Raw genomic sequence first — 72,089 nt, 5'->3', positions numbered from 1 at the left:
TCAATCTAGAAAATTCATGCCCCCATAAAGGCCACAATATCATATAAGACTTTCTTAAGGTAAATAGCTAATTTATGCAGACTGTAGTCTTGAATCTCACCGAATACACGACACTCGTGTAAAACAAAATATTTGTAGGACACCAAATACACTTAACCTTTCTCGACATAAAAATCATCTAATATACAATAATAAACAATTTTATTTACTTGCAATTGATTCATAATGTGTGGCGAATACAATGTGCACCGTATGCATTTATCCAAAATATATTATGTAAGCCTTCTGAAGCAAATTGGTACATATACCCACGGTTGCCAATGCTGTTAATAGGCTCCAGAAGTTGCAATTGATGTTGTTGTACCTCCTACTGAGGTTCAATTTGCTGCAAGGGCTCCACATGACCACTCTCAATCACTATTGTTGTAGTAGTTGGGGTTTTATTTCCCTCGATTAACTGCCACATATACCATGCCCCAATCGACCTGTATGACCTCTATTTGTTATACAATTGCTCCATTTGCGACAGCCTTGGCAATTCCTCTAACCCATACAACATTCTCACTCCTTTCTAACACAAAAAGGCCTTGGCATATTTTTCTAGCATATAATCAAAGTATATACTCACAAAAGTCACAAGAAAGAAATATTATGCTATATCAAAAACAAAATATCTCAACCATATAATCCGATATCAACCTCGGTCTTTCAATACAGGCTCCGGTTCAGGTTTTAACTCAGGATTCAATTGGAAGTCTCAGTGGTAGATTTCATAATTAAAGAGGAATTAGAGGGCTCAGATTATGGGATACCTGCTAACTCATCTTCATCCCATTCCTCAAAGGATATCGATGCAGGCTTCGGGTTGGATGGCGAGATGTAACTTGAGTGGCTACTAAGGGAGGAGAACAGTGGTGTTGTATGGTGGAGATGGGTTTATAGAGGTCAACAAAGTCTTTGATATTATCGATGTCGAAACCTTAGAACTGGCGATGCTTGATGGAAATGGGAGAGAGGTGGTGGGGGAGGAAAGAGGGCAAAGAGAAAATGAGTGTTTCGTAAAGAAGAATGTTTGGATTTGATTTCTCTCTTTATGCTTCTGATGAAACAAATAGCATAACAAGTGGAGGAAAAATAAAACCGATGTAATAGTCTTTTTTTTAATAAAGCATTGCCATAGGTGTGTCTATGCAATGGTTCATCCAACCGTTGCTATAAGACATCCTATTGCAACTCTTATCCATCAATATTAATGATTATAGTACCAACTAGCTCTACTAAACCAACTAGCTCTATAGACCTTCTATAGAAACACTTTTGGAACCATTGCCAAAAGGTTCATTGCAATAGGGGTAATTTCTAGTAGTTCACTTCATATGTGGGAGGTATGTATTACTGATAATGTTATCGTGAAGACACACATAGAGTACACTAATTTTGTGAGCTCTGTTTTTTACCAAATAGGAATTGCTCATTCGAACAAGTTATCTATAATTTTACAATTAAGTTTTATAGGTCCGAACTGATAAGACTGAGGGACCATGAATATGGTTCTGATACCCTGTTAAGATTTAATGATGGTTGTTGCTCGTGTATATGTGTCAAGCTTTGAGAAGTGATCAAGTTTTGGTGGCATTATAAAAAGATTCGATAGCGATTGGACTAACTTTCAGGGTGAATTGGACTCTGAGATAGCTTTTGAAGCCTCTCACTGCTTCAACCAAGAACAGAAATAAATATATTTATTGCCCTAGCCCAAATTTATATGGTTAAGCTGTTCAAGGTAATGATTATACACCAGAAGGATTCGTAGGAGAATACTTACGAGCGAAAGGAGGAGTTGATGAAAGTCTATATCTTCTAAGAGCTAATTAAAGAGGAAAATATAGGGTAGCAAGAAACATCTAGCGAATCTGGCCGATGTAGCTGAATTAGAATGCGAGAAATTTAAATCAAGTGCTAATAGAAAAGTGTATGCAGTATTGAAAATCTGTCTGTTGTTTCTCTGAAAGAAAATTAGTGCAGCTGGACACTTTGCTGGAGAGCTGCGATAGGTAGCATGGTCGAGATGATTACCTACATAGAAAATAACAGAACACAAAGAAAGCAGCTTTGCGGGCACTGGGAGTTGAAATGATGTACCGTAAGTAAAGAAATCTTAGCCTGAGAACAACTGTATTTAAATAAGCAATCTAAACGAAGGCGACAATTTCTGAATTTTAAATTGCATCCCATGCCTTCTTGTTTGTGGTTCTGATTTGGTCCATTGCTATAGACTTGATCGAAACCACAAACAAGATTGAGTATCATCACTTCCTTAGAAATATGGATATAATTTATTGTGTTTTCTTGCCTTAGCATGCTTTCAACATATCTTGGAGAAGATCATATATTTGTTTTAGTATGTGAATCCCGATAATTTTCAATCTGGCCTCCATCTTGCTGATTCGGTATTCAATTATGTCATTGTCGTCTTTGAGGTCAGTGTAGAGTTCTTTATCTTTTGTGAGTTGGTCAATAAGGGAGGAACACTTTCTTCGAAGCTGTGCCATTGTAAAAGGACTTTAGAAGGCTTAAGTGATAGATGGAGGGTCGCTATGTTTGTTTTAGGTCAACGTCTTGATGCACACTCAAGAAGTGGTCCCAGCAGTTGAACAGCTCACTTTATCGAGCGCTGTTCAATGCAGCTTATTCTACCAACCTTCAAAGAATAGCCTATTAAATCCTTTAAAGGTAGGTAGAACAAGTTGCATTGAACAACTCTTGATAAAGTTAGTTGTTCAACTGTTGGGAACACTGCTTGAGTATGCATCAAGATGTTGACCTAAAACAAACATAGCGATCCTCTATGTATCATTTAAGCCTTTCAAAGAAAGTGTTTTGGAAGCTTTCTGAAGGCCTTCTATAATGCCACAGCTTTGAAGAAAGTGTTCCTCCCTGATTGACTAGCTCACAAGAGACCAAGAACTCTATGCTAATCTCAAAGAAGGCAATGACAAGATTGAATACTAAATCAACAAGCTGGAGGCAAGCTTGAAAATTATTGGGATTCACATACTACAACAAGCATCTAGTCTTCTCTAAGATATATTGAAAGTATGCTAAGGCAAGAAAGTACAATCAATTATATCCATATTGCTAAGGAAGTAATGATACTCAATCTTGTATATGGTTCCAATCAGGTAAATAGAAGTGGACCGAATAGAAACCACAAATAAGAAGGCATGGGATGCAATTTAAAATTCAAAAATTGCCTCCTTTGATTAGATTGCTTATTTTAAATGCAGCTATTCTTGGGCCAAGTTTTCTTTACTTACGGTACATTATTTCAATCCTCGGTGCCCACAAAACTACTTTTTTGTGTTCTGCTATTTTTTATGTAGGTGATCATCCCAACCACGCTACCTAGTTATATCTCCCCAGCAAAATGCCCAGTTGTAGTAATTTTCTTTTAGAGATACAACAGAGGGATTTTTAGTACTGGATAACATTTCATATTTGCACTTGATTTAGATTTCTCGTGTTCTAATTCAGCTACATCGGACAAATTCGTTAGAAGTTCCTTGATACCCTATGTTTTCCTCTTCAATTAGCTCTTAGATGATATAGGTTTTATCAACTCACCCTTTCTCTCGCAATTATTCTCCTACGACTCTTTCTGGCGTATAATTATCTTCTCAAACAACCCTTCCATACAAATTTGGATGAGGGAAATTTCTATTGGTATTTCATTCTTATTTGATGCAGTGTGATGCTTTGAAGGACTTCTTAGAGTCTAATGCACACTTAAAGTTAAGTCCTATAGCTATTGGATCTCTTTAATGACACCAAATATTGATCCCTTTTCAAAACTTGACACGCATAAACATGAGCAACAACCATCATTACTTCATAACAGGGTATCGGCACAATTTTTATGGGCCCCTCAGCCTCATCAATTTGAACCTATCAAAGTAAACTGTACAATGCAGGATCTTATTTGAATGATCAATGCCTAATCGGGTAAAAACTGCATTTACAAAATCATTGTACTTTATGTGTGTTGTCTCGATGACTTTATCATTAATACATTACTCCCACACATGAAAGTGGATCCATTCATCTACATGCACCTTATTCTTTCTAGCCCATCTATGGCTTGAGTTGAATAAATAGATGACTAACCTGTTGCAATAGATGATACATCTGTTAAAATTTTCAAACAATTATAGATATCTGTTACAACAGATGATCAATCTGTTGCAACATATGACTTATCTGTTGGAAAAATCTAATAGATAAATTCATCTGTTGCAACAGATTGTGAATATGTTGTTAATTTTCAAACAAATATAATATATTTTATAACAGATTACCCGTCTGTTAGATTCATTTTAAAGCAATTTTCTTTTCATTCCAAAATATAATAAAAGATAAAATATTATATTTAGATCAGTTTTTTTAATTTACATATTAAAAAAAGTCACCAGTTTTATTTAACTAAGGGATGTATTTATACATAACTCCATTTCTAGATATAGCTGATCCGGATTTGGACAAGGTAATTTTGCGCGACTCTTTGCGGGAACTTGAAAGGCAGATTCATGAACTCCAGTGGGAGTTGGGCAACATGAGAGCAAGGCTGAGGAGGACCCTGTTGCTGCCAGATAACGATGGGCCGGTTGATAATAATGATAGTAATAATAATAATAATAATAATAATAATAATAATAATAATAATAATAATAATAATAATAATAATAATAATAGTAATAATAATAATAATAAGGTTATGTTTTTTCTTTTATTATATCGAATCTACTCAAGGGTATGTTTTTTTATTGTATGTATTTGTATATAATTGATTTAAAAATTTATGTTTGGTCAACTTTGGATTTATAATTCTTTTTTAATATTTATTTTTCATTATATCTATTTCTTTTTCTCAACAAACATGTCGACGATTAAGGAATAATTTGAATCCAGTAGCAATAGCCAGATTTGAAACTTAAAACAAGACCCAATGTATGCATTAATACTCAAGTATAGACCTTTATTAGATCATATTAATTAAGCACTTAGTAAATTATTAAAGTTGATCAAATAAAAATACGGAAATAAAAACTACAACATACCTAGTATAATCCCACAAGTGGGATTTAGGGAGGGTGGTGTATCCTCGGGCCTTAACCCTCTACCTCGTGAAGGCAATTTTTTATCCTATGTAATTTTATTGATTTTTGTTTATTAAAAATTTATGTTTGATCGACTTTGATGTTTTAATTCTTATTTATTTTTAATTATGTCTATTTTTTCCTCTCAACAAACATGTCAATGATTAAGAAATAATTTGAATCCAGTATCAATAGCAAGAGTTGAAACATATGAGTTATCCGTTGAGTTTGTGGCAGGAGCTGTGTTGTGTTGTTCCAAACACATTACTCATCTGCTGCAATAGAATAAAGATCTGTTGCACCAGATAAATAGTCTGTTGCAACAAATAAATATTCTATTGCAACGGATTTATCATCTGTTGCAACAGATAATTATCTGTTACAATAAAATAATTATCTATTGCAACAGATAACACATCTGTTGCAACAGATCAACCATCCGTTTGATTCATGTTACGGGCACTAAAGAACCATTAATATAAATCCAACATATAAGTCTTCTGTTGTAACAGAATATGTATCTGTTGCAACAGACTGAGTGATTTATTTAAATTGTGGGCTCTTATGTTGTATTCATGAATGGGTTCTATCCATTGTTGAAAAAACAGCAGTAACAATGTACCCAGATGACAAATTAAACTAAAAATCATAATTTTACTTACCAAAGTCACCTATGAAGTAATGCAAAAGTGCAAAGTGATGTATGAAATAAAATTTCACCTAAAAAATCGGTTCAAGTAAAGTAGTAGCAGTAACAGTAAAAACAACAACAATGGTCGACAAAAAGAAGATGATGATAATAAAGTAGAAGATGGTGATAATGAAGAAGAAGATGATGAATAAAGCAGCGGCAACAATGAACAACAAAAAATACGAAGAGAGAGAAAACAACAACAGACAAGAACAGAGAGAAACACGTCTTTTTTCCTCTGTTTCCCGTTATATTAACTAACATTTGAATCAAAGTATAAATTTAAAAACTTGTGGGTTATTTTTAAATTTCTCCAACTTTTTTAATCCATAATAAAGTAATTGTCACCTCCACTCAATTATTAAGACTTGAGTCACTTACCCTCATTTTCAAATTCTTTTGTCACCTACAGCTCAAAGCCCCAACTTAATGTACATGTCACAGTTGTTGGAATCGATTTTATCTTTCTCACTGAGAAATTTTTAATAAAGTTAATTTTAAAAAAATATTTTATTAAAAATATATGTGAGATCATATTTAAAGATAAAATATCATGGATTGAGAATAAAGTGCATCAATGATTGACTCTAGCAAGTGAGAGATTGTTAGGAATATAATTGGTATGCCTTAGATCCAGTCTCACATATGATGATTTGAACATATATCCAGTCTCACATATGATGATTTGAACATATATCGTGAATATTATTTTTAAAAATAATTAGCATTTGATATCCTTTTATCATAATTTATTATAAAATTATTTGATCAACATGATAAAATTCTTGATTAAGTTTTGAAACATTACATCATGATTTAGATCGAGATAATTAGAGAGTTGCCTCTCTTATAATTTAATGATCTAAAATTATTCTTGATCATATGACCATTAATTAGGACATTATTGATATAGTTAGATAAATATTTATGTGGTGGTCTTTACGAGATAAAGATTAGTTTATCTCATTAGAGAAAAGGATATAAAGATACCATCAAAGTTGTCCCGAATTTTCAAAAAGACACTTAAAGACTGTGAAGGCACTATTACCCCCTAAATAATTTTAAATTAATATTATTACATGCTTTTAAAATCACCTGGCATAGAGCATGAGTCTACTCTCTTAAAGAGGTGCAAAATTAAAAAAAATAATTTTAACTTTATTTTTACAAGTTTTTCCTTATAAATATTTTTTTTTATTTTTTTAAATATATTTTAACTTCGTTTTAATGATCTAAAATTATTCTTGATCATATGACCATTAATTAGGACATTATTGATATAGTTAGATAAATATTTATGTGGTGGTCTTTACGAGATAAAGATTAGTTTATCTCATTAGAGAAAAGGATATAAAGATACCATCAAAGTTGTCTCGAATTTTCAAAAAGACACTTAAAGATTGTGAAGGCACTATTACCCCCTAAATAATTTTAAATTAGTATTATTATATGCTTTTAAAATCACCTGGCATAGAGCATGAGTCTACTCTCTTAAAGAGGTGCAAAATTAAAAAAAATAATTTTAACTTTATTTTTACAAGTTTTTCCTTATAAATATATTTTTTTATTTTTTTAAATATATTTTAACTTCGTTTTTTAATTATTTTTTCTTTACTTTTGTCTTTCTTCTTCTTAAAATTTTTACCTTCTCTAATGGACCTTCCGTTTCCAATGCTCCATAATTTCCGCCGCTAACTCTATCCATCTTTTTTATTATTATCACATTACTTTCTTCAATTTCAAATTCTTCATTCAATTTTTTTCACGTTTTGAACAATTTTATAAAATTCAATATATTACGTGATAATTAGGAGTATTATTCAGTTTTTTTTATTTGTATTTCAGTCCTGCTATTTATAAATTACTATGCAAATGGCCAGCAAGAGAGGAGGGAGGTTAGATGGAGAAGAAGGAAAAATACATGAAGTCAAAGTGGATTGGTTGCAGAGAAAATACGTTGGGGAGATTGGGTAGAAGGAGAAAAGAGAGTCAAATTAAAAGTAAGAGAGGATAACAAAAAAAGGAAAAAATATAAAGAAAAAAAACTGAAGATAAAGAATACATAATTTTTCATTAAGTTAGACGTGTTAAATAATAATTAGTCTGTGTTTAGCACCTACTTCTTCAAACCAAAATTCGCTCAAAAATAATGTGATAATATTGGTTCAAACTTTTTTTTCGGGAGTATTAGGACACCCGCATAATTAAAGTGTTTTTTTTGAAAACATAATTCAACTTTAGGGGAATAATTATGTATTTTCTCATCTCATTAACTAATTCACATACATAGATGATGCATATAAGATCATGATCATTGAACAAATTTATTAGATAATTTTTAATGACTAGAATTACTGTATATTGTCACTGAAAAATATCTGTAGAATGTGATATAAGAATTTTCTTTGATATGTGATTATCCTAGTAATTGACGAGTCATTTGTTGTACTTTGATACCGTACGTTCATGACCCTACAACAATGATTGAAAGAATAATGACAATGTTTGTAGCATTAATGATTGATCAAGGTGGAATTTGTCAACTCTTGATAATGACTTTAAGTTGTATGTTGTCATGAATTATAAACGACTAATCAAGACTTTGAACATGACAATTGAATGAAAGAAAAAATGAATTTTTTAGGTCATTCAATATTCGATTATAAGTTGACAAAAATACATAAGTGATCACCTATTGAGATTTGACATTAGACTATCCTAAAGTGATTTGAAGCTATAATCAATAAGGACAAAAGGAAATACTACATTATTTTTCTACAGATTCTTAATAGCCTAATAAATCTATTAAATATATATATAATCCGCGCACCCCCCTACAAATGGTATCAGAGCCCAGCAGTTTAAAAAGTAAGGAAGAGAAATATATGTTAGAGCTAGAAATTAGATTAGAGTTAGAATTATTAGAATTAGATAAAAAAAAATTTACCTACAAAATTATTAAATTAATTATGCGAAGACCATTTAAAAATAGAGAAGCTTTTAGAAAAATTAAAGAATCTTTAATTAGTAATTATTCAGAATATATAAGTCTAAATAAAACAAAAAAAAACCCACAAAAATTAGCCTACTTAATTACATTAATATCTAGTATTGAATCAAAATTAATAACACATTTAAAATCCAGAAGAATGAAACACATACCACCTAATTATGATAAAATTAGATTTAGATATCCACCAAGATATTATAAATATAATTTAAAATGAATAAGGTACAACAATACAAAGAATTAAAACAAATTATCTCTGAAAAACGTAAAGAATTAAAAATAAGAATAAAAAGACTACATTATAATATATTTGCCGGAGTTAGTAAAAATTCAATAGATACACAAAAAGATGAAATATCAAAATTGGAATCACAAATAGATAGTTTAGAATATATATATCAACATGACCTATTCACAATAAAATGAATAAAGAAGAATTTATAATAGATGAAAAATATATGAAAACTACAAAGGATCAAAAATAAAAATAGTATTTTCTAATCTAGGACGAAGATATAAGAAAATAGGTGAACATTTATATCTAATGTTAGAAAAAGAAGAATTAAAATTAGAAGATAAATTAACAGCAATGGTAAGAATAGAAAAAGAAAATAAAGAGATAAATAGGAAAAAGGAAATAGAAAAAATAAAACAACAAACTACGGAAGAAATACGAAAAATAGAAGAAACTAAAAATAGTAGGATTGCTGAATTAGAAAAAGAACTACAAATATTAAAAGAGTTGTATGAACAACGACAAAAAGAAAAGAAGAAAAAGATAGAGAACAGAAATTATTGAACGAGATAAATCAATTTAAGGAAAAATTAGAAATAAAAAACAAAGAATTAGAAATAAATAATATAGATATTGAAGAGACAGATAATTATGAGTCCGAAGATAGTGAAACATATACAGAAATATTAACAAATACAAAAAATTTAGAAATCAATGAAGAACAAAAAGAAATTAATGAGGAAAACTTAGAAAATACCCACACAGAAATAAATACTCTTGACAAAAAAGAAAATGAAAATATAATACCTAAAACAACAGAAATAAGAAAACCTATATATTACAAGAATAAGTTTAAAAAATATAATGAATATGACAAATGGATACCAAAACAAATAATTAATAAAAATTATAACTTTTTAGATCTAGACTGTGTAATAGATACAGAAAAAATAATACAATTATGGATAGGATATATGACAAAACAATTATTAGATAATAATATAAATATAACGGATGCACCGGAATATATAGAAAAAACCTTAATAGGATCAGTAAAACTATGGTTTGCAAATTTAACTGAAAATAGCAAAAAAGTATTAAGAACTAATAAACCTATAGAAGGAACATCATCGACAACAACTAAACTAACACCTATAGAATTATTAAAAAAATATGAAACAGCTATAAAAGATGAATTTGGTAGTACGACAACAATCTAAGAAGAACAAAATGAAGAAAAAGATACAAATAGAAATTTAATGTTAAAATTAGCAATATGTAATATGTGTTATATAAATGAATATACTTGCGCATTTAAAGAATATTATTACAAAGGAGCATATAGTATAGAAGAAAGTAAAGAAATAAGAAAATTATATTTTAATAAATTACCCGAGCCATTTAGTACGAAAATAATAAAAAGTTGGAAAGAAGCAAAAATAGTAGATACGTTAGGAGCAAGAATAAAATTTTTACAACAATGGTATAGGAACTTATGTGAAAAATATAGAGAAGAATTAAAAATGGAAAAAACATTAATAAGAAATTTAGTATGTTGCAAAAATAAAATAGCACCCCAATTTGGATGCGAAGAAAGATATTATAAGAAAAGAAAAAGGCATAAGAAATATAAAAAATATAAAAAATCAAAATATAAATATAAGAAACCAAAGAAAAGATATTATGTAAAAAATTATAAACATAAAAGACCATATAGAAAGAAGAAATCTATAAAAGAATGTACTTGTTATAATTGTGGAAAGTTAGGACATTTAGCTAGAGATTGTAAATTACCTAAAAATCCAAAAAATAAACAAATATCAGAAATAAGAATAAATAATACAGAATATATGCAGATAGATTATATAGATTATGAATTGGAAAGTGAAGATAGTATATATGAAATTTCAGAAAACGAAACAGATAATGAAATAGATAGCGAAATAGATGAATCAAATGACTGAAGAAGATATAAAAATAATAACAAAGGAAGAATATTTAAATGATGAAGGAACGGAACAAAAAATAATATCCAACAGTAACATATTTGATGAAATAAAAGGAAAAGAGTTAGATTGAAGTGTAGAGAAAATATTTAAAATACCAACAATAAAAAATATTTTTACTAGGAAAAAGGATGAATATTATGTAGTATGCCAAAAAGAACATGTAATAGACTGCAGATATGCAAAAGGAAAAGCTAGTATACCACTGGTAACAAAAAGAATAATTAATAAAGAAATAAATGATATAAAAAGTAAAGGAGATCCAATAAAATATGTACACCTTGGAGGTACAGAGATATTAATAAAAGCATGTTTTAGAGAAGGAATAGATATACCAATAGAATTATATTTAGCAGATGATAGAATAATAAAACCTATAGAAAAAAGCATAATAACTGCCGTAAAAGGAAATCTAATATATCAAAAATTTTAATTTATAATAAGTGCAAATTATTCAGTAGCAGTAACAGATAGAAATATAGATAAATCACTAGTATTATATTGGAAAATATCAGGAATAGAATTAACCCCAGGAAGTAAAATATTTACAGCAAGATGTAAAAATCTATATGTATTAACAACAAAACATAAAATAACAGGAAAAAATAAGATTAACAAAATACAAATAGAAAGCCCATTCGAACAAATTGTAAAAACAATAGATTATAATGATCATACCTATAGAGACATAGATACAGAAGAAAATTTAGAAATAGTAAATGATAGAATAAGTACAACGAAAAGAATAGCTAATGAAAAACCAAAATCATCAAGCTCATCAAAAAGAACAAGTTATGAAACAAATTCAATAAGTAATTTAAACTAATATTACATAACAGGAAAAATAAATGAAAAAGAATATCTAATACTTTTGAATACAGGACAAGAAGAAAATTATATAGCAAAATATCTAGTAAAAAATGAAGAAATAAAGACTGATAATGATATGTGCCCAGATCTACCACGAAGTTTAATAACTAATAAAAATATAGCAGAAAAAGAAATAATAATAAGAGTTAGAAAAATAAAAATAGAATTCGAAGTAAAGGAAGAAATGCAAAAAGCAGATATAATATTAGGAATAAAATGGTTAGAACAAGTAAAACCATATAATATAGAACATACACAATTAACCTTAACATATAACAAAGAAAAGTTATTCTTAAAAAGAGCCTTAACATGAAATGAAGATATATGTATTAACGAAGATAGTAGTAGAAGGATATTACAGTAGATATTATACGCCTATGATAGATACAGGAGCAGAAGCTAATTTATACAGATATAATTGCTTACCAGAAAGTAAATGGGATAAACTAAAAACACCAATAATAGTTAAAAGATTTAATAATGAAGGAAGCTTAATTACTTATAAAGCTAGGAATGTAAAAATACAAGTATGGGACAAGATATTAACAATAGAAGAAATTTATAATTATGAATTAACATCAAAAGATATACTTTTAGGAATGCCATTCTTAGATAAATTATACCCACATATAATAACCAAAACAGACTGGTGGTTTACAACACCATGTAAACAAAAAGTAAGAGCAAAAAGAGTTAATAATAAAATAAGAAAGAAAACTGATTGGATAAAAGGAAGTGAAAAAATTACACAAAAGTTAGAAAATATAAAAAATACTGAAGATACAATAGAACTAGTAGTATTTTCGATAAATAAGACAGAAATAACTATATTTTCAATAAATAAAATAGAAATAATTCAGAAAAAATTAGAACAATTATATAGTGAAGATCCATTAAAAGGATGGGAAAAACATAAAACTACTATAAAAATTGAATTAATAGATAAAAATAGCATAATAACCCAAAAACCATTAATATATAATTTTGATGATTTAAAAGAATTTAAAATGCATATAGATGAATTGTTAGAAAAACAATATATACAAAAAAGTAATAGTAAACATAATAGTCCAGCATTTATAGTAAATAAACATAGTGAACAAAAAAGAGGAAAAAGTAGGATGGTTATTGACTATAGAAATTTAAATGCAAAAACTATAACATATAATTATCCAATACCAAATAAGATATTAAAAATAAGACAAATCCAAGGATATAATTATTTTAGCAAATTTGATTGTAAATCAGGATTTTACCACCTAAAGCTAGAAGAAGAATCTAAAGAATTAACCGCATTTACGATACCACAAGGATTTTATGAATGGAACGTGTTACCATTTGGATATAAAAATGCACCAGGTAGATATCAACATTTTATGGACAATTATTTTAAACAATTATCTAATTGTATAGTGTACATAGATGATATATTATTATATACAAAAACCAAAGAAGAACATTTAAAATTATTAGAACAGTTTACAGATATAATAGAAAAATCGGGAATAAGTCTAAGCAAAAAGAAAGCTAAAATTATGAAAAATCAGATGGAATTTTTAGGAATACAAATAGATAAAAGTGGAGTAAAAATGCAACAACATATAGTACAAAAAATAATAAATTCGAAAGAAGAATTAGATACAAAAAAGAAATTACAATCATTTTTAGGACTAGTAAACCAAGTAAGAGAATATATTCCAAAATTAGCAGAAACTTTAAAACCACTACAGAAAAAATTAAAAAAGGATATAGAATATAACTATGATGAAAAAGATAAAAAACAAGTTCAAAAAATAAAATTACTTTGTAGAGAATTACCAAAATTACAATTTCCAGATGAAAATAGAAAATTTATATATATAGTAAAAGCAGATGCTAGTGAATATAGTTACGGAGGAGTACTTAAATATCTATATGAAGCAGAAAAAATAGAACATCATTGTAGATACTACTCAGGTACGTTCAACGAGATAGAAATAAAATGGGAAATAAATAGGAAAGAATTATGTTCATTATATAAATGTTTATTAGCATTTGAGCCATATATTGTATATAACAAATTTATTGTACGAACAGATAATACACAGGTACGCTGGTGGTTAACAAAGAAAATACAAAATTCAGTTACAACAAAAGAGATTCGGAGACTAGTTTTGAATATATTAAATTTCACATTTACAATTAAAGTGATTAGTACTAAAAAAAAATGTTATTGCAGATTACATATCAAGACAAAGCTACACAGACTGAAATAATAGAAGAAGATACTCTAGAAAAAATACTTAACACCCTAACTACGCTTTCAATGAAAGTGGACAGTATGGGTAATGAGATAGAAAAGCTAAAGACTAATGAAGATAAACTGAAGTCTATAGCTACAAATCAGCTAACTCAGCAGTGTGCAGAGCTATATCGATCGGAAGACATTAAAAATCCAGAGCTAGAAGGAGACGTTGGGACACTCCATAAAATCCATAACATTTATCAATCTACTTCTGCAGGTACAAGCAAAGGAGTTAATAGACCAAGATACCAGAATATAAATATGAACAAAATATTTGAAAAACCATTTACACCAAAAATACAAAAAGACCACTTGTTCATACCCCCACAAGTTAACACATACCGAGATAGCCTAAACCAAGACAAAAAAGTATACAACTACACCGCCCAGAAATACATAGAAAATATATACAGAGTACAAACCTTTCTAAACCACAACCCCAGAGCTACAAATATCAAAGAACCAAATACCAACTATATAACCCAAAAATTACAAGGATATAATAAACTAATTGCACTACCCAAAACTAACCCAAGCCTAGTTAAAACTTGTTTTGACTATGGACTACTAAATACCATATATACCCAAGACGGAGAAGAGCTAACAGCTATGGAAGAATTATACAAGATATTCACCACCTACAAAAGAATAACAAAAGGAAATTTATTTTATATAAAGTGTTATACCGCACCAGCAGAGATATTATATGACGAAATAAAACCAGTTATACAAGTTGTAAAGATAGGATTAACTAGAGATATGATTATACCAGAAGATATTACGCAGCAACCGGAGATACCCAGAATTGAGATACCAGATTCTTATGCAAATAAACGACTTATTGGACTAGCTACTATCATTCAAGAACTAGCAAATAACTATACTAACGGAAACCCAATATGGAGCTATTATTCAAGAGATCATCAAATGATTTACTCAAATTCAAAAGAGCTACGACAAGCAGATATGGAAGATGTAAGACAATGGATAATGACGCTACTCAACCCAGAAATACAATCTACCGCAAGAGCAATAAAAAAAGGATTTATTTCAGACGGACTGCTAACAAGATATTGTAAGATAATTGGACATAAATATTCAGATCACCAATGTTCGAGGTGTAATGGAGAAGATAATATTATTCCAGAGGTACATCTAGAATAAAAATCAAGAAGACAAAATGCCAGCTGGAAAGATAAAATAAGGAGCAATAATGGAGCAGATACGACAAAATCAACGGAGACAAGATACTGTACAAAGTCTGAATTATTGTACAAAAGTCTTGATTGAATTATTGTACATTGATTGAATTATTAAGACTTTTACGTAGATGTAGGAAAATATGTTAGGCCTATATAGCCCCTTTTATTGACTTTTTAGTTCCTAGGTTTATAATTTTTGTAAAGTTTGGATGTAAAGATACTTTTTCGTTCTATAAATAAAGAAGGTAGAAGGCATTGCAAAGGCAAACCTTCATGCGTTGAAGCAACTTTTCTCTCCACTCCACAACAAATACTTTACTCAGTTAATCAAATAAACATATTCCAATGGAAAAAGCTATGGAGGAACAAAACTCAGAAATATCAAAGCTACCCGAACAGGTATATCTATTTATGATTATGAATAGCTAAATTCATAATTCCCAACAATCATGATATGATAAAATAAATTCATATTAGTTACTTTATAGTAGAATTATTCGAAGAATAATATGTTAAGAAGTTTATTAACAAAGAGGAAACGGAGAAAAATCCCTAAGGACTATGCCATCCTAAAGGTGAAACCAATGAGGCAAGAAGCCGTGGCGGGAGTAACCAGAGTAGAGGCGCTGTTTAAGGAAAAAAAGTATCCGGATTACCATGTTAATAGTGACGGAAGAACATATTATTTAAGAATAATCTAGTATATAGTAAGCTAAGATGACCATATTTTGTTATGTACATGGTTGAAGGGAATATTTTGAAAAAAGCAATTTTATGAAAATTAATGATAATTTATCTGATGTGATGGTAGATAAATTCAAAATACTTATTTTGTATGCACTTAGAGATATAAAAGTAGCAGATATAAGAAAAATCATATTAGAAAAAGTTTTTGGTAAATACTACATGACTAGAGTAAATTATATACCATATCTACCTAACTACTCTTACAAATACTTACGATGATAAGTTACACAGAATTTTTAGAAAAAGATATAAGAAACATACAGTTACTAGAAAAACAGATAAAAATAAATATAAACAAATACATGGAAAATAAAGATATAAAATACATAGAATTTCTTAATAAAAATATGCAAAAACTACTAAGGTTAAAACAAACAACTACAAAATATCATAATAAAACCAATTTTAAAAGATAGATCATTTAGATTATCTTAAAATTTTAATCTTATATATACTTAAAAACATAGAAATTATAGATATCAAGAAAATAATATTAGATAAAGTAATAGACTACGAAATTGAAACTACAAATTGTCTAGAACAGTTATACGAAGAAATTTACCCAGAAGGATATTATTCAGATTAAAAAATGTTAGAATATTTTAGAAAAACTAGAGAAAATCAAGAAAATCTAAATAATGAAATTAATTATAGGAACCGAATTAGAAAAATAATGGAAAACCTAAAAGAAAAATTAGTATGGATAGAAAAAACCTGAGAAAATTTAGATAAAAGTACATGTGATAGTTTATATAATTTAAAAACCTCACTACGAGAAGAACAACAAAAGATAATAAATAACATTGAAAATATAGAATTAGATATACATTATAGTACAGATAGGATAAATTATTATACAGAAATTTGTAACTCCGCAATTACTACAGGATAAAATAATTAATGAATATATCTTACGAAAAAAGTAAATCATTAAAAGATATTGAAACAAAATTTAAAAAATATCCACGCACATATAAAAATAGATTCACTAGAAACCTAATAAATCTATTAAATATATATATAATCCGCGCACCTAATCCTATTTCGTTTTTAAGGAGTGTTGTTAAACAACATCTTAATTAATATATTGATATGATCAGTTTGCTACCGACATAGAACTTATTGGGTTGCACTCTAACAAGTGTCCCTTCTTTGTTACTGTATTAATAGTTTTATTATAAATAAAAAAATTGATGTTTTCTGTCTAGAATATTAATATGTGGATGAAAAAATCTAATTTGGTATTAGTTTGACCATGAATTCAAGTCATTAAAAATATGGAATAAGTATCAATCTAGGGGAAGTAAGTGATAGGAAATTGAAGTAACATGCGATTCAACATATAAAGTTTTGGAAAATATTCAATGTGTGATGTTTTATTAGGAAAAACGGCCTTCAACGATTTTTTGTTTCATTACATCATAAGAATACCATTTCCAACGGATAACTTAATAAAAGTTTTCTTTTTTGGTTGTCAACTATAACCAACACATGAAATATTATGAAGCTAATATATAATTTGTTTAATTTATCTACATGTTCATATTTTGGCTGTGCTGTCGTTATTTTCCTCCCACTTGTCTATCCTATTCTTTTTTCTTTATTCAAGTTATTAAAATAATACTCATTTTTTAAAATAATAAATGCTTATTTTTTGACTCATTACTTCCAAACTAAGGTTGAAAGTTCGAGCACAATGAGAACAACAAGGGTGTGGGAGCTCCTAGGGAGAGGTAATTTTTTTTAAAAAATACTAATTAATAATATTTTAATTTTTTTTTTAAATAATTATTTTTCACACTTAAAGAAAGAGAGAATAATTAATTGGTTGATTGATTTAGTATAGGACACTCAAGATGCCCAATAATGTAGAGAAAACTTGGCAAAAATCACTAGGATAAGTTGTCCTTAGTATATTTAATCCAGTATCCTACACAGATATCTTTTAGTTGAAGTTGCATCAAAGCATGTAATGAGAGTGATAATGCTAATATAATGCTCATTATGTTTATGCTCATTATGTTAGGAGAATGATAGAATCAAAAGTACAGAGACACTACACTTAAAATTTTTTAGACGAGAATTGTAATCATCTTTTCAAGAAGACAAGAACTACATGGCTGCATAAGATTTACTTCCAATAGCAAACGTGTTGAATAACAAACTATTATGATTCAGTCTTATACAAGTTGAAATAACAAGTTTACATGTTGAAATGAAAGCAAAATACATTCAAGAAAGTTAATCAACCTTACTCTTGCTAACTTCGGCTAATGCGAGAACTCTAAATTTGTATAAGTGAGACATTCAGTCACCTTAAAAAGCCTCGCACCTAAGAACTTCCAAAATCCTAATCAGTGATGTCCATCACGAGCTCATCAACCAAAATGATGATGTCCCATTCCTAATGGATGATGTCCTACACCTTGTGGATGATGTCCAACACCTAGTGGATGATGTCCATGTAACTGACCCAAATTAGGGCTATTAACCAAATGAGCCAAAGTTGTCATGGCATGAGATTGGCCTGAGATTAGCCCTGCAGTTGATGGATCTTGTGCCAAGATAATTGAGTAACCATCATCAAAATTGTCCATGCCTTGTGCCATTAGTTGCCACACTAAGCTACCTCCCATGGTCCCTCCTGCTTTGGCAAAATTATACACATTTCTATAAACTAAACTCATGAATGTCTCTCTTGCATTTTGATTATATCCTGGATCTTTGCTTGACTTTCCAAATTCAGCAAGTACCAATGGTTTATTTAATATGGTTCTTGAATCTTGCCAATGACTTGTCATCCATCTTTGCATGAATGCTGCTTGTGCATCATCACTTTGTCCAGGCAACCTGTTAACCAAAAACGTTTCTTGTTATTACTAGTTCAATTACTATGCAGTGACAATATATAAATCTATTTATTCCATAATGTAAAAGTACTCTTTATATCAAATTGGCTTTTAGAGAAGTTAATCAGTATGAATTTGAGGTTTAAAAGAGATGTCTATTGAATTTACCATTGGTCAGTGTATGCATGTATGGTAGCAAAATCAATCTCCCTAATAAGATGGCTACTGATAAAATCTGTTCCAACTTGGAAACCAGGATTAGTTTGCTTCTTTTCAGGCATTGAATCGCCATAAAATCCTTCCATTCCTATCTCCAACAAGTGCTTTTTGTCTAGAGATTTCACAAAAATTGCCATCTCTTGAACCCATCCCTGTAAATATCACATCGCATACTTATATAGTTAGCATTAAAATAACTGAGACATTATAATTAAGAAGAAAACAGATGATTGATTTGTGTTTGTTTTTTACTCACATGAACTGTTTTTCCAGAATAATCAACATTGCAGCGAGGCTCATTCATAAGTTCCCATGCCATTATTGTCGAGTCATCTCTGTATGCTATTCCATTCATGGTATTGACCCTTGTCACGATTTTCCTAATATGGTTCTTGTAATAATCTTTAAGAACTGGATGAGTATAAAAATCATCTTCACTGTTAATATTCTGAATTCCTGCACTTTTCGCCCATTGAGCATATTGACTTCTCCCTCCAAAATCTTTGTAGTTGTTTACAAAGCTCAATATTAAGCGTATCCCATACTTTCTTGCTTCTGAGATCACAAAATCCAATCCCTATATCATCACATAGTGAAGACTTATTAATTTCTATATGTTTATAACATGTGATTACTATGTGAGAATACACTGGGTTTGTTGTTGTTGTATAACATGTGAAGAAGTGAATAAGGCCCACATGTGAGGGACATGTTGTGACATAATTAAGCAAATAAAAAGTGTGCTACATTTTTAGATGAGTTGATCAAACTTAAATACTAGTAAACGACCTGTAAAGCACGTTCATCATAAACTCCAGGAGAAATTTGCAATGGTGCATCACCGCCATCGCTGAAAGCCCAAGTCCTGCATACTGAGAGGCTAGCAGCAGAGGCTTCCTTGAAAACCTCAGATACTTTGTACCTCTGAGTTGGATCAGCAGCAACATGCATCAGCCAATAAGAGTTGAAACCATTGAACAGAAATGGTGATCCATCTAGTACAAAATGGGCACCTCTTGTTCTAACAAATCCTACTTTATTATTATAATTTTCTATATTCCTAGCTTCTGTGATTATAGCTAGGAGGAGGAGGCAGAGCAAGGCAAAGAATAAGCTAATTGCTCTACTAAAATCAGCCATTAATGAATTTGCTAGAACAATGTATAAAGTGAGTGCTATAGTTTCTAAAATGAAAAGGGAGATTTGAGTATCCAAGGGGATGTTTGTAGAGCTATTTATACTTACTTATAGCTTACTAAAAATAGAAAAAAGAGGGAAGTAGAGTAATTAGGAGGATTTTCAGGATGGAAATTCAATAGTTGGTTTACTAAATTTGGCAAAAACAAACTTGTTCATCTTTGGTTTCAAGGTTTTGTGGAAAGATAACAGACGATGAAAGTTCAGTTGGAAGGAAAAAGGGAAGGGAAAAATTAGGATATAATGAAACAGAAGAATGAATGAATTGAAAAATGTAACAGAGGTGGATGCTATGAAATGTGGGTGATGTCTTATAAATGTGCTTCTGCATGTGCCTAGTTTTAAGTTTGATAATCTCATAGGGACTTGAATGTGACATAGAAGGTTGAAGAGATTATCAGTAAAGAAACTCTCCATTTATTTATCAACCCATAATTTAGAGAGATTTTACTGGGGCATGCATGTGAAGTTGGAGTAGCGCATAGAGGCAGAGCCAGAATGTTTAATTAAGCAAATTTAAAATTTATAAAGTAAAACACAAAGTCAAACTGTTTAATTAAGCAAATTTAAAATTTATAAAGTAAAACACAAAGTCAAGGGATTCAACATTAGCTAAAAATAAATTTGACATTATATAATAGAATGTAATTTTCCATCAAAAAACATACGGATGAACACCCTTGTGCTCCCTAGGTGTGAGTTGTGACCTATGGGGACAGATCCAATGCTTCGACACTGAGTTTATAATCCAATATCTTTATTTAGGAGTATATTTATAAATATCTATGAAATAAAATTCTACAAAGAATTCAACAAATATAAGATGCAAACCAATAATTTAGAAGTACAATAAACTTTATATTAAGAACCTTGTTGAATCCATTTAATTAATTAAAGTTCTGAATCCGACTCTTGTTGTATGGAAAAACAGGAAGGTCATGAGGTAACAAGGAAGTTGATAGAAAAGGTGAATAGTTGGAAAATGGTTAGTTAAGAAAAAGAACAAGTGGTTATTTAAATTTGGCAAAATGAATTTCTTCATCTTAGGTTTCAAGATTTTGTGGAAAGCTAACAGAAGGTGAAGTTCAGTTGGAAGGAAAAAGGGAAGAGAAGAATGGGTGATGTCTTATAAATGTGCTTCTCCATGTGCCTAGTGTTAAGTTTGATAAGTTCATAGGAACTTGAATGTCCTATGGAAGGTTGAAGAGATTATGAATAAAGAACCTCTCCATTTATCCTGCATGATTTGAAGCCAAGAAATACTGAAAACTACCAACTCATAATTTAGAGAGATTTTAGGAGACAGCATAGAAGCGGAGTCAGAATTTTTTACGAAGGAAATTCAAAATATAAAAGGTCAACACACAATGTCAAAGGACTCAACTACTAAATATACATTAAAAAAAAAAAACTTGACTTATATATAAAATATAATTTTTCTTTGATGGGGATATGGATGAACACCATTGTGCCTTCTAGTTGCCCTATGGGCGCAGAACCAATGCTTCGACACTGAGTTTATCAGAATCCAATATTTTTAACTGGGAGAATATATGTATTTGTAGATTTCAGTGAAATTAAAATCAACAAAAAAAAATTGATAAATATTAGATCCAAATCAATAACTTTAAATGTTCAATAAATTTTGAATTAATAATCTTAATTAAAAGTTGAATCCAACAAGTTAAACTTCTGAATACGACTCCTGTTGTAAGGAAAAACAGGAAGGTCATGAGCTAATTAGGAAGTCGATAGAAAAGGTTAATATAGTTGGAAAATTTTGTTAGTTAATGAGAAAGAGAATAAGTGGTTATCCCAGCAGAAACTTTCCGAATTTTGAGAACAAAGCAATTCCTATCCAAATTTAGGATTCTACATGAAATTGGTATTTTGAAAAGGTTTAAGATCATTTGACGAGCTAAAAAAGTATGCACCTAATTATATTTGTGATCTCTTCCCTTTTTTCATAACTTCTTACTTTCAATTTTCTACTTTCTACGTGACATGTTTATGGCCGCGGGATAGGATCTGCATCACAAAATTCAAATTTCTTCATTACTTTCTTAAACTTTGTGACAAGTCAACACATGACAAACAAATCAAAATTGAGGGAGTACATATTATTATGGTTGGGCCGCCGTTGAGGGTAAGATCGAGGTTCAAATTTTGTTGAAGTAGGTGTTGATTCCTGGGTTAAGGTCAGCATCTATTCCTGAGTCAGGGTCAATGGTTGTATCCTTTGTTAGGTTTGGGCCCAGAGTCGTATCCAGTGACGGGGTCCGTTCGTAAGTCCAAGTTGGACTCGGTGTGTTTAGCACCGAATTAGGATCAATCTGAGGTTGAGAGTCAGGGTGGGGTTTGGGTCTTGAGTCCATGTCAAGCCAATATTTGAATTTTTTTGTCTAGGTAGGTCAGGGATTGAGTCTTGGGACCTGGTCAGGGGTTGAAGTCGGCATCGGGTCCCAAATTTGGGGCAGGGTCGGGCATTGACCATCATATAGCCAAATTACTATATGGTGTACCCAATGGCTTTTGTGGAGCATGATTTCTTTGTTTCTTGACTTTGCTAGGATGACCAATTTATAATTTTTAGGAACTTAAATTTTATTATTTTATAGCTAATATTTATGTAATTTTAAAAAAGATTATATGGATATAATGTATACGCTGAACGTGTGTAATCCAAAGTTAGTAAAGAATAGAATGAGAAAGTAAAGCTGTAGATTGGTTGATATATATAGTTTTCAATACTACTAAATTTCATTTAAAAATTAGTAGTAGTCGTCTGACCTATCGGTTTGGGCATCAGACTGCCTGTGCCCATCTATTTCGTCTTGCCCTAAATGGGATGGCTCTCTTAGTTACTTTGCTCCCCGACCTGAGTCCCCACGTTCACTTTTCTCTACCCGCAACCCAATAAGTTAGCAAAGCCTGTTAGAATTTGGAGCTTAAGAGAAGGAGGAGATGAAGTTCAGCAGTAGCTTTTTATTCATTCATACATACATGGTCAATATCTTACAAAAGACTACACTTATAAGCTACATGAGTCTTACAAGACACACTTCATAAGTCTTACAAGACACACTATCTTACAAGACACACTTCACAAAAATAAGGACTACCATTTATTTAAAGAAAAAATAAACATAATATTTAAAAGAAAAATCTCATATTCTAACACTCCTTCTTGAGATTTTTCTTGGATACTCATAGCATAGTCTTCATCTTATTCACTGGGACATCACCTATTTCATCATCTAACTCATCCTCATCAAATTAATTGTCGTCGTCATCCTCATCAAAAATTATCTTCATCATCCCCATCGCCAGACAAATTATTATTCGCAAGCAAAACAACAAACTTGACAGCCTTTTGGTTCTGATCTTTGCCCATGGGGGGAAGTTTGAGGTCCTAGAATTGTGGGGGCAGCTTCAGATCTTATAACCCCTTAAACTACTACATTTGCTGCTGGTTTGGCATTTGAGATCCTCCTCTATTACCAACCATCATAGGCAGCTTCATCTGAGCATTGCCAGGATTAGCACCCATCATAACCTTCTTCACATATAAAGTGGCTTTATTTTCACTTCTATTGAAGCCACAATGAATGAGATGATCATCAAACTTACTATACTAGGCTCGAAGAGCTTGTTTCAATCTATACATCGCCTTATGTAATCTGTTTTTGGGTTTGTCAACCAGCTTCCAAGTGTCATTCTTCTCAATCATACCAATCTCCTCCTTCATTGCTTCAATCCAAATTTCATGTTTTGATGCTTATTTATAGGTATTGGGTTCCAAGATTGCAACATTGTGTGACGCCCCATAGTTTTCTTGACTTGATATCACTTCGTAGTATGCTTGGAGGGTCAATCTTCTGAAAAAAATTTTAAGTGTCAAAAGGACTTAGTCACATTTTGAACCGCTCTTTTTTTCTCTTTAAAACCTTTTTTGACTATTTTTCTAAACACTCTTCTCTTTTCTTTTCTTTTTTACACTTTTTTTTTCTCTTTTCTCTACTTTTTTTCTTTTTCTTTTTTTTGAAATTTTTGGATTCTAATTTTTGCTCGATACTTTTGAACTTTACTAACTCTATATTTATTCCAAAAGAGGGGTATGAAAGAAAATAGAAATAAAGTTCAAATAGGGTAAATAAAGGATGACACAATGTTTGGATAACAGAATGAAATGCCTTCATCATATCAATCTTTAAAAATGCAAGTACGTAACATGCAATATGAAAGTGGGAGATGCATGACATTTTTTACAACACTAACATGACCTGAGCATGTGCGTCACTACTTTTGCACTTCTCCAACATACCACTCCACCTTTGTTATACATCACTCGCATCAAATAACCCATGCTTTCATGAAGTTGATTATCTTCCTGTTTCTCTTGATAAAGGAATCACGTGTCCACTACTTGACATAATTGAGATATGTTTTTCAATTGATGACTAAGTTATTCTCGACGTGATTTCCTTAATTTTGAAAGAAGGCTTCAATATGGTCATTAAATGTCTCAACACTCTACCTATTTTATTTGATGCTCTTTTTCTAAATGCAACATTCTGATTCAAAATTCATGCTTAAACTGAATTTCATATTCTAGCTGAAAATTCCACTAGCATGCCATATCACTAAAATTGACATAAAATATATTGTTTAAAGAAAACAAACAAACAACATAAAATAAGACAAAATAATAAGGACACCACATTTCATTACAAAAAAGAAAGGTTTTAACAAAAGAAACAAAGAAATAAAACAAGATAGATTCCGAACTACAATCCTGAAATAATTCAAAAAACAAAAAGAAAAACAAAACAAACTATCAACAATCCCTCTAAGTAAGGAAAAGAATGACTTCCCAAATGTTTAGGTTGGCATCTTAGCCGCTGGTTTGCATATTAGCATGACTAAATCTCCCACCATTGTCCAACACATTTCTTTCAACAAATAAGTTCTGGATTCTCATGTTGAACTCATTACTTTCCACGTATTTTGCATTGTCGTGTGTTAGTGAAGGATTCTGTGTGCTTCTTGTAGTGTTAATGTTTTGCACTACAATTAATTTTTCTTGAATCATCCTTTGTATTTATTTTTTTTAATCACTACAATCTTTAATACCGTGATACAAACTCTCTCGTAAAGATGGGAGGCACAATCGGTAGATGAACACCAAAAGTAGGATCTTCAGGTAGGGGAGGTGTTGCAAAAACATGAACAACTAGTGGAGTCGAGTATGTGGCATTTTTGTGATAAGGAGTTAGGAAATGAATATTGAAAGAGTTGGGATAGTATTGCCCCAGAGTAAGCTAGAAGAATTTCTAGATTATCCATGGAAAATGAGGGAGAAGGAAACCCGTTAGCCCAAGCTCGACCTATCATTTGGCGCCTTACTTTCAAGGTCTCTTCATTAGATCCTAAATTCTCATTCCTCGAACTCCCTAATTTATTAGTGAAAACAACCTTGGTATCATTGTTGGCCATAAATTTCTCTTCGACTTGGTGCAATATAAAGGACCAGCCAAAATGCCACAAATCAACCACCTTAAATTAACTGAATAAAAAATAACATAGGCATTAGAATGCAACACTTTTTCAAAACTTTTTTTCTTGTGAGAAGATCATCGAACCCTAGAAGGGCGCCTACATATCTCACTCTCGAAAGATGAGAATCAGGTATGCATAGTTCGTGAAGCATGGCCAAAAACGGCCAAACAAACTCTTTCCTTTTTTTACTTTTTTTTAATGAAATTTTAGTGTATAAGGAAATCTTTTTGAATTTTCTATTTTAAATCCCCTATTCGAAATGAAACCTATGATTATCAAAAGAAAATCTTTTTGTATTTTTCATATGGAGATATATATGACTTAACTAATCTATTACCAAATAAATTCTTCTTGTTTTCAAAAGATATTTACACAATATTTTTGAATGAAACCTAAAATTATTAAAAAAAAATCTTTTATATGTTTCAGATGAATCAACACACGCATATAATTAATCTAAAATGAAGAGAAAGTCTCATTTTTTTCTTCTTTTATCATTATTTCCTAAAGATACTGACAAAAAATATTTTTTGAATTTTATCCCAAATTAAACCTAAGACTATTAAAAAAAATCTTTCTATACTTTTTCAAAGCCAAATGCGAAACACCAACATCCAATAAGCATGAAGAAATTTTTTTTGAATTTTTTTTTAGAATAAGATCCCCGAATCCACTATGGGTTGCCTACGTATCTCACTCTCAAAAGAAGAGAATCAGGGGTGCGTAGTTAGTCCTGATTGGACAAATAAAGATTAAACAACCGACTGAACCCTAACCTAAGAGACACAACCACAAACAGACGATAAACAACGTTAATAAAATCTTTTTGATTTTTTTCTCATTTGACACTTCACATAAAAATGACACCAACAATTATGAAATAAAAAATATTTTTTGGTATTTTTGTTGTATGAATCATACAAAATTCTACCATCTTGTTTTTTGAATTTTCCTTTATAAAAAGATCCTATTAAAATAAGGTCTTTTTTCTCTTTTTTTTAAAAATTTTTGAATTATGAAAGCTTGTTAAAGGAACAAAACAAAAATCTTTTCGATGCTTTGTTTTTGACAAATGAATTCAAATAGTAAATTCTTTTTTTTTTTTTTGAATTTTTGGATTGTGAAAAACAAAAGTCATAAAGAACTCTAAAAGAAAAACTCTGTAACTTTTTTTGACTCACTTTTCTTTCTTTCTCTTTTTTTTTTAAAACCATTTTCTTGTCTACGCACTTTACTTCTAGCACATGCTTTCCCTAAATCAGTCTGTTAAATGACCTCAGCACCCTAAAAATGCAACATTTAGCATGTAGGGATGCTTTTAAGGCGAGTCTCCTAGAAAGGATCAAATGGGTCCCATTAGATCTCAATATGATGCAGATAAGCATGATCTAAAGGGCAGACCTACACTGGGGTCCACTAATTGGACTGTTTGGGGGAGCGTATGGTCGATAATGGCTGTGATAGCTTTCCACCCACTCCATACATCTGACGGCTCCTCCTCCTAAAATAAGGGTGACTCAACTAAAGTTCGTGGTCATGACGTGTACTCCAAAACTTGTTGCAAAAGAAATGACTTGGGTTATGCAAATGATGCTAGATATAAAGTGATAACGCATAAGAGAAAAAACTATAACATATAGCAAGTAGGAACTCAACAATGATAAAAACAAATATAAACAATAACACAAACAACGTCTATACACCCATAATGTCAAAATAAGCTGATATAACTTTAAAAATAAGCTCAAATTCTGAAAAGATCCCTAGCAGAGTCGCCAGACTGTCACACCCCCCTTTTACCAAAAAGAAATAGATTCTAAATGTTTGAAAAGAGTTTTATTATTAAGTGACAAAAGATGAAAATTTTCTTGCTAAAAGAATTTATTCTACAATGAACTCAGAGTTTCCACTTGGCATAAATCAGGTATGCCAAGTCACCTTTGGAAATTTTTTTTCAAAAATAATTTTGAATCTTTAAATTTATTTGCAAACAGAGATTCCGACTAAAGAATTCTGTTGACTGAGGGGAAGGTGTTAGGCACCCCTCAGACCATGGTTCGACCACGGTCGCTTTGTGGAGTATATCGGTTAGTATGTTACTAAAACTGTATAAACCAACAAAACACATAACAAGCAAAAAAAACAACCAAACAATTAAAAATCCAAAAAATAATGTCCAGTCCAAATTATATAATCCCGAAAATAAAAAAATGCTGAAATATAAATCCTATTCTAAGCTAATCCTAAACTATGCTCTACCCGATGGCTCGGGCCTTCATCACGAATGGTCTTCTGAGTACAAAGTATCGTGGGGAATTCCCCGGTAATGAGTATATAAACATGATTTCGGGGTATTCCCCAGTGAATAAATACATTTGATTGAAATGCGGTAATCAAAATCATTCAACAAATATTCCAAATATTTTACAATCCACAAATTATAAATTTGCCTACCCGAGCCTATCATTTGCCTATCAATTTTTGTTATAAACATGATATTATCAAATTCGATTAACGTTATTTCAAATCAAACAACCAATGAATCAAACTAACCAAAATTCACCAATTTTATCAAATTTTCAATTCTCACCCTCCAAATCTATTTTCAACCATATGATTAACTAATTTCGATAAAGAATCAACCAATCGATACAAAAAATAATTCATGGTGATCCAAATATATCACAATCAAAAAAACAAAATCCACACGTTATGAATTTAACACGTAAAATATCAAATAATTAGAAATCAATCAAGAATGAGATGAAGAATGGACTTAATGACACTTTTATTTGATTAAATGGAAGAGATTTACAGATTTTGAACCTTGGATTAACTCGAATTCGAACAAAACCAAACTTTCCAATTGATTTTTGATCCTGAAACAGTGTTGACTTCGGTGAGGAGATGCTATTTTTCGGAAACGAAAAGGTCACTGGAACAGTAGTGTGAATAAGCTGTTGTTTCTCTTCTCTTTCTCATTTTTCTCTTATCCTTCGACCAGATCTCTCTCTCACTTGTTCTCTCTCTTACATCTTCTCTCCTTTTTCATGCTTAAATCCCTCTAATTTCTAGTATGGTGCATGTGTTCGTCCATCCCAATGGTGTGGATTTTCTGTGTGTGTGAATTGTGTGTGTTGATGTATGTGATATTGTTGTGAGTGTACTTCAATTCTGTAAATGGACCACCATGGAGTTTTTGTAGTGTGTATATGTATTGTGTTTCCAGTGAATGCTCCTTGTGTGTGAATGGAAATTATCTGTGTACGTAGATGGTGAGTATGCATATTATTATGGAAAATATCATTGTGGGTATTGTATTGGGTTAACATAATAGGGTGTGCACGTGGGTTGTGCAGAGGGATGCTGGGAGTGAGTGGATTTGGTGGGGGGTAGGGGATAGGTAGGGGTAGGGTAGGGGTAGGTTAATGGGTAAAAATTATTTTTCGGGTGGAAAAAATTATGCATCTACACCATAAAATATGAGCTTTGAGATAAGCCTTCATCTTTATCACCCATATGTGATAATTTTCTTCTGTAAACATAGGAGTATCTGCACCCAAGATGCTATTGGATACCATGTCACTGTTGTTCAGCTCTCTTTTCTTAGAAGATCTGAAAAAAACTTATCTTTAAGCCTTCACAGATCCTTTAAGAAGATTGGCTTTGATACCGCTGTTAGAATTTGGAGCTTAAGAGAAGGAGAAGATAAAGTTCAGTAGTAGCTTTTTATTCATTCATACATACATTGTCAACATCTTACAATAGACTACACTTATATGCTACATGAGTCTTACAAGACACACTTTATAAGTCTTACAAGACACACTATCTTATAAGACACACTTCACAAAAATAAGGACTACCATTTACTTAAAGAAAAACTAAACATAATATTTAAAAGAAAAGGTGATTAATTCGAGCAAAGTCTTTTGCTACAAATATGCTAATCCGAACTGCAAGTGGTTGTTTAGAGCTGTGAAGTACTTAAGTTCTGGAAGATTCATTATTCATAAACATAAAAAGTATCACACATATGGTTCAGAGCATATTTCGAACCAAAATCCTTATGCCACGGCAAAGGTCTTTGGTGAATATTTCAAGAATAGATTCCCCGATGGCAAAGGTCCTTCTACAAGTGCTATAGCCAATCAACTCCTTACAAAATTAGATGTCCTAGTAAGTTATTGGAAGATATATACGGCCATAGGTATTTCCAAGGACTTGGTTAGGCGGATACATGAGCATGGGTATGCAATCCTCGATGCCTACCATTACATGCTTGAGTCCACAAATCTGGAAAGTAAAATGGTGTTGCATGTTGATGAAAATGGAAGGTTCAAGTACTTTCTTGTATCTTATGGTGCTTGAAATCAAGGTTTTTGACATTTGAGAAAAGTCATAGCCGTCAACGGTACCTTCTTGAGGAGCAGGTATAATGGAGTTCTGATAGCAGCGATGGCTCAGGGTGTGGAGAATCACATCTTTCCTATTTCTTTTTGCATAGTGGACAAGGAATGTGATGCCTCTTATTGATATTTTTTTTGAACAACTACGAAGCTGCATAGAATAGACCGAAGAGTTGTGTTTTGTTTTGGATAGGCCCAAGTAATCCAAAGACGGGTTCAATTTTCTTCACTTCAGCTCACTTTGGTTGTTACATCAGGCATCTTGGATAGAATATTTGGTCCAACTTTCACAATAAAAGAGTCATGAACCTTTTTAATAGAGAAGCTAAAGCATATAGTAAAGAATATTTTTTAGACCATTTCAATCAAATAGCAGATATGCATCCCAAGGCAGTAAAACATTTCGTATGTGTCGGTTTCAAAAGATGGAGCCAAGCATTTTTCTGACAAATGGGTACATTCTTATGAATTTAATGTCTTGTTTGAGTTACAAGTTTATTATGATGACATACTAAATGATTATTCTGCATAGGTACAATATTATGACGTCAAATATAGCTGAATCGGTGAATTCATTGTTTAGTGATGAAAGAGAATTTCCCATCGTGGCTCTATTTGAAATTATAAACAAGAAGTATGGCAAATTTTTTCACGAAAGGCGTGTGGATTTCGAGAACGAAGGAACCCCATTTGTTCTAGAAGCAAAAAAAATAATATCAACAAAAATTATTCTAAGGAATAGGTTACTATCTCATCAAATAGCAGATTACAAATTTAGTATCAATGGTCATGGTGATGTTGTCACGGTTGATCTTCAAACAAGATCTTGTACGTGCATAGTTTTTGACTTGGACAAAATACCCTATCCATATGCTATGGCAACACTTTGAGCTCAATACGATGCAAAATATGAAATTAAAATTTATGAGTACTCCTCTTCATATTATTCGGTGGAAAAATATATAATGGCATATAGTGGGCATATTACTCTGGTGCCTCTCGAAGAATCTTGGGTTGTTCATGCAGAGTTTTTGGGGATATTAATACCTCCTCCACATATTGACCCAAGAACTATCAAACTGGGAAGAAGGCCATATAAGAGAAGGTGTGGAGTCGGAGAATTATTTTCATCGAGAAGAAATAATAGCTCCGTATGTAAAAGCGCTGGCCACAAAAGAACTACATGCCCAAATCGTAATCCACCATGATCGTTGTAATTGCAAAAACTTGTGTTGTTTGTTTTGGACTTTTATATATTTAACTCATTGCTGTGAACATACATTTTATCATTTATTGTATAAAATATCTTTTTCAATAACTTGTGCATCGATAAAAAGAGCAAAACATGAACTAAATATAGCAGACCACAAAATTATTTTCAATAGATTACCTATTTGTTGCAAAAGATGGACATTAGATAGAAGAACACAATACAGTTTATCAAACTGGAATATTTTCCTCCAATAGATGACAAATCTATCGCAATAGATGGATAATCTATTGACAGAAACTCAACCTATGACCAATTTGTTCTAACACATGGTCCATCTATTGAAATAACTCAAAAGACAAAATTGCTATTGTTACTGGATTCAAAATTGCTCCTTACCTCCAACCGCTGACATGTTAAAATATTTTAGAAAAAGAAATAGACAGAATGAAAATTAAATAAGAATTAAAAAGACAAAGTCGACCAAAAATAAATTTTTCATTAAACGGAAAATAAAATACATTAGGATAGATCCGATATAGAAAAATTAAAATAAATACTCTAAAAGGAAAAACACATTGTAATTATTATTATCATCATTACCATTTTTATTGCCATCCAACCAATCGTTAACAACAGCAGCAGGTCCCTCATCAACCTCAAGATCTCTCTGAACATCCTTACTCTCACGATGACCGACTCCCTCAGTAGGTCATTAACCAGACTCTGAAGTTCCCGCATGTTGTCGCACAGAATAGCAATGTCCCAAATAGGACCAACCATATCTAGAACACGCATGAATTGACAAAAAATATGAACACAAAATTAAAGAAAAGAGTATGAATGTAATACAATTTATACAACCAACTAGTAGATTTACTCAGAAAAAAAACTTGCCTCAATGAGAAAGAAATATGTTTTTTGAATAGAAGTGTTGAAGATGTAATACGAAAAGAAAAAAATGCAAAAAATAAATAAAAGTAGAGTACAATGAAGATTAAGAAGGGACATATTTATAGAGGATTAAATCTGAATATGTTAGACAAAAAGGCACGACTGTTTAGCTCCATTGTATTAATTACATTGAAACTGCTGGCTTTTTGTTTTCTGTGAAAAGTCACAACTTTTTTTTTACATTCAAACTTCACACCTTTTCAAAATGGTTTAAGACTTAATAATATCTATTATTATTAAGTTATTGCAACAGATCGTCCATCCGTCATAACAGATAACCCACTATCACAACAAATTTACCATCTATTGCAACAGATGGTCTGTATGTACAACAGATGAGACATTTGTTGCAATATATGGATTATATATTGTGATAGATGGACCATATATTGGAAGAGATGTTTTGATTTCTTCTAACAGCTAATTCATCAGTTGCAACAGATGGGGAATTTGATTTATCAACTGTTTTGAATTTTTTAGACAAAAAGTCAGGACTGTTCACCTTTTTTTTAATAGTCATCACATACCTTAATTAATCTAAATTGGTGATTGTTTTATTATATAAACGTATTTAAAAATAAAAAAGTTGAAAATTCACGACTTGTAGCACTTGGTTTTTCTTGATGGGCAAGTAGTCATCTGACATTGAAGATGGTTACCCTTTGAGCCTTTGTAGTCTTGTACACTACTTAACGATGGGAAGTGAAGAATAAACACTATTTGACATTGATGGGGTAGGAAAAATAAGGTGCATGCAGATGAATAGATCCACTTTCATGCATGGGAGTTGTGTATTATTGAACAAGCTATCGTGACAGAAACACATAAAGTACAATGATTTTATGAATGCAGCTTTTACTGATTAGACATTGATCATTCAAATAAGATCCTGCATTTTACAGTTTAGTTTGATAGGTGCAAACTAATAGGATTGAAGGGTTCTAAGATGGTGGTGTCGATATCCTGTTACAATTTAATAATGGTTTTGCTCATGTTTATGAGTGAAGTTTGGAGAAGAGTTCAAGTGTTTGGTGGCAGTGTAAATATTCAATAGTCATTGGACTGATTTTAATGGTGCAGTGGACTTTTGAAAGGCCTCTGAAGCCTGGTACTGTAGTAAACGAGAATGGAGAACCAATAAAATTTCCCTTGGTCCAAATTTATATGGATGGGTTGCTCGAGGATACTATGATAGAACAGAAAGTGCTTGGTAGAATACCTGTACGGGAAGAAGGAGGTGGAGAAGGCCATATATCATCTCAGACCTAGTTTAAGAAGAAACACAGGAAAACAAGTAAGGAACTTCTAGCGAATCTAGCCAATAAAATTGACTTGAGATATGAAAAAAATGAATGATCTTCAAATATGGAAGTGGATCCAAATATTAAAATTCATCAGTCGTTCTTGAAAATAAAAATTCTCAAAAGGACTAAAGCTGGACATTTTTCTAGGGATTGCGACTAGAAAGCATAGCCTCAATGAAGATCCACAAAGTGTAGGACCAGAACTCTAAAGAAACATCTTGGCGAGCACAGGGGATTGGTCAGATTTCAGTCAATAATGAAACTTTAACCAAAAACTCCAGAAGTAAAAATAAGGGAATCCAAGGCATCAATTTATGAAGTCTAACTTGCATCCCATGCCTTCTGTTTGTGGTTCTTATCAGGTCAATGGCAGTAAAAATAAAAAGGTCTGAAGATGGAGAGAAATCACATACTTCGTCGTTTCCACTGCCTTTGACCAGACCAGAGCCATAAAAAAGAGGCATGGGATGCAAGTTTAACTCAAGAAGTTGCCACCATGGATTGATCCTCTATTTTTACTTCAGGGTTCAGGTTTCGTTCTTGACCGACAATCTTACCACCATCAGTGCTCGCAAATATGAATCCTTAGAGTTCTGGTCCTGCATTTTGTGGGTCTTCATTCAGGCCATGCTAGCTAGTTGCAGTCCCCTAGCAAAGTGTACAACTCTAATCCACTCCAGCATTTTTCTTTTTAAAATGGAATGATGGATTTTCATTTTTTGATACACTTTCATATTTGCAGCTCATTCAATTTTTTCATTTTTCATGTCAATTTCATCAGCCAGTTTAGCTATATTTTTCTTCCTACCCTATGTTTCTTCTTTAATAAGGTCTAAGTTGATATATGGTCTTCTCCACCTCCCCTTTTCTGTACAGGTATTCTTCCAAATGCCTTCAGCTGTATAATAGTTTCCTTGAGTAACCCATCCATATAAATTTGGACTAGAGCAATAACTACATTTATTTTCATTCTTGTTTACAGCAGTGCGAGGCTTCATAGGCCTTTCAAAAGTCCATTGAACATTTAAAATCAGTCCAATCACTATTTGAATGTTTACACTACCACCAAAAACTTGATCCCTTTTTCAAACTTGATAAATAAATATGAGCAAAATCTTCATTAAACCGTACCAAGGTATCGACACCACCAACTTGGTCCCTCAGCCTTACCAGGTCGAACCTAACAATCTTAACTATAAAATGCCATATTCTGTTTGAAAGATTAATGCCTAATAGGTAAAGAACAAAAATTCACAAAATCACTATACTAGATATGTGTTTTCATGATAGGTTGATCAGTAATATATACCTCCCACATATGAAGTGATTCCATCTACAAGTAACTTATTCCTCTGAACCCATCTTCACTTTAGCCTTTAATACTGGTCGGGCAAAAGTTGATCCAGTTTTACTTCCTTTTATCTACAAATAAAAAAAAACATTTGACGTCAAACAAGAGAAGAACAAAAACAGCATTACAAAAGCGTAATACACAATTGAATGAATTAACAAATGACCCATCTAATGCTACAGATTCTCTATCTATTCAATAGATGAGTCATCTGTTGCAATAGGCAATGCATCTGTGGCAACAGATGGATGACATATTGCAATAGATGGGTAATCTATTGGAAGATATCAAACTAACCTTGCTACTGGATTGATTTCTTGCAACAGTTGCTTTGTCTGTTCCAACAGTTGATTCTTTAGTTGCAATAGTTGAGGAAATTGTTGTAACACCAACAATATCATCAAAAAAAGCATCAAAAACAAAGAAATAACACCATATGTTCTAGCACAATCAATAACATAAACACCACATGTTCAAATAACACCAATACCCCCAAGAACAGCACCACCAAAGTAACAAACAAATGATATAAAAAATGATAGTGACAATAAGACTTTTTAAGTTCTCCCAATAGATGACTTTTTTCACATATTTTAGTAAAAACATTGGTTCGTTCATTCAAGACTTAAAAGTAACCTTTCCTTTAATTTTCTCAATCAATATAAAACTAGTAATAGGTAAATCAATAATAACAACAGATGTAAATATCTAATTTTAATAACATACAAAGAAGAAAACGAGAAGGAAAGAGCAATAGTGAACCATAACTGCAATGTCAAAAAAGCAAAGGGATGAAAACATTCATTTTATTTGAGAAAAGATATTGATTGGTTGAGATCTGAAAGGATCCTCATGCAAAAGAGGAGAGAAAAGAGTGGAAAAAAGAAGACGGTTATGATTACCCCAAAGAAGAGAGAAAAAGAATTTTGAATAAAAAAGAGAGATGAGTTAAGTTAATTTATGGATGAAGTAGAGCAAATTCTAGAGACGTGTTTTAAATAATTATTAATACCTTTGATGGGCACGAGTAGACGGTGACATTGAAAAAACAAGATAAGACTACTCAATGAGGAGATTTTTGAGTTATCCAAGTAATATTTTTTTACCGCCTTAGCATTTTATCTTTTTTTTTTTATCTCAAACAAGAAATTAGGAAATTGCTTTAAAATAAAAAAAAAAACTTAAAACATATAAGTCATCCATTGTAATTTATGACAATTTCTGTTTGAAAATTTCCCATGACTCAATCATCTATTGCAACAGATGGCAACGCCTATTTGATAATCTACAATAGATAGTTAATCTGTTACAATAGATGACTTAATCTATTTGATAACAGATAAGTCATCTGTTACAACAGGTTGAATATTTGTTTTTGTACAATTTCAATTGAGTTCATATTTTCAAGTACAACTTCAAATAATTTAGTTAGAACTAGAGATGAGTTGATAGGGCCAATTACAACTTTAATTAAGTATTTACGATTGCATGATGTTGGTATTGTGTTCCTCTCGACCTGAGTCATCGATTGATAACTCTGAGTTGAAATGATTCTTATTAACTTATTATCAAGATAATACCTAAATTAATTTATATATAACTAGGGGTGAGTTCATAGGGTCAACTACAACTTCAATTGAGTCTTTGGAAATTGTATCATGTTAGTATTACGTTCCTCCCGACCTAAGTTATCGATTGATCAGTCTGAGTTGAAACAATTCTTATTACCTCATTGTCAAGCTAATACCTAAATTAATTTATCTAGAACTAGGGGCGAGTTCACAGGGTTAACTACAACTTCAATTGAGTCTTTGGCAATTGCATGATGTTGGTATTGTGTTTCTCCCAACCTGAGTCATCAATCGATCACTCTGAGTTGAAACGATTCTTATTATATCATTATCAAGATAATACCTAAATTGATTTAGCTAGAACTAAGGGTTAGTTCATGGGGTCAACTACAACTTCAATTGAGTCTTTAGTAATTGCATCATGTTGGTATTATATTTCTCCCGACTTGAGTTATCGATCGACCACTCTAAGTTGAAATGATTCTTATTACCTCATTGTCAAGATAATACCTAAATTGATTTAGCTATAACTAGGGATGAGTTCATAGGGTCAACTACAACTTCAATTATGTCTTTGGCAATTGCATGATGTTGGTATTGTGTTCCTTCTGACCTAAGTCATCGATCGATTATTCTGAGTTGAAATGATTCTTATTACCTTATTATCAATCTAATGCCTAAATTTATTTAGCTAGAACTAGGGGTGAGTTCACAGAGTCAACTACAACTTCAATTGAGTCTTAATTGCATCATGTTTGTTATTGCGTTACTCCAGACCTGAGTTGTCGATCTACCACTCTGAGTTGAAATGATTCTTATTACCTCATTATCAAGATAAAACTTAAATTGATTAAGCTAGAATGAGGGGTGAGTTCACATGGTCAACTACAACTTCAATTGAGTCTTTGGCAATTGCATGATATTGGTATTACGTTTCTCCTAACCCAAGTCATCAATCGATCACTCTGAGGTGAAATAATTCTTATTAATTCATTGTCAAGATAATACCTTAATTGATTTAGCTAGAACAAGGGTAAGTTCATAGGTTCAACTACACCTTCAATTGAGTCTTTGGCAATTATATCATGTTGGTATTGCGTTCCTCCCAACCTGAGTTGTCGATTGATCACTCTGAGTTGAAATGTATCTTATTAACTTATTATCAAGCTAATACCTAAATTGATTTAACTATAACTAGGGGTGAGTTCATAGGGTCAACTAAAACTTTAATTGAGTCTTTGGCAATTTCATGATGTTGGTATTGCGTTCATCCCGACCTGAGTATCGATCAATCACTCAGGTCGATATGGAGGAGCTTCCTAAACAATTTCAATCAGGGAAAAGTAAAGTTGAGGAAACTTATGAAAATGACATTGAGGGAGGTGGACAAGGGTCTGTAGATGGTGATGAGAAAAATAAAAGTAAGGAGGAGAAATAAGAAGATAAACAAGAAGAGGAGGGAGAAGAAAGTGAGAAAGAAGATGATAATGCATCACCACGGGGCGTGAATTAATATCGAAATCCCAGTATGTGGCTGTCAAAACTATTAGTATTAAAAGGTTTCAAGTTACGATGTCGATAGATGACTTTGCAGAACTAACTAGTGATCTTTTTCTTAAATGTCAGTTGGGGAAACCTTTTGACGAATTTAGGAATATTATGAAGAATGAAAACATAAACGGACTATTTAAGAAGAGTTGCTTTAGACACTTTCTTGAGCTTCCTAAGGATCACACTTTCTATTTCCAAATGATCATGGTATATGGTCTTCTCAAGCGCAGGATCAAGTACGTGGGGGATGATAAAGATTCGAAGGAGGGGGGAAGTTAGATGAAATCTGGATCAACTACTGTGGCATGCCAGTTTATTTTGGCTTGAAAGAGTTTGCCATAGTGACGGGCTTGAGATGAGATCGTCCAGAAGAACCTCTCACCAAGGAAACACCACGCAAAAGGTCCAAGGAAAGTAGGATATCCAAACCACCACCATCAAATAGTAGGAAGGCATTGTCCCAGCGACCACCCACCAAAACCAACAAATGTAAGAAGAAAATAGATGGGTTGTTGGACACTGCTGGATGGGTGTACAAAACCAACAAGTTGATAGAACATCTCAAGGATAAAACCATATCAAAGAAGTCCAAGGAGCAATTATGCTTAGTTTGGTTTTCCTATTCTGTTATATTCGCAAGAGACATCAACAAAGTCATAGAAGATGATTTGTTAAAGCTTGCTGAGGATTTTAAAAAATTCAACAATTATCCCTGGGGATATGATAGCTACTACTTGACTGTCAAATATTTACTGACAATGCTATCCCTAAATGTGATCATATTATACAACTTTTCTTGAGCTTTCATGGTAAATTTAATCACTATTTGTTTACTTTTCCATTAATTTATAGTGAATAATTATTATGATTTTTTTCTTGCCTCATGTTTACATTTTTTAGGCTTGGCATTTGAAGTCATTTCTCACCTCCTAAAGCAGGTCAAGGATTACCCGGATGAGGTTTATAATTCAAGGAACCTTAGGTGGTTGGCTGCAAAGAGCAACATAAGAATTAAGGAGATTGATCTCTTTAAACCTATGAATGATGCAATACGTCTTCTTTCAAGTAAAATGATTTGACTCAAAGAAAGATATTGAAACAGATGTGCCATCTGTTATGATAGATAGGTTATCTATTGTAAAAAATTACCCATCTACTGCAACTGGTACAACAAATGGGTAATTTGTTGCGATGGACAATTTATATTTCGCATCTGATTACCCATTTGTTTCTTTGGTTCTCTAAACTCGACTCAACAGATTACCCATATATTATAAATTATATAAAAAAAATGGGTAATTTGATGCAATATATTGTTAATCTGTTCGATAGACAGATCAACTGTTGTGACAGAAAGATCATCTATTGTCTATGCTGTTTGTGTTAACATGTAACCCAACTGACTGCAAACTATTAAATAATTTAAATGTATCTGTCTTTTTTATAGGCTGTGCATCCATGGATCATACCTACTAAGAAGGAGTTAGGGATGATTTTTTTATTACTCTAGGTCTTGTTGATACAATAGAAAACCCAACGGTGGAGTTAATAAAGAAGGAATTAGCTAGAATAATAGACATAAGAAGAGCATTTAGGTAATGACAGCCTAATATTGAGGCTCTTCATGACCAACCTACTGCAACAGATCTAGGTGCTTCTTCTGGGGGTGTTGCTGGTGAAGTTATTGATGTTGGGGGCAGCCATGCTAATGCTGCTTCTAGCCATGATAATGAGCATATTGATGCTCAAGAAAAAATAAATATGTTTGAAAACACCCCTTTTACAGGTCCTTCTCACCCTTACACTAGTCCCTATTACCCCTCTTCACCTTTATGTTCTCGTTAAAAATATTAAGAGTGAAAGTACAACTAGAATAAACTCTTTGAAAAAGTAGAGACTATCGCTGAAGCTGTTGAGAAATTGAAATCCAAGAGGGGTTTTATACCATCCAATGAGGTGAGGGAGCCACAACTCCTACAGTGGTAGTTGGTAGAAAGAAAAGAGCAATTACCCAATTACTCTCTAATCAAAAATAAAAAAAATTGCAACTCCCCCCTCTCAAAAAGTTGTTGAAGTTCAGGGGACATTCAAGAAGGTGGACATATACATGAAACTTGGTGCCAAAGAGAATAGGGATCTACGATGGGCCAAGAATACCAAGCAAGGCATACAAGATCACCATATCCATACCTTTTCCACCCCCAGACTTTAAGAGTATGACAAATATTCGTACGCAGTACGTAGATAGGGTAAGTTTACTTTTCCTAATCTAGCTTCTAATCTATTCTATGAAGAAGAAGCTACACAACAAATGTGTCATCTGTTGCAAGAACTGTGTATTAGGGTGCTACTTGTGGTGGTTTTATTGCAACATATTACCCATCTCTTACATAAGTTACATTAGATGGGTAATATGTGAACAAATTCAGAGAACCATCTACAATAGGTGGATCATCCATTGCATCTTTCCACTAATAGATGGACCATTCGTTGCATATTTTCACTATGTTTTCCTTCTTTACAATTACTAACCTATTTAAAAATTGACTTCTTATATCACAGTATGTTGAAGAAATTCTTTGCCTCATGAAGGGCAGGCAATTAGCGTACTCGAAAGCTTATAATGTTGCTGATAGGATAATAGACCTCAACTTCTATAAGAATTTTAAGGATAGGTACTATGATCTCAGTAAGCTAGCGTCAACTCCTAGTGGCATGGGATTTTATTTGTTAGTTTCTGGGTTCCAATTGGATGAAGAAATGATAAAATATGTTAGAGGGGAAAGGCCAAATCCACACGACAAGAGCAAGACAGAGGCAAAGAGGATTCTTGGAGTCATGAACATGGATGACATACATTATCGGGTTGTTGAGATACTACTAGAGGAGGGAAAGATCAAGGTTTATGACTGCAACTAACCTACCTTGGATGAGGCCAATTTTTTTATCCACATGTAGCCATTGTTGGAGTTGTTCCCCATCTATTAGAGGTAGAGTAATCTAATGGATCATTTTCCAGAGGAAGTGTTGATAAAGTAACCATGAGAGTTTGAAGGTCAAAACAAGGACATGGACCTTCCAAAAAATAAAACCAGTGCTCCACCAGGTCGCACGCCCTTGCATACATCAAATATTTCCTGACCAACATAGAAAGAGCCAAGCTAATGACCTTTTTGTGCGACAACGTTGTGGAAAACATGCAAGAGGTCTAGGCTTATGGGGTACTACCTGGACTCTTGGAGCCTGTGTATAAAGAAAAGATTGTAAAATAATAATTTTTTTATTTCAAGTCACTTCACTTTACATACTTTACATATAGTAGCAATTTTTTTTGTCTGATGAAAGTTGAATTTTTTATAATGCAACAGAATATCTATTTGTTGAAAAATATATTCTATCTGTTCTGACAGATAATTTATCTATTGCAATAGGTTGGTCATCTGTTGTATTATGCCAATATTTCTATATAAGTATTATCTGTTGCAACAGTGGGAAGACCTGTTTGATAATTTTCAATAGATGACCTTTATGCTGCAACATATGTCAAAATCTGTTTGATATTTTCAAATAATTACGCTTAAATATTCATGTGCTCAACAACATCAAACCAGTAGCAAATACAAATACACCACCATGAAAATTTTAGCAATTAGGCTTGAATATCCATGTGCCCAACAACACCAAACTAGTAGCAATAACACCAATAATATAGTATCTTCTTGCTTGCTTTTATTTCTCTTCAAAACCCTTGAATTTCTTCAACAAACCCTAGATTACATGATTTTTTTGTGAAGGGTGTTGTTCTTCATACCAATCAAAGTAATCACATCCACCCAACTTCTATAAAAACAAGACCACAATTACAAAATAATTACAAGTCAATAATTTATCAACTAATTAAATAAAAAAATATTACCTTTGAAATCTTACAAGTAAAAAACCTACGATCTGGATTTTGTTGAGTCCAAGAAGTCTTCAATAGAACTTCATGACCACACTTACAATATCATAAATCTTTATCACAAAAATAGTGGAAGATGAGTTCGACATTGTCAAGCTCAGTTGGAAAAAATGAAAAAATATGCAAAAAAAACAAATACAAATAATTTGAAAAATTTGGATAGATAAAAAAATATGATGAAAAAGAAGATTTAGGAATTTAGGGTTAAATTTTAGGAAGAAGGTGAATAAATAAGATAATGGGGGGAAATTAACCGTTGGGGGCCAAATTAAATGCCAAGTTAGTAAAACTGGGGGTTCAACGAGCCTTGGCTGTGTGAATTATACGCGAGCTTCTAACAGGGAAAAAAGTGCCAAACTAACACATTTTATTCCTATTTTAGGTGTTTAAAATGAACACAGTCTACTTGAGGTGCCAAAGTGAAAGATCGCTGAAACTTTAGGTGTCTGTCGATGGATTTTGCCTTTTTTATTTCAAGTCACTTCACTTTACATGTAGTGGTAATTTTTTATGTGTAATTAAAGTTGAATTTTTTTTATAATGAAGCATATTGTCCATCTATTGTAACAGATATTCTACCTAGTCTGATAGATAGTTTATTTGTTGTAATAGGTTGGTCATCTGTTGCATTATGTCGATGTTTCTATCTAAGCTATCTGTTGCAATAGTAGGAAGACCTATTTGATAATTTTCAACAAATTACCTATATGTTGCAATATATGTCTAAATCTGTTTGATATTTTTCAACAAATATGTCGTTTGTTGCAACAGATACCTTATTTGTTGCAATATTTGAATCTAGTATTCCATTTCAATACCTGTTGAAGTATTTGAATCTAGTATTACATTTCAATTAATAAGTTCAAATCTAAGGATAAAATAAAATTTATACATAAAATAAATCAAAGCCTTCAAAAATTACAAGAAATAAATCAAAAAATAAATGAAATGTAAAAAAATTATTATGGGTACAGATCTCAACAAATAAATCAACAATTTAAGTTTTGATGCCAACAATTCCTAAGGAGGGGTGAGGCTATTACTTTGAACGACTCAAGCTATATAGATCTATTCAATATGGACAAGTTTTTCTTTATCCGGTGCTATGGAATTCAGCTTTGATCGGCATTGATCTTTAATGTTGCTTGTATACTATTTCGGCGCTTTCACTTCTCCGTAATTCCATAAAAAGAGTAGCATATTGTCAATATTGTTTAGTAGTAGCTTCTACAGTGAAAGCTACCTGAAAATTCAGAATTGGTCAATACTAATCACAAGATACAAAAAAAAAACAAAAAAGAATAACTCATCTGATTTAGCAAATCAAACAGGTCTTTCTCCTATTTTAAATTATCCCAAATAGATTATATTTCTATTGCAATAGATGGATTAACTGTTGGGACAAATTATAACATGAGGAAAACCTGTATGATAACTTCCAACAGATGATTCATCTGTTGCAACATATGACTCATCTGCTTAGAAAAACTAAAACGGTAGGAAGTATTGATTTAATTTATCCCAACAGATGACTCATCCGTTGCAGCAGATAGGTCATTTATTGGTACAAATAAAATTGGTACGTATAGATATTTGATTTTCTAAAATAGATAAGACATATGTTGCAACAAATATTGTATCTGATGCAACAGATTAGTCAACTGTTGCAATAGATGTATATATATGTTTGATAATTTTCAGCAGCTGTGTCATCTGTACACATCTGTAGAAATAGATATGTGCCTGTTTGTTAGTTGGAACAAATGATATATATTCACCTTCTTCAGCTCATGCTACTCTCCTGTGGCCCTTGTACATTTCTCAATAGTGCAACACACGGACAGAGGAGTTGCAATTTTACTTTTTTTGGATGCTTGATAATGCCTTGGAAATTACTTTTCTTCTCTTCTTAGCCTTAATCTCTGATGGATTCGATGGATATAAAATCTTGTTTGATGGAATGACACCCCTCTTAGATGTCAATTCCTTTACAGGAGCAATAAATGCATTAATAGCATTAATCACTACATCATGTTTCGTCTTGCAGTCTTAACATTTGCATGTAGAACATTTGCTAGGAGAGGCAAAATTTGTATAACCAATATGATCATACTTATAATAGTTTTCTTTAAAAACTATAAGAGGAGCATCAGCACCAACAGTAGCACCAGCACCACCACCAACAGCTCCATCACCACTAAAACTATCAACAACAACAAGCCCACCCTCCAAAATTATTTTTATTGTGATGGTTGTTGCTCCAAACAATTCAATTTTTATTCTATCAATGACCTTAGGGTTTGATAAAGTTTGCACAGACCGTAAAGTAAAAAAAAAAAATATTTTCAACTCTTGATTGGTCGAAAAAAGCGACGGATGTACAATCTAACCTAAATCATTACATATATTAGAATGATGATTAAATCATTCAAAAAAATCATTAATTAAAATAAAAACTTAATTATAATTATATTCGGGGGGATGAAGAGATCAAGAAATTTTGTATTTTTATCAGTTTTGGCCGACAACCATCTCAAGATTCTTGACAGAAAACTTCTTCTTGGTCGTTCACTTGTTGTCTCAAATAAGGAATGACATCAAATGCCCAAGCCTATAAAGTAATGCCAATAAATCAAAACCATTATTGAATTAAAAAATGAATCATATCATAATAAAAGAAACATTTACCATGAAAGCCCATGGAAAACCATATAAGTTAACTATCTTTGGTATTAACGGAGTCAACAAATATTTGACAGTCATTTTGAAGCTTTCATAATCCCAAGGATAGTTGTTAAATGCCTTAACATCCTCGGAGAACTTTATTAAACCAATGCTTATGTTGTTGTTAACGTCTTTTGCTCAAAGAATATTATGTACAAACCAAACCAAGCACAATGATTGCTTGTGCTTCTTTGAAATTCTTTTACCTTTCAATGCTTCTATCAAATTTTTATTTTTGAATCTTGGACGAATAATGAACACTAGATCATCACAATCACTCGACTTACCTTTGCCTTTTTAGGTGTGCGGGGTGATTTTTTGGATTAGAATAGGTATAACTTGAGAAGGAGAAGAAGATAATATTTTAGTCCAGTAACTATGACAAACTCCTTCCAACCAAAACAAACAGGCATGCCACTGTAATTTATCCACACCTTATCCATCTTATCTTTATTTTCATGCATAAACTTACGGTTGAGAAGATCATATATCATTTTTATTTGGAAACGACCATTGTTGTTCTTCAAAAAGTCAAGATATTGCCTAAAGCAGTTGTCCCTAAAATAAGCATACAATTTTTGTTCTCGAAGTATTTTTCTAAAGGCATCGAAAGATTTTTCCATGGCTGACTTAACCACGAAATCATTCGTTAAATTTGTGGCACCATCGCACTACATTCTTACAGGATGACAATCAATGCTGAAGGTTTTGACCAACTCTTCAGTGGAAGGGATATTAGCATTTGGATCATCTCTTTTAAGATATTCCTCCTCCCCATGTTCATCATATTCTACTCCTGATTGAGATAACACTTGTAAAGCAAGCTCATAGAGTGGTGGATGCAGCATGGCTGCTTCACTTCATCCCTTACTTGGACTTAATTCAATTTATGTTTCTTTAGGAGTCATTATGTAAAACTAATAGAAATATAAAATAGACTATAATTGATTAATGCATTAGTAAATCTAACATGCAAAATAGTAAAATAACAGTTCCAATCGATCACACATCTATTGCACTAGGTAGGTTATTTATTGCAATAAATAACTAACCTGTTGCAATGGATGAGTAATATATTGCAACAATAAAAATAGATCACTCATATGATTACAACATATGAGTGATCTATTAGAATAATTAACTAACCTATTGCAATGGATGAGTAATCTGTTGCAATAATACAAAACATATCACTCATCTATTAAGACAAACAAATAGTTATGCAACAGATTACACATCTGTGGCGACATATGAGTGATCTGTTGGAACAGTTATCAACAGCCAATATTGTTTAGATTTCTTCCAATAGAAGGGTCGTCTATCGTGATAGATGAATGATCAGTTAGAAAAATCAAGTCTTGGATATGTCCTGTTGGAATAGTTGATAGAATTTAATCCAATAGAAGTTTCATCTATTGCATCAGATGATTAATCTATTTCATCAAATTTTTAATCTGATGGTTCTACCATTGCATCAGATAGTTAATCTGTTGCATTAGATTTTTAATTCTATGGTTCCTATGTTGCATCTGATGGTAAATCTGTTGCATTAGATAGTTAATCTATTACAACATATGGTTAATTAGTTCCATAAGATGTTTAATCTTTTGCATCATATAGTTAATCTATTATATCAGATTTTTAATCTGATGGTTCCTCTGTAGCATCAGATGGTTAATTTGTTGCATCATATGCTAAATCTGTTGCATCAAATGATTAATCTATTGCATCAAATGATTAACCTATTGCATCTAATGGTTAATCTATTTCAGAAAAATAGTAGCATAATTTTGTTCAATAAAACAACAACGATATCACCATTTTTATCAAAAACAAGAACAAATCAACCCAGCAACGAGCGCAATACCAAAAAAAACAACATCATTATTTTGTTTGTATAAACACAAACAACAAAAATCAAACTTTAAAAAAATACAACAAACAATAAAAAATCATAATTCAATTAAAAAAGAAAAAATTAGGATTTTATTCAGACCGCATTTCAAATTAAAGAAATAAATATTGAAATTGTTAACCAATACTAGAAAAAAATTGGCTCAAGTTCCTCATTTTTTTCAAAACTAAAAAGGTTATTAATTTTTATCTATGAAAGAAGAAAAGGGACGATGAATAATTCAAAACTATTATGGCCGAAGAGCAAGGTTGTCACGTCGATTGATGGTTGAAAGTCAAAAAGGAACTCGAAGCTCAATTATTTATCGTCGGATATTGAAGTCGCTGGAGATTGAAAGGAGAAATTTTCAAAACTGTTGGTTGAGAGAAACTTTCGAGAGAGAGAGGAGAGACAGTTGATTTGGAGAGGAGAGGGGTGTGGGTTGATTTATATTTTTGAAAAAAAGAAAAAGTTTAGAAAATATTAATCAAGTCCACAATTAACTTAATTAAGTTTCCTAATTATATTTGTGTAACATCCCGTAGTACTTTCAACTTGATATCACTCATCGTTGCGTACATAGAGAGCTTACAACTTGAAAATTTTCTAAGCATCAAAAGGACTTAGCCATATTTTAAGCTCCTACACTTTTATGATTCCTAAATCAATATTTCCAACCTCGAAACATAGATTTTTAAGTTGAATCATGTTCAGGAGAGTAAAAGGGTTGTCTCGGGGGAGTTTTGGATTTTTTAGACGAAGGTTGGGACGTGTTTGGATTTTAGAAACAGCAACTCAATGTGATATTAATACATTGCGATGCCCATCGCATTGGTGCCCGACGCATCATGATACCCATCGTGTTGGTGACCGACGCATCGCGATGGTTCCCAAAAAGGGGATTTTGCTGAAAACTTTAATTTTGAAGGGTAATTTAAACCTTTTGCCATAATCCCAAATAGTTTTAACAACTGATTAAAATGTTATTAGGGCATTATATGCCCCAAACTACTCAATTCCACCAAGAATAATAACCCTAACTCCCCTCCCAAAGATCAAGAATCTATCTTTAAGTTCAAGATTTCCAAGAAATGAGTCAAGATTCGAGTTATATTCTTCGAACTAAGTAATCTAAGGTATGTGGAACTAGTGTTTTGAAAGTAAGTTTCTTATTATTGTTATAATTGACATGGTTTAGGACATGATGAGAGGGAAAATTCTCCTTAATTACAAGTGTCGTTTTTGTTGATAAAAAGAGATGCATGTGTTTTAAATAAAGGTTGGCCACAACATGATAATGTGTTTTAGAAGAATTGTTTTGTATACGTCGGCATGCGATTTGAATTAAGAATGTCCTCGTGAACTTTTTGAATCATTAGGGGTGGCCATCTAAATGACTTTTTTTTTATATAAAAAGGGCTATGATTTATGACATGATATAATATAGCTTGCAAGTCTAGGTATGACGATACCTATTATGGATTTCCCTTAACATTAATGAAGAAAATGTTATAAAATTATGAAGCATGGTTTTAAAAAATAAAAAAACTGGGCTTAAACAGAGCTAGTTGCTTACCCGAAAAGGCTTGAGTTCAGATAACTCTTAGCCCAAAATCGTATTTTGATGATATGGGTTTTTATGTAATATTCAGCAAGTAGGATAGCATGGTATGTCGACAAGTAAGCATACCTTTTCATGATTTTTCCTGTCCTTGCGGCAAACTTGGATTTGGGGGCCTGGCCACCTGGTTATGGGCGGGATCCACATATCCCGTGGATTACCATATATATAGGGTGATCCATCTAGCTCAGAAATAAAATAAAGAGTGAGTCATAGTTTCAAAGAAGTGTTTTGAAGTTCATTAAAGTATACCCATGTGTTTTCACTTATGCATTATGCTCATTATTTTACGAAAGGCTCTCATTATGTTGTTTAAAAACACGTTATTTTGGATTGTTTCACATACTAGTACATTTGTATTGACCCCTTATATTTTAGGATCTGAAGCACAGTCTCGGGGTTCCGCTAAGCAGTAGATTTGTTTATCAGCAGTTGTAGTTGGACAGCCTCCCTTATTTTGAAAGGCCTCGTTATGGACATTGTCATTTGGTTTTAGTTCTTGGTCCGACTGGGGGCCTTGTCCCAGCCTCAGACAGAAGTTGTTTTCATACTGTTAGAGGTTTTGTAGATTGGTTTTATGTGTTTTGAATATTTTTGAACTTATATTCGCCCTGTTTAGTTGAAGTAAAAGAATGACCATATTTTCATTTTGTCATGTTTTTCGCATTTCTTTTCAGCATATGAATTGGGTATATGATTGCCAGTTAGAGAAGGACTCTCATGCCTTCCTGGTTCGGGATGCTCGTCATGGCCAGGGCTTCAGTTTGGGTTGTGACAAACTTAGTATCAGAGCATGGTTCATGGTCCCAGGGTATCTGTAAGATTGCATCGTGTAGCATCCAATTTATAGGTGTGTAACATGCCACACTTATAAGCAAGAGGCTACAAGGTATTTAGGAATGTCTCTCTTTCTTTCATAATTTAATCCGTGCTATAGAGTCTTAATGTCCTCAAACCAATGATTCCTTGTATTTCAGAAAATTGATCATGCCTCCTCGTAAAACCAACGAACAAAATACCCAAGCTGATGACATTCATCCTACTCATGGGATGCAGACCTATAATAGAGACCGTAACCCAGAGTTTGTTGCTACTCCAGGAGTTCTTCCAGTTCTAACTAGTCCACCCGAGCTCCACGGACCAGTGTTAACCATCCCCAGCTTCCTCAGAGGGAGTTCCTTTCTATGATTATACTCTTGCATTAAAAAGAAAAATTGTATGTGATTGAGTAAATTATCATGACCACCGCATATTTTAAGTCTTCCAAAAGAGGTTAATTGCATAAGTTTTCTTAAGATTTCAAAATGATGACTCTCTTATGAAATTATGATTTTTATGTGGTCAAATGTATGATTCAAATAAAATGGGCTGTAACGTTGGTACAATATGAACGACTTGCAAGTTTGGGTATGACGATCTTTGGTAATGACATTCCCTTGAGATTATAAGTGTTGAATGATTTTGTATATGAATCATGTTGCTTAAATAACTAAAATTGGGTATAAAGAGAGGTAGATGGTTACCTGAAGAAAGAGTTTGGGTGTAAGGGCTCATCATTGGAATTCGAGTTTGCCGATTCGGGTGATATGATTTGGCTAATGCCAATGTATACTTGTCCTTGAGACACTGGTATACTAGAATAGTAATTAGGTCTCCAATCCTTGCGGCATACTTGGATTGGGAGCTTGGCCGTCGAGTTAAGGACGGATTCCATATAGCCCGTGGGGTTGTAGAAATATAGGGTGTACCATCTATCTCAGAAGTAAGATAAAGTGTGAATTCTGGCTTAGTGCTATTGTTTTCTTGGGGCATATTGTTTCTAGTAAGGGGATTAAAGTTGACCCCCAAAAGGTTGAGGCAGTGAGAAAATGGACCAGGCCCATGACTCCAATCGATATCCGGAGCTTCTTGGGTTTGGTAGGGTATTACAGAAGGTTTGTAGAGAGTTTTTCCTCCGTAACTGCTCCACTTACCAAATTGACTTAGAAAAAGGCAAATTTTTTGTGATCTGACTAATGTGAAAATAGTTTTTAGAAACTAAAAGATAAGTTGACTACCGCACCAGTTTTGACTCTTCCTAGGGGTTCAGAGGGTTTTGTTGTGTACTGTGATGCATCTCGGGTGGGACTTGGGTATATGCTTATGCAACATGGTAAGGTGGTGGCATAATAATATAGGTAGTTAAAGGTGAACGAAAAGAATTATCCCACTCATGACTTAGAGTTAGCAGCTTTAGTGTTTGCACTTAAGATCTGGCAGCATTATCTTTATAGGGTGAATGTAGATATATTTATTGATCACAAAAGTTTGCAGTATGTTTTCTTGCAGAAAGAGTTGAATCTCAGGCAGAGGCATTGGTTATAATTGTTGAAGGACTATGATATGACCCTGCACTATCATCTGGGCAAGGCCAATGTAGTGCCCGACGCTCTTAGCATGTTGTCAATAGGAAGTCTTTCTTATGTTGAGAAAGGGAAGAGAGAGATAGTAAAAGATATTCATCAGCTTGCAAATCTAGGAGTTTGACTTCTAGATTCTGAAGATGGAGGATTAATTATTCATAAGATAGATAAATCCTCCTTATGTGCTGAAGTTAACGAGAAACATGTTGAGGATCCCATCTTGGGGCAGATTAAGAAAGATGTTGGTCAACAGAAGGTGATGGCATTTGAAATAGAAGGTGATGGGATTTTAAGGTACCAAGGTAGGCTATATGTGCTGAATGTGGATGGATTGTGAGAGAGGATTCTTGACGAAGCTCACACTTTGATGTATGTTATTCGCCCAAGCTCTACAAAAATGTATCATGACCTTAAGACTATTTACTGGTGGAATAATATGAAAAGAGATGTTGCTAACTTTATTTCCAAGTGTTTGAATTGTCAACAAGTCAAGGTAGAGCATTTGAGATCAGGTGGCACTTCCCAAGAGATAGCTTTACTTGTGTGGAAATGGGATATGATTAATATGGACTTTATTTTGAGACTTTTGAAGTATCGAAACCAATATGATTCCATTTGGGTGATTGTAGACCGAATATCCAAGTCTGCTCATTTTCTTTTTGTGCGGACAAATTATTTGGGGGATGACTATGCTAAGCTGTACATCTGAGAGATAGTCCGGTTGCATGTTGCTCTTATCTCCATTATATCCGATCGAGGTAAGCAATTCTCTTCACAGTTTTGGTGGTCTTTCCAGAAGGGTTTAGGCACCCAAGTGAACCTGAGTATCGTCTTCCACCTTCAGATAGATGGGCAAGCGAAACGCACCATCTAGACCTTAGAATATATGTTAAGGGCCTGCATGATTGACTTTAAGGGTAGTTGGGTAGATCATTTGTCATTAATAGAATTCTCCTACAACAATAGCTACCATTCCAGTATCCAGATGGCTCCTTTTGAAGCACTTTATGAGAGGAGATGTAGGTTACCAATTGGATGGTATGAAGTTGGTGAAACCCGATTATTTTGTCCTGACCTTTTTTATCAGGCGATGGAGAAGGAGAAGATCATTAGGGAGCGACTTAAGATCGTTCAAAGTCTCTAGAAGTCTTATGCCGATGTTAGAATGAGAGATTTAGAATTCAAGGTTGATGATAGGGTATTACTAAAGGTCTCCCCTATGAAGGGAGTCATACAATTCAAAAGGAAAGGGAAACTTAGTCCTCGTTATATAGGACCATATCAAATTATGAAAAGGATCGGTGGGGTTACTTATGAGTTAGAATTGCCCGTGAGTCTGGCTTCCATTCATCCAGTATTCCATGTGTCGATATTGAAAAAGTTTATTGGAGATCACTCCTTAGTGATGCCTGAAGAGGAGGTCAATGTGAAAGACTCTTTGTCATGTGAAGAAGAACCCATTGCCATTTTCGATCGCCAAGTTCGAAAGCTGAGAAATAAGGAGATAATTTCTGTTAATGTGTTGTAGAAAAATCAAAAAGTTGAGGAAGCTACATGGGAGTCGGAATATGACATGTGTGCTAGATATCCAAACCTCTTTGAGACTGTGGATGTCGGCATAGAAGGTACAATCATACACTCCTCTCTTCATTTTTTCTTGGGTAGAGCTTGAAATCATGCTCATTGTGTTTCGATTCATCATTCGGGGATGAATGATCCCAAGAAGGGGATTGTAGTACTTTCAACGTGATATCACTCATAGTTGCATGCATAGAGAGCTTACAAGCTAAAAATTTTCTAAGTGTCAAAAGGACTTAGCCATATTTTAATCTCCTAAACTTTTATGATTTCTAAATCAATCTTTTCGACCTCGAGATATAGATTTTTAAGTTGAATCATATTCAAGAGTGTAAAGGTGTTGTCTCGGGGGAGTTTTGAATTTTTCGAACGAGGGCTGGGACGTGTTTGGATTTCAAAAATAGCAACTTAATGCAATATTGATGCATCATGATGCCCATCGTGTTAGTTCCCGACGCATCATGATGCCCATCGCGTTGGTGCCCGATATGGTGCGATAGTTCCCAAAAATGGGATTCTGCTGAAAACTTTAATTTTGAAGGGCAATTTAGACCTTTCTCCATAATCCTAAATTGTGGTAATAGCTGATTAAAATGTTATTAGGGCATTCTATTCCCAAAATCACTTAATTCTACCAAGAACAATAACCTTAACTCCCCTCCTAAAGATCAAGAATCCATCTTTAAGTTCTAGATTTACAAGAAATGAGTCAAGATTCGAGTTCTATTCTTCAAACTAAGTAATCTAAGGTATGTGGGACTATACCTAAACTCCATGGGCATGAGTTTTAACGTATTTACTAAATTTAAAGATATACAATCATGATTACGAAAAAGGGCTCTTGATAAAATTTGAATGATACGCATCATGGTTTCATTTTGATGAAAATATACATTGGTTATGAACTCTCTTATATAGAATTGAATTACAACTATGTGTGCTTTTTTCGATTGTCCTTTTAAAAGATTTAATTGAGAGCATGAACGACAACTTTCCTCTATTGGTATGAAAATTGTCTAATTGTATTGTGGATTATTTCAAATGCATAAACTAGTCTTTTGAAAGTAAGTTTCTTATTTGTGTTGTAATTGACATGGTTTATCACATGATGAGAGGGAAAATTCTCCTTAATTATAGGTGTTGTTTTTGTTGATAAAAAGAGATGCATGTGTTTTAAATAAAGGCTGGCCACCCCATGATAATGTGTTTTAGAAGAATTATTTTCTATACGTCTGCATGTGATTTGAATTAAGAATGTCCTCATGAACTTTTCAAATCGTTAGGGGTGGTCATCTAATTGACTTCTTTTATAAAAAGGGCTATGATTTATGACATGATATGATATGGCTTACAAGTCTAGGTATGACGATACCTATTATGGATTGCCATTAATATTAATGAAGCAAATGTTGTAAAAGTATGAAGCATGGTCTTAAATAAACAAAAACTGGGCTTAAAGAGAGCTAGTTGGTTACCCGAAGAAGACTTGATTTCAGATAACTCTTCGCCTGAAATCGTGTTTTACCAATACAGGTATTTATGTGCTATTCAGCAAGTGGGATAGCATGGTATGTTGGCAAGTAGGCATAACTATTCATGATTTTCCCCGTTCTTATGGTAAACTTGGATTTGGGGGCCTGGCCACCGGGTTATAGGCGGGATCCACATAGCCCGTGGATTACCATATATGTAGGATGATCCATCTAGCTCAGAAATAAAATAAAGAGAGAGTCATGGTTTTAAAGAAGTGTTTTGAATTTCATTAATGTATGCCTATGTGTTTTCACTTACGTATTATGTTCATTGTTTTACGAAAGGCGCTCATTATGTTGTATAAAAATACGTTATTTTGGATTGTTTCACATACCAGTACATTTGTATTGACCCCCTATATTTCAAGATTCGAAGCATAATCCCGAGGTCCCGCTAAGCAGCAGATTTGTTTATCGGTATTTGTAGTTGGTGAGCCTCCCTTACTTTAGAAGGCCTCATTATGGACATTGTCATTTGATTTTAGTTCATGGTCCAACTGGGGGCCTTGTCCCAGTCCCAGACAGAAGTTGTTTTCATGTTGTTAAAGATTTTGCAGACTGGTGTCATGTGTTTTGAATATTTATGAACTTATATTTGCACTATTTAGTTGAAGTAAAAGAATGACCATGTTTTCATTTTGTCATGTTTTCCGCATTTCTTTTCAGCATATGAATTGTGTATATTATTGCCAGTTAGAGAAGGGCTATCGAGCCTACCTGGTTAGAGATGCCCGTCACGGCCAGGGCCTCGGTTCATGTCGTGACAATTTGACCCTTTAAGTTGGTCAATGTCACCAATACTTTATTCAAGACTTAAATGACACCTTTTCTTCATTTTTCTCTACATACATACAGGGCCGGCTTTATGGGCAAGCAACACAAGCCACTGCTTTAGGCCCCCAATTTTGGGGGGACCCACTTTACATCAATTTTTATATAAAAAAATAGTACATGTTCAATTGCTTTAAAACTTACGAAGAGTAAAGGTGGTCCATTTATACCAAGAATACTCCTCAAACTTTTTTCTTAAAAAAGGCAAACTTACAATTTGTTTTAAACTTAGGAAGAGTAAAGGGACCCCATTTTTACCAAATATTAATACTCCTTAAACGTTTTTTCTTTAAAAAAGACACAACTTTGAAAAGGCAAATACACATTTAAAGAATTTGATTTGACCAAGTCTTGAAAAAGTCAAAATATATATTTATAAGAAAAAAAAAATGGAAGAAACAATAAAATTAATTACTACTTTTTGTTTTTATCTTTCCAATTAAAATGAGATCTTTCATTTTCCTTTTCTTGATTGATGAAAACTAACGTACATATTCATCCTATTTCTTCTCTATTTATTTACCTTCAACTCTTAATTTCTTTTAATTCTTATATCATCAAACTTCAATTGTTCAAGAGATTTTTTTCACAACATTATTATTCATTCAATATTTTCTTGAATATCAAGACTTTTGATAGTTTATGAAGATTGAAATTATTATTTTCAGATCAAGTTATTAAATTAGGTTCTATTATTTTAATTTTATTATTATTTTTTTCTGTTAAATAATTGTGCATGCATATATTGATATTTGGTAGACATATTTTGTTGCTTATTGATTTATTTTTTTTGAGTTTTAAATTATGTAGATATAAATTATTCTTTTACTATTTATCAAAATTTAACTATGTCAACTAGAAAATATGAATCCGGTGCTTCAAAACTTTTTTTTTTAAAAAAAAGAATTGAAACTTTTGTAGAATCTCAAAAAGGAGCTTTAGATAAATTTTTAATAAATAATAAAATAACAAAATTAGAAAATATGGGAGAATGCTCTCAAGATGAGCAAGTTATTAATTCAGTTGAATTAGATGATAGGAGTAATACTATTCAAAAAGAAGAGGAGGAAATTAATGAAAAATCTAATATAGATCCTCATGAAAATCAAGAACATAATGAATCAAATAATTGTATTTTTAAAAATATATATGATCCTAGTCAATGGATCAATATCGATACAAAATTGAGGGACTTACTAGTGAAAAAGGGATCAATTAGAATTAGTGATACAAATTTTTCAAATGATCAATTATCAAGATATTTTTCTAATGTCCATTATTTTTAAATTTTAGCAAATGGAGAAAGGCATGAGAGAAAATGGTTAATTTATTCTAGAGATTTAGATAAAGTATTTGTTTTTATTGTAAATTGTTTAATACAAATTCTAATATTAGTGATACTAAACTAGCAAGTGAAGGTAGTAGAGATTGGAGAAACCTTAGTGCGAAGCTTAAAGCTCATGAGATATCAAACGAACATGTTATTAATATGGGTGCATGAATTAATTTAGAAATACGATTGAAGAAAAATAAAATAATTGATAAAGATGTTCAAGATCAAATCAATAGGATAGAGAATACTGAAAAAATGTATTATCAAGAATTATTGCCGTACTAAAAACTCTCAAAAAAATAATTTGGCATTTAGGGGAAAACATGAAAAAAATTATCAAGAGAATAATAGAATTTTCTTAAGTCTAATTGAAATGATTGATGAATTTGATCCAATCATGCAAGAGCTTATTCGACAAATTAAACATGATGAAATTCACAATCATTACTTAGGACATAATATATAAAATGAGTTAGTAAATTTATTAGCGAGAGAAATTAGAAATAAAATTATTGAAAAAGTAATAGAAATAAAGTATTTTTCGATTATTACTTGACTGTACTCCGAATACTAGTTATCAAGAACAAATGTCTTTTATATTGTGAAGTGTGTATATTTTAGCAACTCCAATAAAAGTTACTGACTATTTTTTAGAATTTCTAAAAGTGGATGATACAAGTGGTAAAGGTCTTTATGAAGTTATTGTAGATGAAATTAAAAATATTAGACCTGATCGTGATAATTTAAGAGGATAAGGATATGATAATAGATCTAATATGAAGGGAAAACACCAAGGAGTTCAAAAATAACTTATAGATATAAATCCTAGATCATTTTATACTCCATGTGGTTGTCTTAATTTAAATTTAGTACTTTGTGATGTTGCTAATTCTTGCACAAAAGCTATTTTATTTTTTTTGGAGTGGTACAACGTATATATACACTATTTTCTTCTTATACTAAGCGATGGTAAGTTTTAAAAGATAAGGTACGCGGCCTGTCTCTTAAATTATTGTCACAAACACGATGAAAAAGTCGTATTGAAAGTGCTAAGGCCATAAGATTTCAAACTCCACAAATAAGAGGTGCTTTACTGAAATTAGCAGAAGTTAGCGAGGATCCAAAAATTAAAAGTGAAGCAAGTTGCTTAGCAACATATGAGCTTGAAAATTTTTAATTTTTATTAGGTATGACTATTTGGCTGATATTTTATTTGCACTTAATTCAGTTAGCAAATTTTTGCAATCAAAAGATATGCATATTGATGTTGCTATAGATCAATTAAGGGGTTTAATTTCCTTTTTTAAAAAATATAGAGAGCAAGGATTTGTAAGTTCTATAATTTATACTAATTGCATTTGAGATGAATATAGAACCTGAATTTCGTACTAAATGTGTACTACATAGAAAAATAATTGGATGAGAATGTTAATAATGAAATCACAAGGTCTCCCAAAGAATATTTTAGAGGTGAGTACTTCTTATGTATAGTAGACCAAGCTCGTGTTTCTCTTCAAAATAGATTTGAACAACTTGAAGCTTATGAAAATATTTTGAATTTCTTTTTAGTGGTAAAAAATTAAGATCACTAGATGATGAGAATTTGAAAAGCATTGTCTTAATCTTGAATGTTCTTTAAAATACAATAATCATTCTGTTATTGATGGTTTGAACTTATTTTCTGAGTTAAGAGTGTTAAGAGAGATAGTACAAGTAGATGACAATACTTTAATTGATATACTCAATCAAATAAAAAGACTTGATTCTTTTTCGAATGCTTATATTGCTTATAAAATAATATTAACTGTTCCTGTAACAGTTGCCTTAGCGGAAAGAAGTTTTTCAAAATTAAAACTGATAAAATTCTACTTGAGATCAACAAGGTCTCAAGAGAGATTGAGTAGATTAGGTATGTTATCAATTGAAAAAGAATTATTAGAAGAAATTGATTATAATACAATTATTCATATTTCTCTCAAAAAGCTAGAAAAATAGATTTTAAATAAAAATTATATAAATTATATATTATATAATCTTTTTTCTAGAAAAAAATATCAAGGCCTCTCATGGAAGTTTGGCTTTAGGCCCCCCAATAGTGTTGAGCCACCCCTGCACCAGTGGCGGATCTAAGAATTTTCTTCAGGGGGTTCGAAAAAATAAAAATATAAATATGTGAATACATCAACAAAATATAATTACAATACCACTCGACGAGGTTTCATTACTTGAAAAGACAATAATATCACCAGTTGAAACGTTATTAAACAGATCTTTTTCAACAAAAGGAACCATGCAACCACTCAAAAATTCATCGTTCATTCTACTCCGCAACTCATTCTTAATAAACTTCATTGCTGAAAAGGCTCTTTCAACAGATGCAGTGGCAACTGGCAGAAGCAACGCAAATTTCACCAAACGAAATACAAGAGGATAACAGGAATGCTTTTTTGTCTGAACCAATTGTTTTGAAAGATCACAAAGCCCATTTAAATTGGAGAACCTTTTATCGATGTCACGAACATCAATAATGTAATTTGCAACCTGATTCTTCAGTGTACACATATTAAGTTCATCAAAGTCATCAGGATATAATTCAGCCATTCTCATTATTTTCTGGATGTCAAAACTTGAAAATGAGTCTACCGGATTCAAACAAGCAACACCATGAAGCAACTCAGTTGTCACCTCATCAAAACAATCATTAAGTTCTTGCAATTTCCAATCAATTATTTTGCAAAAAACTTCAACACGATGATGATGAAAGACAGTATAGTCAGCAGGTTTACGCCGTGATCTTCCAGAGTTAACATACAACTCATCAAAAGCAGGTACCATAGTGTTATGCTTGATACAAAATGTAGACACCTCAGAAACAAACAAATCCCATTTATTATCTTCCCTTAACTCTTGCAACCTTCTCTTGGCTATATCAACAAGTAGCATAGCATTTGCAATATCTTGTTCTTTTTTATGTAAACATTTACTAAGATCGTTCGTAATTACTAAAATTTTTCTCATCAAATATAATATGAATGCAACCTCATACGTTTGAGCAGCTCTAATATATCCTGTAGCCCTAGATCTTTCATCCAAAGAATGTACAGTTTCAACAATATTATCAAGTATATCCATAATTGTATCAAACTTAAGAATAAAACAATTAAAAGATTTGAAGTGAGATCCCCAACGAGTATCACAGGCCCTAGAAATACCAAGTTCTTGATGTAAGACCTTACCTGTTTTAAGCTCACCCATATCAAAAGCCTTCTAATTTTTGTTTTTCGAGATTCTCTGTACTTATCCATATGTTTATAAGAAGATCCCAACACATTAAAATATCTGAAACCAAGTACACAAGTTCTCCTACTTGAAGACATCTTTTAGAAACACCAACAAGAGTCAATTGAAGTTGATGAGCAAAACAAAGAATAGAATAAGCTGATTTACTTTCTTTCTTAATTAACATCTTAAGACCGTTGATATCACCTTGCATATTGCTTGCTCCATCATAGCATTGTCCACGCACATAACATAAACTCAAGGAATTTTGAGAAAGTCAATTGACAATTGTATCTTTTAGAGATAAAACACTAGTATTTTTGACATGAACAATATCAAGAAGTCTCTCTATCACAAATCCTTTATCATCAATATATCGTAAAACAACTGCCATTTGCTCCTTGAGTGAGATATCAAAAGATTCATCAACCAATAAAGAAAAATAGTCACCATTTATTTCCTTTATGATACCCTTAATTGTTTCAATCTTGCAAGCAATCATAATTTCTTTTTGAATTCTTGGACAAGTCATTTGATCATTTTGAGGATCCTTTTCCAATACAAATTTATGAATTTCATCACACTTTTGAGCATAAAATGAAAGAATTTCAAGAAAATTACCTCTGTTAAATGATGACTTAGATTCATCATGACCCCGAAATGCCAATACTTGTCTCACGAGAAGCCTTGCTACATCAATCGAAGCTGCCAATCGAATGCGATATCCATGCTTATCTTTACTAGATTGTTTCTCAAATGAAGCATGAATAGATTGTTCTTGCCGCATTAGATCCTCATATTTTCTTTTTACCTGATTATGGATGCTATTAATCCCACCAACATGTGTTTCCAAGCTAGCTTTTTTGTTCCAACTTCTAAAATCCGTACTCGAAAATACTTCACCTCCACATTGACGATTGTTATTTCTCTTGAATAAATAACAATACAAACAATAAGCTGTATTTTTCCTTACACTGTACTCCAACCAGCCAGGAAATTCGTCATACCATTTACGATTAAAATGTCGCATATCTCTACAAATCTCCGTTTGAGGAAACTCTTGTAGTTGAGGTTGACAAGGTTTTTTCAGAAGATACGCTCTTCTAACCGTGTCACGATCATTTGGACGAAATTCTAAAATTGGAGTTCTTTCACCCGGATCAGCCTTTAAAGTATTTAAGTCGAATTCTTGAGAAGAATGCGATGATACTCCTAACTTATTCTTATTTTCTTCTCGATAGGTTGACTATGTGTGACAGAACTTGAATTTGAGATTTCAGAAAAATATCTCTTCATTTCTCTTGAATAGAAAGCAACAATCGTCAAGAACTGATTTGAAGTTACAAAGATACTGAAATGGAGATACTTAGTTACTTACAGTTATTGGAGAATCAACAAACAACCGACAGGATTACAGGAACAGGCGAAGAATTAACTATCCGCAACGATAGCCTCATAAATCAACGAACCATGCAACCCTCAAAATTCTGTTGAAGTTGGGAAATTTTGACGGAATTGGAAAGAGCAAAATGATTTAGGAAAACCTACTGTTGTTATTTATTGGTATTAAGAATCGGGTATGGGCCATATCTAAGCATCCGGTTATTATTTTATTTGGATAAGATTGGGCCCAATGCATGTAATAGTATTCAACTTTTGTTGATTAATAAAATCCACATTAAATTAAAAAATAAAACAGCTAGAACTGGAACGTGTCTTTTTTTTTTTTTTTTTTTTTAATTATAGCTGTAAGGATAGCTATTAAAGCTTGTTACAAAACAAATACAAAAAAATAAACAGGCTACGCCCCTAGCCGAAGGAGCAGCCAAAGAGTGGAATTAGAACCACTGAGCTATTACACAACCTTGTTTCAAGTGGTTCAAATTTAATATATGTACATAAATTCCTTATTTTCTACCTTATATATACAAGGTAATTTTTTGTCAAGGGGGTTCGGGTGAACCCCTGGCTACACCGTGGGTCCGCCCCTGCCCTGCACACATATATATATGTGTGTGTACGCGGACGAGCGCACTCTTCTGAATGGTTTTAAGTAACTTCTTGAAGCAACATCTGGAGAATAAACTTAAGTTACATAGTGTAAAATTCCATAAACTGACCAGGTATATATAACTTAAGTTTTCCTTATGCATGTGTTTCCGATAAAAATGTTCAAGACATATATAGCTATGTAATGTAAGAGAATAAACATCAGTTTGGCCACATAATTTAGACCAATTTGTGAGATATGTTTCAAATAGAACTATAATTCTAAGCTAATATTATTGCTTCAAGCATCATTGGAGTTGGGATTAAGGCTCGAGGTAGACGAAATTATAGTTCATCAACAAAATTACTTCCAGTAACAAAGGTGTTGATTACAATTCAGTACACCTAAACAAGACGGAAACTACAAGTATGTTGAAATGCAAGCAAAATACATTCATAAAGTAAATCAACTGCACACTAGCTAAATTTTGCTAATGTGAAAATTCCAAATTTGTAAGTTGGGTTACAAACTGGATATAGGATACTCCAAAAATAATAACAGATACCTTAAAAACAAATTGTACCGAATGAATGATATTCATGACCTCATCGACCAAACGATGATGTCCCATTCTTAATGATGATGTCCAACACCAAGTGGATGATGTCCATTTGACTGACCCAAATTAGGGCTGTTAACCAAATTAGCCAAAGTTGTCATGGCATGAGATTGACCTGAAATTAGCCCTGCAGTTGAAGGATTTTGTGCCAACACAATTGAGTAACCATCATCATAATCGTCCATGCCTTCTGCCACCAGCTGCCATACTAAGCTTCCTCCCATGGTCCCTCCAGCTTTTGCAAAATTATACACATTTCTGTATACTAAACTCATGAATGTGTCTCTTACATTTTGATTGAATCCTGGATCTTTGCTAGACTTTCCGAATTCTGCAAGTACTAATGGCTTCTTTAGTATGGCTCTTGAATCTTGCCAGTGACTTGTCATCCATCTTTGCATGAATGCTGCTTGCGCATCATCACTTTGTCCAGACAACCTGTTAACCGAAAAGGTTTCCGTTAATCTTACGAGTATAAGTTATGCGCACTGATAGTATACAGTTCCGTTTAGACCATAAGGTAAAAGAGATGCTTATTAAATTTACCATTGGTCAGTGTATGCATGTATGGTGGCAAAATCAATCTCCTTAACAAGATGACTACTGATGAAATCTGTTCCAACTTGGAAACCAGGATTAACTTGCTTCTTTTCGGGCATTGAATCGCCATAAAATCCTTCCATTCCTATCTCCAACAAGTGCTTTTTGTCTAGTGATTTCACAAAGCTTGCCATCTCTTGAACCCATCCCTGTAAACATAAATATAAGATGTTATAATTAAGAAGATAATATAGATGATTATTGATTGATTGTTGCTATTTTTAGTTCTTTACTTACATTAACTGTTTTTCCAGAATAGTCAACATTGCAGCGAGGCTCATTCATAAGTTCCCATGCCATTATTGTGGAGTCATCCCTGTATGCTATTCCAGTCATTGTGTTGACCCTTGTCACTATTTTCTTAACATGATTCTTGTAATATTCTTTAAGAACTGGATGAATATAAAAATCATCTTCACTGTTAATAGTTTGAATTCCTGCATTTCTTGCCCATTGAGCATATTGGTTTCTTCCTCCAAAATCTTTGTAGTTATTCACAAAGCTCAATATTAAACGTATCCCATACTTTCTTGCTTCTGAGATTACAAAATCCAATCCCTATATCACATAGTGAAGAAAACAAGAAACTTATTAGTCTCTAATTCTTGAAAAATAATTAAGTAAATAAAGTGTGTTATGAACTTGGGCAGGAATGTCAACGGGGCAGGGCAGGACAAATCTTAATGGAGCAGTGCAGGGCAAGCAAAGGATAAATGGGGCAGGGTGAATCTAAATCCATTTTGCCCATTATCATAAAGAATTTCTATATGCTTATAACATGTTTAAAGGTGAATCAGGCTCACATGTGACTTGTGAAGGACATGTTCAGACATAATTAAGCAAACAAAATTTTTGCTATATCTAAGTTTAAATTTTTGGAGGAGTTGATCACACATGAATATGGATAAACAAACCTGAAAAGCACGTTCATCATAGACACCCGGAGAAATTTGCAATGCTGCATCACCACCATCGCTAAAAGCCCAAGTCCTGCATACAGAAAGGCTGGCAGCAGAGGCTTCCTTGAAAACCTCAGATACTTTGTACCTCTGAATTGGATCAGCAGCAACATGCATCAGCCAATAAGAGTTGAAACCATTGAACAGAAATGGTGATCCATCTAGTACAAAATGAGCACCTCTTGTTCTAACAAACCCTACTTTATTGTTGGTAGTTTCTAAATTCCTAGCTTCTGTGACAATTGCTAAGAGGCAGAGCAAGGAAAAGAATGAGCAAATTGCTCTACTAAAATAAGCCATTAATGAATTTGTTAGAACAATGTTTATAGTGCTATAGTTTTTAAAACGGAAAGGAAGATTTGAGTAGCCAAGTGATGTTAGTGGAGCTATATATAGTTACTAAGAGCTTACTAAAAATAGAAAAAAGAATGAAGGTCGAGTAATTAGGAGGATTTTCAGGACGGATATCCAATAGTTGGTTTACTAAATTTGGCAAAACCAAATTTCTTTTTCTTTTGTGGAAAGCTAACAGAAGGTGAAAGTTCAGTTCAAGGTAAAAGGGAGATTATAAATCAGAAGAATGAAAGATATTAAAAAGGAAAAAGAGGTGCTATGAAATGTGGGTGATGTTTTATAAGTTATACATGTGCTTGGTTTGAATAAGCTTGAAAGTTCATAGGAACTTGAAATGTCCGATGGAAGGTTGAAGAGCTTAAAACATAAAAGAACCTCTGCATTTATCCTGCATGATTTGAAGTCAGGAAATCCTGAAAATGATTTGGAGAGTGTTTGGAGCCTTGGAGTAACTGGTAAAGTTACTGTCATGTGACCAGGAGGTCACGGGTTCAAGTCTTGGAAACAACCTCTGACAGAAATAAATCTGTACTTTATAGAACAACTAGCTAGCTCCGCCCGTGCATATATTGGCCGAGCCCGAATTTTCACTTAGGAAGTTCAAAATATGAAGAAGTAAATGTACATATAGAAACCAAGAGAATCCAATATCCACTATATATACATTAAAAAAAAAATTATTGACCTTATATTTACAATGTCATTTTCCGCCGAAAGAATTTCAAGTGAACTCCCTTTCTCCCACGTGGCTCTGCCCTTGCGCCCGTGCAGGAACAAATCTAGTGCTTCACCATGAAGTTCATCAGAATCTAATATTTCTAAGCGTACAAATTTAACTGAAAACCCATAAATTTTCAATACAAATTTGATATGAACCAATAAATTTAAAAATACAATAAGTTAGATATTTACGAAACGTAAAGCTTGATCCATCAAGTGATCAAATACACTGAATCTCCTCTAGTTGATAGAAAAAACAGAAAGAGCATGAGGTAATTAGGAAGTTATAGATGTGAAGAATAGTTGGAAAATAGTTAGTTAAGAAACAAAAGAAAGTGGATAATATCCTAACAGAATACTTCCATAAAATATGCATCAGAGAAGCAAACGTAAATATGACTGCTAAAATATGCATGAGAAAGTGGAGTATGAAAATGGCTTATGCATGCATTCCATGTGGCTAGCTTTCTCTACCTGGCATCACCTTTTACGTACGTTGTAGTAATAAATTATATTGTTCAGTTATCTCAACTTCCATTGCAAATAACAAGTTGTTTGTGTTGTTTTGAGGATTTAGTAAAATTTGTTTTTTAGCGTAAGAATTTCAAATATATGAACAATTAAATGAAGTAATTTTGTATTCATAATTTTGAATTTTAACAATAAGTTCACTCAATTTATGAACATCAATAAAATGAAATTTAAACTATTTTATGAAAATAGCAAAATCAAACATTTAAGAAAAAGATGAAGATAAGGTGATTCAAGTCCGCCGAACTCACGTTGTGCCCTTAAGAAAATTATTCCTCTCAAGTAATCGAGGTTATGAAATATATCCTTTCAGGATAAAATAAATCACTTCGATAGAATAACAGTACCAAAAATTTCGTTGAACTCAATTAGCAAATCACACTAGAGTTTTTCAAAAAAAAAAAAAAGGCATTTTTACTTCAAAATTTTGTTCATGTACATGAGGAAAAAAATTGGGTTTTTATAACCATCAAGGTGTTGCTTCATGGAGAGAAGCAATGGTTCAGAAAGGTGCACCTTTTCATAAAGGTGCATCTTTCTTCAAAAAAGGTGCAACTCTTTGGAATAATCACAACTCATTAGAAAGGTCATAACCATCCAAAGTGAAAAAGGTGTCTATTGAAATTGCATGCTTTCTCTTGATGTCTTTTAAAAAAAGTAAAAAAAAAATACAAAAAATAGCATATTTAAGACATAAATTATGAAAAATAACTACATTTTAATGGAATTACATTGTGTAACAAATATAACATTATTTTAAGTATGGTCCCCCAAGAAGTTACCATGTATAAGGTTCCTTTTTCATGCCACTTCTCTTTCTCTTTCCTTTAGCTGATTTTTACTTTACCTTTTATTGTTTCAAATCTCTTAGATTCGTTTTTAAATTTTTTTTCTTTCCCATAAATTACTCTTATTTAAATTAGTAGATTCTTTTTTCAAATCGAACTCAATTATAAAGATTATTATCTTTATGATGTTCAAAATTTCAAAATATCACTCTCTTATATCTCTAACTTTTTTTTTCTAGTATTTTCATCTTTTTTATTGTTTTATTTTTTGATTTTATTTTTTTCTTTTCCATTTCTTTCTTTCCACTTTATTTTCTCTCTTCTACTTCTCTTCCTTTTTTTTCTTTTTCGTTTTTTTCTTTTTTCGTTTTCTTATTTTTTTTCTTTTCATATTTTTTTCCGTTTTCTTCTTCTTTTTTATTTTTTTTTATTTTTTTCGCTTTTGCTTTTACACTTCTATTTCTAGTTTGTATTTCTCTTTCTTATTTTTTTTCCTTTTTCACTTCTTTTTTTCAGATTTTTATTTTTCATTTTTGTCTTTTTTTTATTTTTTTTATTTTTTTACTCTTCTATCTCTATTTTTTATTTTTAAAAGACAAATATCTATATCACTTATACATATTTAAAAAAATATACAAAATAAATAGACATATAGATCTGCATATGTATTTACAATAAAAAATATACATATATATCTGGATATGTATTTACAGAAATACATATCTGACTCACATGTATATATAAACATATAAGATATATATCATGTATTTTTTGATTACCTATATTTATATGTATATAGTTGTCCTTTTTGTTATAGAGATTTTGTGTATTAGATGTTTATATATACATATGAGTGAGATATGAATTTTTGTAAATACATATGCAGATACATATGTATATTTTCTATTGTAAATACATATTCAGATCTGTATGTCTATGTATTTTGTATATTTTATTTTCGAATATGTGTATGTTATACACATATTTGTATTTTCAAAATAAAAGAGTAAAAAAATAAAAAAAATAAAAATAGAAAAAAAAATAAAAAAAGAGAAGTGAAATAAAAAAAATGAGTTTGAGCAGCTTGAAAAATCGATTTTGATCACTATATTGTTCGATCAGTTAAATTTACTGTTGCATTACTTTATTTTCGAAATTCGTTAACAAAATATTCAAAAATAATTTAACGAACTAAATTATTAAATTGTATAATGTAATGAAAAATTGATTTTGATTACTCTAGTGAAAAATTGTTAATGGCTCAAAATATTTAAAAATAATTTAATGAAAAATCGATTTTGATCACTATATTTGAACGAAACATCAGTAATGACTCAAAAAAATTGAATGAAATAACAGTAATGGTTCAACAAAATTTTTTTGATCGATTTGAAACAACTGATGAAATTCTTATAAGAAAACAATATTATGATTAAATACCTTCAACAAAAGTAACGATTTAATTTAAATTTTCGAAGATGTCGAATAGAAAAAGTTTCAGTTGAATTTGATTTTTTTGGGATGAAAACGGTAATGTGAAACTGAAATTTAAATTTTGATTTCAGTTGGTAACAAATAACGGAAATCATGTTAATTAAGAGATTTTAATGGAAAATGAATCTCCACATTTAATTCATGGGTAATTATACCATATTTAACTCAACTTATTTGAGTTAAATATGTGCAGTAAAATAATATTTATATGTATTTTTATAGCAATAGTTTGTTCAAATACAAAATACAAGTTGCTAATTTAAGTAATTATGAAAGTGTTGCTATGAATCTCATAATTATGGTCTTAAATATGTTATTTATGAATTTTACCCTTAAAAAAGGCTTAAGTTATAGATAGGTCCTTAAACTTGTTTCGAAATTTCACTTGAACCCCTTAACTCAATTTTATACCTATTGAACACTTGTATTATACTGAATTTGAACCACATAAGGATTGTTTTGCTGACATGGCATAATAAGTGTAAGTCACTTGAGAGTGGCGCGTGAAAGTGATTTTTGACTAATTTTCTTCTTTTTTTGGGTCTTCTTCAACCTTCATTATATATTTTTTTTCATCTGATTTTTTTAGGGGGGGGGGGGGGTAGAAGGTGACACGATCCGGAACCAGGGCCTTGTCGTAATAGGCAATCCCAAGTCCAACCAGGACGGAAACAGCCCCCGTTACCCAACCCAACCACCAAATTCATACCTTGAGTCAGCTAAATTCCTAGCATATAACAAGATAGCATATTTAACCATGCGGTGACTTTGGGATAAGCCTACATAAGAGACCAACCCAACTAAGTCCAACCACTCAAAATCCAGCCAATAGCCAAACCAAAACCAAGATAATAATTCAACGTGTATGTATGATATATATACATATATATATATATATAAAAAATAAAAATGATCCATACCATATACAAATCCATAGTTGTCTATACAAAGCCTCTAGACCAATCCAAAGAGTACCTAGTTGGGACATGCCTCCGACATAGCCATAAACCGACTAGGTACTCTTTGGATTGGTCTAGATGCTTTGTATGGACAACTGTGGATTTGGGTATGGTATGGTTCATTTTTATTATATATATATATATATATATATATATATATTATATGCATACAAACCATATATATATATATGTATGTATGTATGTATGTATGTATATATATACATATATATATATCCATGACGGAAAAGAAAATCGGGTTTAGCATGCCCTTAAAATCTTTACCTGGACTGTGTAGCTTTGCTGTCCTAAACCACCCATGGGCTATATGTGTTCAGCTCCCCCTACTGAAAGGGCCCCAGTGCGTGAAGCCGCATGACTAGGGAAAAAAACCTAGGATGACTAGTACATCCCTCAAAATATAAAGAGTGATATCATGCACAGGGTTACTAGGACCAAACCTTACATCGACAAATATGAGTTCCTCCCGACACCTCCACCTTCCACGGCTTTGCTACACACCCCTCTACGTTTGTACAATTAAAAACCATTACCAACTAAACCATTATCCATTTATTAACCAAAGCCATTAGTAGTGGTATCGTCATACCGACTACAACTTGCAAGCATTGTCCATAATCATCCATTTATGGATTAAGAGATTCCCATATACCCGTCAATTTACCATATTAAATCATTTGAGGGATTCCCGTATACCCCACAAGTATTTCCAATTAAGCCATAATCATTATTCAAACCAATTTCATTAATTCATTCACTTGGGGGACTCCCACATACCCCGCAAGGTTTTCAAATAGACTAGCCATGACCACCGAGACCTTATCCTTTAAACCATTCCAAATCATGCCAAATATTTAAAACATTTATATCATTTAAACCATTTAAACTATGAAAAACTATCCAAATCCATTTAGGGTTCAATTACCAAACTATACCATGCAAGAGTTCCAATGAAAATTCAATAATAGAGTGAAAATATTCTTTTACGTATTTTATTAAACATGTTGAGAGCATACCTTTACCAAGACCAAAATCAAAGAACAAACCACCATAATTAGGTTACTCAAGACTCATTTGTTAAACCATAACCAACAAACATCCACATGTGCAAACCATTACCAAAAACATGCAAAAATATAGTTTAAACCAATACCAAACCATGTGCACCATGACCCTCAATATTTATTTCAAAATCAACCATTTATGATTCATGAATCAATGTTTAAAACACAATAAATATGCCTTTAGTTAGAAATAACAATGAGGGAAGGAGTACATGACTTATACATGAAGATTCACAGAAGAAATCTTGACCTATGATCCCTTTGAAGAATTCATGAAGAAACCCTAGCCACCAATCTTCAAGAGTGAGTGTGAGAGTATTTAAAGTGTTTTAATCCTTTAACAAGTGTTATAGAAGGCAACCAAGGGTTATATAACGTGAGGACATAAGGGTTTTGAATTTAGAAATATTCAAACTACCCTTGACTTAAAATTAAAACAAGCCACGATGTAGGGTACGTCTCACCCATGCCATCCGTAACTTAGGGTATGAGTGGTACCCCAAATCATACTCGTGACCTTGCCAAGACCCTACAACACTGATTCCTATACGACTCACCAACCTAACTCATACCTTAGGGTATGAGTAATGCACCAAATCGTACCTAACTATCGTATCTTGGATAGTTTCACAAGGCCAATCATTTAAGCACCACACGACTTATCCTTACACCTTTTATATCTTTCTACACGACTCGTACCTTGATGAGTCATATCTTGGGAAGAATTTAAACTAAACATACTTCCTAGTGCTATGAGTGAACCCTCAAGACAACCCCTAACTCGTTCCAAGGATACAAATGATACCCTTGAGTCGTACCAAGTCCAAAACTCCAAAACCAAGGAAATTTCGCAAGAGTCCTATTCCTAGGGTGTTTCAGACTCCCCCACTAGGATCATTCATCCTAGAATGACAAAAAAAGGGCAAGATCAAGCACGAGCTGGTCACATTAAAACATATCAAACTTTTCCCCAACCAAAATAGAAGAAAATGATATAAACCAAGATGAGAAGATCACCACATAACCCAAACACAATTTACACCCCGACACCTTTATTTTGACCTCTAACCAAGTTAGAGAAAAAAATGTGTTGAAGAATATACCCCTTATGCACGAGCTTCCAAAACAAAGAACTAACGCGAATACTTGGACTCCATGTCCTTTTCGACATCCAAAATGGCTTTCTCAAACTTTTGGTTTCACCATGGAACCTTTACCGAAGCCACACCTCTTGTTCATAATTGATAAACTTATCGATTTAAGAATCCTCATCGGGACCCCCTTACAGAATAACAAATTTGAGATACCACTACCACCTAAAGGAACTAACCAACCAAGGCCTATCCATACCTTACCTCCATATAACACATAGATTATCGGATAAATGGACTCATGCTAAAGAGCAAGTCCAATTCAATCTAGAATTTACTGAGACACATCATTATGAAAGTTTGCGTCTAACCATACACCACCAATTCCATGTTCAAGCCTATCCAAATCTAAAAGGACTTAACTTCGGTCATCGGGCCCTACTCCTTACATCTATCCTGTAACACTACTTCGCCTCTATCACCATTATATTATGAAAACCATGAGTAAAGGACATGGACAAACCATATCCAACCATTATAACCAAAAACCCCAACCTATAAAACCATACAACTCCTATATCATGAAAACAATTCATAAAACCATGCCTAATATGTCACGACTCGTACTAAGGCCCTGGACGTGATGGGTATCCCAAACCATGAAGGACCAAGAGCCCTTCTCTAACTGGAAATCAAATACACAATTCATATGCTGAAAGAAAATGCGGAAAACATGACAAAACCAAAACATAGTCATTCTTTTATTTCAACTAAACAATACTAATATAAGTTCATAGATATTTCAAACACATGACACCAGTCCGCAAAATCTCTAATAATATGAGAACAACTCCAGTCTAAAAACTGGGACAAGGCCCCCAATCGAACCATGAATCAAAATAAACAAACAATGTTCTAAAATAGGCCTTTCGAAATAAGGGAGGCTTACCAACTTCAATCTTTGACAAAATTCAACCTACTTCTAAGTGGGACCTTGGGATTGTGCCTCAGATCCTGAAACATAGGGGGTCAATACAATTATACTGGTATATGAAAAAACTCAAAATAGCATGTTTTTATACAAAATATGTGAGAGCATTTCATAATATCAGTGAACACAATACAATTAAAAATACATGAGCATACTTTATAGAACTTCAAAACTATTCTTGGCAATAATGACCTACTCTTTATTATTCTTTTGAGATAGTCAGTACACCCTACAAATCTGTAATCACACGAGCTATGTAGGACCCACCCTTGACTCGGCGGCTAAGCCCCCAATCCAAGTAGCCGCTAGGTTGAGGTGGTGATATACCCCATATGAGCATACCGTAGGAAATTCCCCTATGTGAGATGTCCTAAATGCCCTTTC

General features: G+C 32.3%; 4 protein-coding genes across 4 annotated transcripts; all 4 read right to left on the bottom strand.

Annotated features, from left to right (window-relative positions):
• Window positions 1-18,338: 18,338 nt before the first annotated feature.
• Window positions 18,339-20,719, bottom strand: LOC107858206 (mannan endo-1,4-beta-mannosidase 5-like). The gene is made up of 4 exons (XM_016702907.2): window positions 20,056-20,719; window positions 19,523-19,843; window positions 19,216-19,418; window positions 18,339-19,048 (listed from the first exon to the last, which is right to left on the bottom strand). Exons 1-4 carry the CDS (start codon window positions 20,404-20,406, stop codon window positions 18,577-18,579), a joined length of 1,347 nt encoding a protein of 448 aa, XP_016558393.1. The 5' UTR covers window positions 20,407-20,719; the 3' UTR covers window positions 18,339-18,576.
• Window positions 20,720-58,429: 37,710 nt separating this feature from the next.
• Window positions 58,430-59,380, bottom strand: LOC124898026. Its single transcript, XM_047411642.1, has one exon. It carries the CDS (start codon window positions 59,378-59,380, stop codon window positions 58,430-58,432), a length of 951 nt encoding a protein of 316 aa, XP_047267598.1.
• A 424-nt stretch (window positions 59,381-59,804) lies between these two features.
• LOC124898023 (zinc finger MYM-type protein 1-like) lies at window positions 59,805-60,557 on the bottom strand. Its single transcript, XM_047411639.1, has one exon. It carries the CDS (start codon window positions 60,555-60,557, stop codon window positions 59,805-59,807), a length of 753 nt encoding a protein of 250 aa, XP_047267595.1.
• Window positions 60,558-62,000: 1,443 nt separating this feature from the next.
• LOC107856074 (mannan endo-1,4-beta-mannosidase 5-like) lies at window positions 62,001-64,531 on the bottom strand. The gene is made up of 4 exons (XM_016701069.2): window positions 63,651-64,531; window positions 62,974-63,294; window positions 62,683-62,885; window positions 62,001-62,574 (listed from the first exon to the last, which is right to left on the bottom strand). Exons 1-4 carry the CDS (start codon window positions 63,993-63,995, stop codon window positions 62,151-62,153), a joined length of 1,293 nt encoding a protein of 430 aa, XP_016556555.1. The 5' UTR covers window positions 63,996-64,531; the 3' UTR covers window positions 62,001-62,150.
• Window positions 64,532-72,089: the final 7,558 nt, after the last annotated feature.

The sequence above is a fragment of the Capsicum annuum genome, chromosome 1 (assembly GCF_002878395.1).
Source record: "Capsicum annuum cultivar UCD-10X-F1 chromosome 1, UCD10Xv1.1, whole genome shotgun sequence".
NCBI classification, from domain to species: Eukaryota; Viridiplantae; Streptophyta; class Magnoliopsida; order Solanales; family Solanaceae; genus Capsicum; species Capsicum annuum.
Note: the sequence above shows the minus strand (reverse complement) of the source record. Positions and strands in the feature narration are given on the sequence as shown.

Excerpts from the sequence above, each read along its gene's own strand:
- LOC124898026 (XM_047411642.1), bottom strand. The coding sequence starts at position 59,380 with ATGGATATACTTGATAATATTGTTGAAACTGTACATTCTTTGGATGAA.
- LOC107858206 (XM_016702907.2), bottom strand. The coding sequence starts at position 20,406 with ATGGCTGATTTTAGTAGAGCAATTAGCTTATTCTTTGCCTTGCTCTGC. Across the intron at positions 19,844-20,055 it reads ATGATGAACGTGCTTTACAG|GGATTGGATTTTGTGATCTC; the intron begins GTCGTTTACTAG and ends GTGATGATATAG. Across the intron at positions 19,419-19,522 it reads ATTCTGGAAAAACAGTTCAT|GGATGGGTTCAAGAGATGGC; the intron begins GTGAGTAAAAAA and ends TGATATTTACAG.
- LOC124898023 (XM_047411639.1), bottom strand. The coding sequence starts at position 60,557 with ATGCGACATTTTAATCGTAAATGGTATGACGAATTTCCTGGCTGGTTG.
- LOC107856074 (XM_016701069.2), bottom strand. The coding sequence starts at position 63,995 with ATGGCTTATTTTAGTAGAGCAATTTGCTCATTCTTTTCCTTGCTCTGC. Across the intron at positions 62,886-62,973 it reads ATTCTGGAAAAACAGTTAAT|GGATGGGTTCAAGAGATGGC; the intron begins GTAAGTAAAGAA and ends TTATGTTTACAG. Across the intron at positions 62,575-62,682 it reads CATGCATACACTGACCAATG|GTTGTCTGGACAAAGTGATG; the intron begins GTAAATTTAATA and ends TTCGGTTAACAG.